Here is a 72,089-nt window from a genome sequence, read left to right on the forward strand (position 1 = left end):
AGTTGCTTATCAGCTTAAGGAGGTTTTGGGCTGAGACAATGGGGTCTTCTAGATATACCATCATGTCGTCTGCAAATAGGGACAATTTGACTTCTTTTCCTAGTTGAATGTCCTTTATTTCTATTTCTTGCCTAATTGTTCTGGCTAGAACTTCCAACACTATATTGAATAGGAGTGGTGAGAGAGGGCATCCTTGTCTAGTTCCAGTTTTTAAAGGGAACGCTTCCGGTTTTTGCCCATTCAGTATGATATTGGCTGTGGGTTTGTCGTAAATAGCTTTTATTGTTTTGAGATACATTCCATCGATACCTAGTTTAGTGAGAGTTTTTAGCATAAAGGGTTGTTGAATTTTGTCAAAGGCCTTCTCTGCATCAATTGAGATAATCATGTGGTTTTTGTCTTTGGTTCTGTTTATTTGGTAGACACATTTGTAGATTTGCGTATGATGAACTAGCCTTGCATCCTCGGGTTGAAGCCTACTTGACTGTAATGGATAAGCTTTTTGATGTCCTGTTGGATTTGGTTTGACAGTATTTTATTAAAGACTTTTGCACCAATATTCGTCATGGATATTGGCCTGTAGTTTTATTTTTTAGTTGTGTCTTTGCCAGATTTTGGTATCAGGATGATTTTGGTCTCATAGAAAGAGTTAGGGGGAATTCCCTCTTTTTGTATTGTTTGGAATAGTTTGAACAGGAATGGGATCAGTTCCTCACTGCATGTCTGGTAGAATTCAGCTGTGAACCTGTCTGGACCCGGACTTTTTTTGGTTGGTAGGCTATTTATTGCTGCTTCGACTTCAGACCTTGTTATTGGTCTATTCAGGGTTTCAACTTCTTCTTGGCTTAGTCTAGAGAGTGTGCAAGTGTCCAGGAATTTTTCCATTTCTTCCATATTTACTGATTTATGTGCATAGAGTTGTTTGTAGTACTCCCTGATGGTAGTTTGTCTTTCCAGGAATCGGTGGTGATCTCCCCTTTATTGTTTTTTATTGCGTCTATTCAATTCTTCTCTCTTTTGTTTTTTATTAGTCTAGCTAGGGGTCTGTCTATTTTCTTGATCTTTTCAAAAAACCAGCTCCTGGATTTATTGATTTTTTGAAGGGTTTTTTTGTATTTCTATCTCCTTCAGTTCTGCTCTGACCTTAGTTATTTCTTGTCTTCTGCTAGCTTTTGAGTTTTTTTGATCTTGCTCCTCTAGTTCTTTCAATTTTGACAATTGGGTGTCGATTTTAGATCTTTCCTTGTTTCTCATATGGGCATTTATTGCTTTAAATTTCCGTCTAGACACTGCTTTGAATGTGTCCCATAGGATTTGGTACATTGTGTCTTCATTCTCGTTGGTTTTGAAAAACATTTTTATTTCTGCCTTCATTTCACTGTTTATCCATTCATCATTCAGGAGCAAATTGTTCAGTTTCCACGTAATTGTGTGATTTCGAGTGCTTTTCTTAATCCTGAGTTCTAATTTGATTTCTCTGTGGTCTGAGAGACTGTTTTTTATGATTTCTGTTCTTTTGTATTTGCTGATGAGTGATTTACTTCCAATTATGTGGTCAGTTTTGGAGTAAGTGCCATGTGGTGATGCGAAAATGTGTATTCAGTGGATTTGGGGTGGAGTGTCCTGTAAATGTCTATTAGGTCTTCTTGGTCCAGATCTGCATTCACATCCTGGGTATCCTTGTTGACATTCTGTCTCATTGATCTGCCCAATATTGTCAATGGAGTGTTAAAGTCTCCCACTATTATTGTACAGGAGTCTAAGTCTCTTTGTAGGTCATTAAGAACTTGCTTTATGTATCTGGGTGCTTCTGCATTGGGTGCATATACATTTAGGATAGTTAGCTCTTCTTGTTGCATTGATCCTTTTACCATTATGTACTGCCCTTCTTTGTCTCTTTTGATCTTTGTTGGCTTAAAGTTTGTTTTATCAGAGACTAGGATTGCTATCCCTGCTTTTTTTTGCTCTCCATTTGCAAAGTTCTCGTGCTGTGTTTTTTCAACTCCATCAAGTCATTTATGTTCTTCTCTAAGCTGGTTATTCCAGTTAGCAATTCCTCTAACCGTTTTTCAAGGTTCTTAGTTTCTTTACAGTGGGATAGAACATGGTATTTTAACTCAGAGAAGGTTTTTATTAGCCACCTTCTGAAGCTTGCTTCTGCCAAGTCGTCAAATTCATATTCTTGTCTTTTTGTGTTCCCTTGATGGTGAGGAGTTGTGATCCCTGGAAGGAGAAGAGGTCTTCTGTTCTTTGTTGGTTTCATCCTTTTTGTGCTGTTTTTTCCCCATCTTTGTGGATTTATCTCCCTTTGATATTTGAAGTTGGTGATTTTGGGAGTAATCTCTGAGTGGACGTCCTTTCTGTTGAGGTTGGAGCTGTATCTTTTTTGGCCTGTAGAAGGCGTTGTTGTGCTCCCTCGGATTCTGTCAGGTTGCTGGGTGAGTGGTCCTTCCCTGGAGATTGTTTGCCGGTGAGATTGGCCCCGTCTTCCCAATGGCGTCTCCTTCGCTGTGCTCCATCTTCCTGGTTTGGGTCAAACTAATGTATTTCCTGCCAAGCTCTCTAGCAAGGGCTTTAGTTTGAGTACTGTGTGTGCGGGGCCTGCCAGGCCTTATAATCTGTTGCCCTGCTTTCAACTCTGCCTCTTTCTGTGGAACAGTTAGTCCCACTGGCATTAGTCCAAACTTCCTCCCAGGTTCGAGTAATTAATTGATGTGCCTGGAGGCTCCGCGGCTCAGATTTGCATCGACAACCTGGTGCCTCACAGTCTGGCAGGGCTCTTGTGGACTGTGGGTTGCAGGGGGAATGAGGTAAGCACAGGACCCGGGTGGAGCACCGAGGGGGTGAAGTCCCCTGACCCTCCGAACTGGCTGCATGGTCCAGGTGGGGATGCTCCCCACCCTGTCTTGGTTTTCCACTCTGGGCGGCTCTCGTGGTACCTTCCCTGGGCTATTTTCAGTGCCCTATGAGTCCCACTGAAATGAACCCGGCACCTCATTTCAAATTGTGAAGTCCTCTAGCCCTCTGCATCTCATTCACTGGGATCTGCATTCCGGTGTTGCCTTCTCTCAACCATCTTGGCCCCCAAAATAAAATATTTTTAGAAGTTAAAATAAATGTCCTTGGAAAACTAATTTTTAAAAAATATATACTTTGCTGCACTCCAGCCTGAGTGACAGAGGGAGACTACATCTCAAAAAAATGCATATATATTTTTTTTATATATACATGTTTGGAATTGTGGAATATACATGTTATCCATGCCAGTATATTCCACAATTTGTGTAATGTGATGATAAAAATATGATGGCTGACAATTAATTATCAAAAGATTTTTCAAGAAACATTCTTAGCAAAACTGAGCATATTCAAAAGATACTTGAATAGTTCATACTGTAAATTATAAGGGATTTTTTGAATCAACATTCCATAGTGTTACACTTTTCTGAACTCATTCGTAAAAGCTATAGCATTAATTGTATGAAGCAAGTTATTAGCAAGGCATATTTTACTAAAATCATATTATGTTAAACTTTTATGTTTATATTGACATGCTCACTGAATGCCACAGTCATGGTATCATATGAATCACTTCCACACAGCTCATCACATATAACAATTAATATTTAGCCAGTCTGTAGTGTCAGCATAATATCAGTTTAGCATTTTTCAGTGGTTTGGGGTTTTTTAAGCCTGTTCAGCACATGTGTCTAATTAAGTATATTCTGTGTTCTTCAGGAATGATATTTTCACATAAATATAAAATTAATATAACCATAGTAAAACATTTCAGAATGTTACGTTTTCTACTGATACACGTACACACTGTTTGGTGAAAAAATATTCAATATCAAGTAAACTATAAAAAGTACATAGTCACCACAGCTCAAGTACACTGTAAAACATAGAATGAGTCAATCAAAAACATAGCAGGTTTAGGCTACCATTCACACTTCGAACATCTACTAAACAAGGCACAAGAGAAAATGGATAATAAGTCACTGTTCTGTAAAGAAAATTCTCCCTTCCTGTTTACACAATAATTAACTCATCACATGAAGCACAAAATAAGCTTCAATTATCCCATTGTAATTCCAGATTTATATGAAGCAAAACAGAAATTACTTTTCTGGGCCCCAAAAGCTTCTGCGTGTCATGATATGCCCATGGTCACAGTGTAACGAGTTTATGCTAACTGTTCATTGCCAAAGTAGCAAGGAAGAATTTGTCTTTATGATCTGTCTTACAAGAAGTTTTATATTAGTAAATATGTTTTCCCATTATTTACTAGATGATAAGTAAGGGGCCTTTATAATGTTTCCAGATGACTTTAACAATGGTTAGTTAAAAGAAAGATAAAGTGCATAAAATGTGCTTTTGTCTCAAGATCAGAATTTTAATGTTGCCGATGCAAAACCTAAAGAAAGGCATTAAATCTAGGAAAGTTCTGAATTTGAGATTCACATAGGTTATTACTATCAAATGATTCCACACTTGAAAATTGACTTTTCTTGTTTTCATAAACCTGACACTCCTCTGATAAATGGAAAACTTTAATTGTGTACATTCTGGTATCTATTGAAAGCATATATAAATCAACTCTAGAAAATGGTTGCCCAATAAAGATCATAAGAAATTATTATAATGTTGGGTCTTAATTTTTCAAACTTTACATAATCAGTAACTATAGTGAAAACTAATCAGCACAAATAAAATGAACGCAAATGGAGCATTTTATGAGATGTTAAGAATTATTTTTTGATAATACAGATGCACATATTCAGGACAACAACCTCAAAATAATTTTGCTTTTTTTCATGATTTTGTTGTTCCTCTCTTACATGCTTCCTGTACTGAATTCAGCCCTGTGCTGAAAGCAGCTTATACTGGCTAGCAAGCATAGAATGCTAAATTATAGACTTTTTAAAAGCCAGTTGTTAAATACATGCATTATTATAAATCAAATTGCATAAAATTAAAATGAGATTAATTAGATTAAAAACAAAGTTTAATAGTGGATGACAGTTCCAGAACGGTAGCATGAGAAGTTCTATAGACGCTTTCCCTAGTGAAAGAAACATAATTTGTGAAAATTAGTAAAAATCGGCAATTTCAATCTGTAGAAATTGTCCAAAGAGCATACAGAAAATTATATATTTTTATACATATATATGTATATATTCACACATATACATATATATTTATATATATAAATACAAAAGGAAGCACTAAAGTATATATACATGCATGTACATAGTTTTATATATTTAGTATATATTTAAGAAAATATGCTAAATATTGGAAAATCATGATAATCTGTGACATTTGGACCATAACACACTCCTTCCTATTGTCATGCCCTTTTCAGTGTGTTGAAATTCTACTGTGAGGTGTGAGAAGGGGTGTAACCAGCAACACATGGCTTCTTCTTTCCTTCCCTTCCAGTATGAGGTCACGACATCTTTCTAAGAGGAGAATTATGCCAAAAATTTTCATTCCGCTTCAGGTCCATGTGGCTAAGAAATCAGAGGTTTTGATCCTGTACCCAGCCCCCATTCATATGGCAGGAGCTTTATCTATGCCATATGAATGGGCTTTCTTAAGGGGCATAGGTTCCATGCTAAGAGAGATAGGCTGAAAAGACCAGAAGCTACCCAAACTGCCCAATGCCCTGCTTATACAACCAGAGTGCCACTATGAGAGGACTGGCAAAAAAGATTTTGCCCAGGAGAAGAGGCAGTCCATAAAACAGAGTTTTGTATTTTTTTTCCCAAGGGCACTGACTTTATCTGGAACAGAGCTGGGAAGTTTAAACCTAAAGTAGCAGTAGAAAACAATGGAGATTTTGGTTAGTAATGAATTAAGAGGAGGCTATTAGTTCTAAGAAACCAACAAGCTAAGTTGTAGACCAGCTAGAAGTTTAACAGGTGAAATGAGGAAAAGATAAACTTTAAAAAAAAAGTTATCCTAAATATAAGATTATATTTTCTGCAAACAAGAGGAATTTTTACTTCTTCCTGGCCAACTTGGGTGTTCTTTATTTGTTTTGCTTGTCTAATTGCTCTGTCCAGTACTTCAAGTAGTATGTTGAATAAAAGTGGTAAAATTGGGCATCTTTGCATTGTTCCAAATCATAGAGAAAAGGTTTTCAATTGTTTCCCATTCAATATGATGCCAGCTGTGGGTTTGTCATATATATGCCTTTTATTAGGCTGAGGTAAGTTCTTCCCATACTGCGTTTGCAGAGAGTTTTATTATGATGCAATGTTGAGTTTTATCAAATGATTTTCTGGCATGTTCTAAAAGGTTCATATAGATTTTTCTTGATTCTATTAATGTGACGCATTATATTTATTTATTTGCATATGTTGAACCATCCTTGCATCCCTGGGATAAATCCTGCTAGATTAGGGTGAATTATCTTTTTAATGTGTTGTTGAATTTGGTTTGCTAGTATTTTGCTGAGGATTATTGTATGTATGTTCATCAGGGATATTGGCCTGTAATTTTCTCTCCTTGTTGTAATTTTCTCTCTCTTTGTCTGGTTGTGGTATCTGAATAATGCTGGCCTCACAAAGTGCATGTATTCCTTCCTTTTCAATTTCTTGGAATAGTTTGAGTAGGATTGCTATTTATCGTTTTGTAAGTATTTGCTAAATGAAGCAGTGAAGGTATCAGGTCCTGGACTTTTCTCCACTGGGGGACTCAAAGATTCCACCAAAACATGTTAGAACTGATAAACAAATTCAGGAATGTTGCAAGTTAAAATGTTAACGGGCTGTGTACGGTGCTTCACGCCTGTAATCCCAACACTTTGGGAGGCTGAGGCGGGTGGACCACCTGAGATCAGGAGTTGGAGACAAGCCCGGCCAACATGGTGAAACCCTGGAGACTAGCAGTTTTTCTGGAGAAAAAGTTAAGTCAACTGGGGGAAAACAGGTGAACGAGCCACTCCCGAGTCGATTAAAAAAAGGTGATTAACTCATGGTTGGGTCTCTTCTCTAAATTTATCAAGGGCTCCTCGTGGGACTCGAAATTAAAAGGATAGAGCCCCTGACCTCACTACTCTTCTCCTTCAAAGGTAGCCATGAGTGGAAGAGCCTCCTCTGCACTCTCTAATTCAAGACATTCTCTCTTGAAATGGCCTGAGTTTCCACATTTATAACATCTATCCTGCCCTCCTCCCCTCCCTTGCCCAGGACCTCTTTGTCTCTGTCTTTCTTCCTTCTTTTCACATCCACACCCTTTACAAAACCTACTCTTTCTCCTTTGAAATACTGACCTTCCCTCTTCTCCTTTTGCATTCCTGAATTCCAGGATCTTCCTCTCTGATCGCCTCTGGAAAACTGTGCTGACATGGGTCTAAAACTAGCCCCTGGCATCATTTGCCTCGGTGAATTCTGCTAAAAGATTTTCGCATTCTGCCTTTGCCGTTCTTCACCTTTCCTTACATATATTTTCTGGGCTTCTCCTGAAAGCTCTTTTATTGACCGATTCTTCCAGTTTTCTAGCTTTTGCAACATCTTTGCAATATCTGGCCAGCTATTAGTAACAAAGTACAGCTTTAACATGCCTTGCCCAAGGGGGCTTTGTGAATCTAAATTAGCATATTTTCTCATTTGTTCTCTTTATCTATAAACTTCATGGGCCCTTCATCTTTTTCTTGTTATATACCAAAGGCTTTAGAGAGATTTTGAGGTAAGGGCGCTGACTCGCGAATCCCTTTAACAATCATTTCCTTTAAATCTCTTATGTTATTTCCGTGGGCTGCAGCATTATTGTCCTGTTGTGGGTCTTGAGCTGGAAACTTAGTATTTGCTGCTGAAACACCCTCATCTGGAGGATGGTCACACTCCCAGGCTGCCATAGCAGGTCTGCAGATCATGCTCCCTTCCTCCCTGTAGAAAAAGAATATTTAAAATGGACATTAGCTCGGTCTAAGTATATAACTGAGGACCTGAAAACTGATCAATCTGTCTTGCTACTCCATCAAGGTCATCTAATAGTAGCTTAAGCTGTCTCCTTAGACACTGGACCTCAGAAGCGGTTAAAGGAGCATTCATAAAACCAATCTCACCTCCTCCTTGAGGAGCCTCCTTTAGGAGGGTAACAGGAAATTTTGAATATCTCTTTTCATTGTTCTATCTCCCGCCAGAGCCCTTTATTCAAGGAAGAACATTCAGGCTGGCAATGATCAGGCCATAGAGGTGCAAATTCTGAAGAGCCTGGATTATACTGGAGACTAGGAAAGTCTGGGTCGGTTCAGGGCTTGAGGAGGAGGAGATGGTGCCACAGGAATGAGGGGAGCAGGAGCTAGAGGCTCCATGGGCAGTGGTGGAAATGAGGGAATATGGTCTAAGGGTTCCTACTTACATGGGGGTTGCTCATGGATAAAACTTTACTCTTGTCAGGTGAGACCACTCCTGACTTTATTCTACTCTCTGGTTGTTGTCCTCCTTCTCTTAACAGGTGAAGAAGAGCTGGTCCCTGCTGCCAACAGAGAGCATAATCTATTTCCTCTTGCGAGATAAGGCTTTTGTTATTAACATACCTTATTAAGAATTTACAGACCCAATCCTCATCTGACCCAAATTTTGGCCAGAAAACTGTGGGCTTCAGGATTGTTTCTTTGGTCCAAATAAAACACTGGTATTTTATCATTTGTTGCCTTTTCTTATGCTTAGTCTTTTCATTATCCTTCCAATATGTTAGCATACGCCCTAAAGGGCTATTGGGGGAATCTGATGACCTTCACCTCTCCCTGAGCCTGCTTTAGTTCCCGTCCTAGTTTTACTAGAGATGTTTCCTATATTGGGTACTGGTCAAGTTCACTCTCCTGAAACCAGTGGATGGTTCAAGCCCTAAAATTAGGGGTGTCTTGCTTTTCCTGCACTGAGAGGTTGACTTGTTTCCTCCCTTTTCCCTTCTGTAGGTCCCCTGCACTCTCAGGCATGCAGACATTCAATCCTCAGAAGTTAACCACCAAAGAAATACCTTGTTGTGACATTTCCTACCTTGGCTCGTGCACAAGGTTTCCTGGCTGCCGCAGCTTAATAAATTTTTTCTTTCACTGCATTGTTGAGAATCTGAGTGTGTCTTGGCTCTCTACTCCTAGGGCCACTGCAATGAGGCAGGGGGCACACCTCTCTACAAGAGAGGGCCAGAGATCACCTCATAAGGGAATGCTCCCCATATGGGCCACCATTTGTTACATGTAAATATTTGGTGCCGCAAAGAAAAGTTAGCACTGAGACAAAGGATCTCTCAGCAAGGCAATCTTTACTTCCTGCAGAAAGGGTACTCTCGTAGCAAGATTGCTGGTGTTATCCTTTGGTGGTCTCACAGTATTCAGATTTTTCATGATGCCAGAATTTACACTGATTCCTCATCTGCAAAGGCTGGCTCCTTGTTTTAGAACTTATTTTCTTTAGGATAGGATTGCTTTTTTTCATTATTTCTTTTTCACCCTTCCTCAAAGAGTGTAACTGTAATGTACGTTGAGTAATCTTTTGTCTTTGCTTCTATAGACCTGTTTCCGTCTATTGGCAGATTTTATATGCGGCTGTGTAGTTTGAAGTGCAGACCACTAGGTGGTGCTTATGGGTAAGAGCCAGCTGCAACACAAGCAGATATCTACTCACTTTGTTGTTTACTGTGAGATGCTCTCTGCTGTTTCCTGTGATGGGCTGAACAGTGGAGTGTCCGGTGCCCTTAGCTTCTTGTTTAATTGGGGAAAAGTGATAAAACCGAGCAGAGCCAGATGTCTTGACATGCTTACGAGTACTTCAATGATGGATGCAGGCACCAGCCTGATGGGGGTGGCCAGGAGTCTTTGAGGTCTCTGCAGGAAGTGAGGGGATGGCACCTGCTCCATACCCTGGATAGGCTAGAGCACAATCTGTTTCCCAATAACACCCTTGTCCCATGGCTCATGCCTGTCCGTCTAGAGGGATACTGTTGTCTATCTTTAGGCCAAAGTAAGTGCCTATATTGTTGCTGTTAAGCCAAAATTTCTGAGACAGTTCTCATTTACTTTGCCAAGGTTAAGTACACACCCATGACACAGCCTCAGGGAAGTCCTGATGACATGTGCCCAAGGCGGTCAGGAGTACAGTTTACTTTTACACATTTTAGGGAGACATGAGACATCAATCAATACATATAAGATGTACATTGGTTCAGTCTAGCAAGGCGGGACAACTTGAAATGAGAGCTTCCAGGTTAGGAGACAAAAGGTTGCATTTTTTTGAGCCCTTGATCAGCCTTCCACTGAATACACAATTTTGTCTGGCTCAGTAAATCTGGACTTTTACATAAACAAAAGGGCAGAGGAAGCAATCAGATATGAATTTGTCTCCGGTGAGCCTCAGAGGGATTACTTAGAGTTCCGTCTGTCCTATGTCTGCAAGGAATTTCCTGTGGGTAAATTTTCCTGTGGGTATGTAGCTTCTTATCTTTATAGATATCTTATTTAGGAATAAAATGGGAGGCAGGTTTACCTGAAATAGTTTCAGCTTGACTTTCAACTTAGTGGTTTGGGGGTCCTGAGATTTATTTTCCCTTCACATTACTCTCTGTGGGAGTGGCTTCAATTTGGGACTCCTTCAGTCAGTACAATGAAGACAGCTGTACGGCTTGCTTGTTCTCTGATTTGGTAGCACAACTGATGTGTATAGAGAGGTCTCTATTTTTTGGCCCATGTAGATGGGCATCAGTTGTGGAGGTGTCAGCTGGTGGAGGGGGCCTAACCCAATGCCCTGTGGGGAGTGGTCTGGTGGCAGCACTGTTGGACTGAGCTAGATTGTTCCATAGTTCGCATGTCCTTCAATTGCCTGCTGGATAGTGTCAATAAGTCCTGAAGAGTCTAGACCAGGCAGGGTTGGGCCAGCCTAGTGTTCAGATATTGGCTTTGATGAGGAGGGGTGGGCTGGTCACTCATCACCAGCAGAACTCTCGGGTGGGGGGAGGCAGAACACTCAAGGGGTTGGGTTACACTTTGAAAAGTGCACTGGGCCATAGGAGAAATGCTCAGGGCAGGGCAGGGCAGGGCAGCAGTGCTGTGGGCCTTTGATGGCAGAGGGCAGGTCCCAGCAGCTGGGGCAATGGAGACTGGCAGCCGTGGGGTGTGTGGCACACTTGCACTTCCTTGCTGCTCATGACTGTAATCCTAGCACTTTGGGAGGCTGAGGCGGGCCAATCACAAGGTCAGGAGTTTGAGATCAGCCTGCCCAACTTGGTGAAACCCCAGCTCTACTAAAAAAAATACAAAAATTAGTGGGGTGTGGTGGTGCGCACCTGAGATCCCAGCTACTCAGGAGGCTGAGGCAAGAGAATAGCTTGAACCTGGGAGGCAGGGGCTGCAATGATCTGAGATCGTGCCTCCACACTCCAGCCTGGATGACAAGAGTAAAATTCCATCTCAAGGAAAAAGCAGCATTGGGTTTTATTAATACTTTTGGGGGCATGCACATGTGCTGGGCCTCCTTGCTCTCCCTGGCCCTGGGGCGTCAATGACTTAGCCAGTGACAGTGGCAGCGTCAACGGGCTTGTCAGCAACCTCTGGGAGTGTGTTCTTAGAGGAACACAGAACCACAGCTGCAGTGTTTAGGTGAGGGTGGGGCAGGTGACCTGTAGGCCTAAAGCTGACAAGGCTCATTTGGCAGGAAGCAATGAAGGTGGGGAGCTGTGGGGCATACGGCCTGCTGCTGTTCTGTACCTCATCTGCGGTTATCTGTGCTGATGGTGCAAGAACGTGTCCAGCCTCCCCATTCCCTCCCTGGAATAGGGGCAGCAAGCTGTAAAGGACTTGTCAGTGACCTCTGGGAGTAGTTCTTTCAGAAGAATGCTGAACTGTGGCTACAGTGTTCAGATGGAGATGGTGCAGGTGCGCTTGGGGCCAGAAGGTGGCAAGCCTCATTTGGCAGGGAGTAACAGAGGTGGAAAGTCACATGGTGCATAGTCTGCTGCTCCACCAAACCACAGATGTGGTTTCTATCTTTGGGGTACCTGAAAGTTTCTGGTCTTTCTCTTCGGTGGGGTGGTGGGTCGCTGGCAATGACCTACTCAGGGATCAAAATCCTGTGGGATTCCATGTGGGCTTCAATGATGCCTCTGCACTGTTTTCAGGTGGCTGTTGTATTTTTCTCGGGGCCTGGAGGCATCGAGGGGACTCTCCCATCACTAGGATTGTAAGGGTCCATCATGGAAGTGTGTATCTCTGATGGTGTCTCACTCACCTACCCCTTTCTCACTTTCAAGATCCTCTCTTGGCTCTGCACCTGTCCTGGTGGTAGTCTGGCTGCAGACTTCTCTGCTTTCTGTGGGTCCCATCACTTATCTGGTGAATTTTGATCTGCTCCATGAGATGATGCCCTTGAGGTCTTGCTATTTTGGCTTATCTTCATAATAAAGGTAAACCAGAGATGCTTCTAGTCAGCCACATTGGACCAGAACCTCTCAAGATTCATATCTGGAAACATTCCCACACCCCCACACGCCTTTTTGGTCATACCCACAATCTCTTGCATGATTTCCTTGATTGGCTCTGTTTTAACTCTGTGGAGTCATGCACAACGTCTGAATATAAGTTTCTGCAGCAGAAATTTATTGTTTCAAGCTTGATACCTTTTGTGGCTTTTCTTATAAGAATAATAGCATCTTGAATGGTAGATTTTTATCATCTTCTCTCTATTAGAAATATTTTCCATAGAGTTGACTATCTTTTCCATAGAGAACCGTGTGTAATGAGATTTATAGGTCCCTATGACTCCCTTATCTAGAGGCTGAATTGCAAACATTATTTTGGGGGCAATTAGACCACTTTGATACATTCAGTGTTGAACACGATGGGTTCTGGGTGGCAACGGACATTGTCCAATACATAAGAACTTTAAAAGGCTGTGTCTTATTGGTAAGGTACCTTCTGATTTCAAGGACAAAGCATCAAATGACTAATAGAGAAAAAAGATTCTTACTGTCCCTGCGTACGTGTTTTACAACCAAAAGACTGGCAACTAGTATTTTTCTTTTCTCTTCAATGCTTCAGGTTTAGCAACACTGTCAATAAGGGCAGTCCTTATCATAAACCTGACCGCATTTACACAAAACCAAAGAGTTATACTATCCTGTCCCTAATCCTTGTTCTCACTTCCCTTTTATCCTAGTGAATGTCCTTTTTTGGCACTTTATTTCAGAATAGAGTGCTTTTTGTGTGCATTAGAAACTCATTTAGGTAGATATAATTTCTCCTCAATGATTTTCTTAACGATGCCGGGACCTGGTCTGCTTTCACAAGGTCAGCAGAAGATGCTTCCCCATTTTTCTTGATATTTTTAAGCCAAAACGTCTAAAAATATTTTAAACCTGAATTTGTCTGTCTGAAATTATCAAATCATTTCTTGCCAGTATTAAAATTTTCAGCTTTAGATCCTTTATCTTCCTTTTGCTTTAAGTTGTCATATAATAACTGGGCTTTTTCTTGTGGCATATTAGAATGTTTGTGTGTGCCTTTCTTTTAGCAATCCTTCAATCACATAAAAGCTGCATATTCAACACAAGATAAGTTATTTCCCAAGAAGTGCAAGGTTTGGGAGTCTGTTGTGTAACTGCACTGACGGCTTCAATTTTTTTTGCAATGATCCTTGAGCTTCAGTTATTAATCTTGAAATGTCAGGCAAACACCCCTGCAGACCTCAACCTACAGTACATATTAGGCAATTCAACTTTTTTTCTTGTAATGTCATGACTTTTCTGTGCTACCTGTAGTACATATCAGTCAATTCAACTCTTTATTGTAAAGTCAGACTTTTCTGTGCTCCTTGGAAGCACTTCCAGCCTTACTAGTGGCACTTCCTATGGGTCTCATGGTTTTATTCAAGGGTTACAGGGTTACAAGAGTTCTATTCTATGATTTTATTCAACGGTTACAATTGTACTAAACATTATAAGGGTTCTATTCAAGGGTTTTATTGAAGGGTTACAATTGTACTAAACATTACAACAAATTAGTATAGTTTAAAGAGATACATATGAGTGCCACATTGACAAGGGTTGGATTTGTGTGCTTAATTTTAGGCGTCAACTTGACAATATTAAATAATATCTGGAAACCTGGTTAAGGATTATTTTTGGTGTGTATGTGAGGTTGTCTACAGAGCAGAGTAGTGTGTGAATCTGAGTGGATTAAGTAAGGAAAATCTGCCCTTGTTATTGGTCAACATCAGGCAATCGGTTGGGACTTAGAGAGAGAAAAATCAGGAGCATATGTCGCTCCTTGAGAACTAAAACAGTCTTCTTCTGGTGCCTCAGTCATCAGAATTTTAGGCTTTCCAGCCTTTGAATTGCAGAATTTACTGGAGCCTCCCTAGGTTCTGAGGCTTTTAAAATCCTGAACAATTTTTCCAGCATCCCAGGTCTCCACTTGCATAAAGCCAGTCATTGAACTTCCCAGCTACCACAATTACGTGAGCCATCTCCCCTAAGTCCTCTGTCATATTATCTACATACATATCCTATTGCTTTTAACTCTCTGTAGAACTGTGGATTATACAGATCTGGCATAGGGGAAGCTGAATATCATTCCGTCTTACTGTGTTTCTTACAAGACAATGAATGAGATCTGTGAAATTACTACCTTTTTAAAAGGCTGTGGTTAGTTCAATGTACAAGGTTACTTGACGGTGAATGATACAAGTTTAAATGTTAATTATAATTGGTGCTGCAAAAGCAAAAATCTGCTTAATTCTACCAGACGAGCAATAACCAGACTTTTAAATAGACAGCATATAGTTACAAAATTTGTAGACCAGAAGCATTCTCCAAATACAAGTGCAGTGAGTATTTCAAAGATCACAGAGTAAGTAAAAATGCAGGTGAAAAATACAAGAACTCTCCTCTGCCAAATTATTCAATCATGTACTTTTGCTCCTTCATACATAGGTGCCATGCTTGCCTTCAAAAAATGCCCATCAAGATTATAAAGAATTCCACAAGCTCAGTGACCTGCTTAACTAAAGACACTTGTTCATATTATGGTTTCTTCAGTGTTACAAAACACATTAAATGATGAACTTCTTTGATTTTTTTGTATTTATCACTAACCCTAATACAGAAATACGCTTCACTGTGGCTAATGAGTGGCACTTTCAACTGTCCCCAGTGTTTATACAATGAATACCCCAGTTGAATCCCAAAATTTTAACACTTTTCTACTCATTTATGTATTAATAACTCAAAGTAGTAAAGCATTTTGTAAATGCTCATTTGAAGATCTGGTGAACTTTGCAGAAAAAAATAAATTTTCAAACCACGATGACTGTTTTGAGTAAGTGTGGCCAAAGCTTCTACAGGTGAATTACAAAATGTTACCAATGAAATTCTTTTTGTTTTGTTTGGATTTTTTTTTTGTTTCTTTGTTTGTTTGTTTGTTTTCAGTTAAGCTCTATGCATTTGGATTGGCCACAAGCATGGCAATGACAGAAACTCTGGTTTAAAAATGTATCATTTGCCTGCATTGGCATTCCTTCACGCTTATAACATTCAAGGAACTTTTCAGGAATTAAAACAGCATTTGCCCAAAAGCAGTGTAGTTAACTACTGGCTCAAAAATAACTTTTGTGTATGGTAGTATAATAAGCCACTTATTTAATAGTGTTGTTGTTCAGCGAGTGTTGCTTATGTCAAATTTGTGGTCTGTAATTGAGTGGATACAGACTGGATTTTGTGCATAACCAAAACAATGGGGAAGCATTGCATATAAAATGAGAAAATGTAATCAGAAATGCTCGTATTGGTATATATCAAATCATGAAAGAATTTCAAAAAAGGGCAATGCCATGTAGTGGCAAATGAATGTGATCATATTCTCTGAGGACAGCCATTTCCTAAAATAAATAAAGCAGCTATTCATTCTGACACAATATTTCAAAATATAGTCAAGGCTCACAAAAGTCAGTTATCTCTTAGGGAGTATCTTCGTGAACCTGCCCATAACCTATCCCTGTAATATACTTTTTCGTATGTCAAATTTCTGTTTTCGTGATTCTTATCTTCTTTTCCTTCTTTCAAGTTTCTTCATTACTTTAAATTGTCAGTATTTTTTGCTTGCAATTTGCTATACTATATTTAATCTTCACTTCATTTCCAATACTGGAGGTTGAAATTGTGTAGAGACTTTTAGAGAGTTTTGATTTGTTTAGTGCATTTTTAATAAATCTGATGCCACAAAAGTGCATTATCACAATATTGATCTTGTATGTAAGCATTATGTATGTACATAAAATGCTGAAAGTTCCCCAAAATAGGCACGTCGACCAATGAAACAGGATAGAGATCCCAGAAATAATTGAAAAGATGCCCTATGATGTGTTTTGTTGAATCTATGTACACAGATCATTTGGGGAGAAATTTTCACTCTATAATATTGTTTTATAACTTGTGATCATAACATATCACTTAATTCAAGCAGGAATTTTTCTTGGACCTGTTAGATAATTAAGGTGACAGTAACAAATTGCCAGCGAAAACTTGGCATGAATGATGAATTCGGAAGCCACAGCAGATACCAGCTTACCTAGAGCAGAAGATAGAATAATAAACGGACAGGATCACTGAAACGGTAATTGTAAAATATTGATGGAGCACTATTTTTTAAATTAAATATTTATAAATGGATGATTACACGATTACATTAACAAACATTTAAACTGAGACAAGAAAGATGAAGAGTTTGCCAGCGAAAACAGGAGGAAGGGAAGTTTTGGGGGCAGAAACAACAATCCAGGAAGGAAAAGAAGACTTTTTTTTTTTTAAAACAGATTAAGAGACATTCTTAGATGGCTGATCCCGAGAAGCACAAATAAAGAGTAAAGAGGGATGAGACTCTTATAAGACAAGGTGGGTGATTGAAGCATTCTCATCCTGGAGTGATGCGATTCAATTTGCTCTTCAGCACCAGGCTGTGGTGTGGAAATTGATCAGAGTCCTGTTGGGACACTGTCTCAGTAAACTGATGATGACAGTTGTCAGAAGTAAATGTGCACATCTGAATGTGCACTAGAGCAAAAGTAATAAATTTCTTGGAGTCATACTTTTAAGAGAAAGCCCACATGTTTATAGGTTTTACCTCTAGGAAATCACCAGTTTCTCACAGTAAAGAGAAAAAACACCCTAAAATCTTCCTTTTTATGGCAAGGAGATGGAATAGGTAACCATCTCAAATATGCGCAACATGTTCTTCATGACAAAGGCCATTTCTGAAAAAGAAAGAATGTCACCAGCGTCTCATCTAAACTAGAAGAAAGACACTTACCCAAAGTTATCTCCTTCTCGACTGTGCGTCTCATCTAAGTGGAAAAAAAATAGCTATAGAAGTAGAGAGTAAATATGAAAGTCACAACCCAGGTACACAAGCACTCTAAAAGACTAAGATTTTTCCCAGCTTCACTGAGGTATAATTGACAAACTGAACACTATATATTGAAGGTCTACCACATGACACTTTGATATATGTATACATTGTGAAATGCTTACCACAATAAAGCGAATTAACGTATCAGTTACATAGTTACTTTTTCTAGTGTGTGGTAAAAACTTAAGATCTACTCTCTTAGCAAGTTTTAAGTGTATAATACATTGTAACTAACTGTAGTCCCCATGCTATACACAAGATTTTCAAAAGTTATTAATCTTATAACCTCAAGTTTGTATCCTTTGACCAATATCATCTCATTTTCCCCATTCTTGACCTCTGGTAATCACCCTTCTAAACTGTAAAATGATACAGTGTTATGTGAAAGTAAGCTACATTGTAAACTCTAGGGAAACCAATAACAAAATCAAGTATGAGAATAATTGATGTGTTAAAAGAAAAGAAAAAATAAAGATAAACAAAATGATGAATTAAAATCAAGAGGGCAGAGAAAAGATAACAAAAGAGAAAACAAAGAATAAGTGTGAGAAATAGAAAACAATTAAGAAATATATTAGATATGAATCTCATAGCAAGAATCAGGCTAAATGTGAATGGCTAAATGCCATGAATGTAAAGACACACTTTCAGAGTGGATAAAGAATGATTAAACTGTGTTTGGTTTATAAGGAACCGCCTATAAATATAAAGACACAGATACATTAAAAGTATAGAACTATAGGAAGGGATGCCATGATAACACTAGTTTAAGAAAAGGATGACTTAGCTACACTGATTTCAGACAGGGTAGATTTCAAAACAAGAAATAAAACATTAAAAGAGTTACTACATAACAATAAAGGGGCCTGGTGCTGTGGCTCACGCTTGTAATGCCAGCACTTTGGGAGGCTGAGGTGTGCAGATCACCAGAGGTGAGGAGTTTGAGACCAGCCTGGCCAACATGATGAAACCCCGTCTCTATTAAATATATATAAAAAAAAAGCCAGACATGGTGTCTTGTGTGTGTAATCACAACTATACGGGAGGCTGAGGTAGAAGAATTGCTTGAACCCAGGAGGTGGAGGTTTCGGTGAGCCAAGATCACACCACTGCACTCCAGCCTAGTCAACAAGAGTGAAAACTCCATCTCAAAAGTAAATAAATAAATAAATAAATGAGTTAGTTTTCTGCAAACACACAGCAGTCTTTAATATATATGTTTTTACTGAGAGATCATTAGAATACCTACGGCAAGCTTTGGAATAATGACATCAGAAAGGTGGCAGAGTTGGAGATACCTGCTTTCATCCTCCTCCACCATGACCACCACCACCACCACCAACAACAACAAAACAACTAACCATAAACAAAAATGGCCTTGAGGGGCTTAAGGATTCCTTGCAGAATAAACAATAACAAAGTAGAGGAAAAAAAAATACAGAAAAAACTGCATAGAAAAGATAGATGATGAAAGTGGCATATCTGTAATGTCTGGAGGTGACTAAGGGCAAAGAAGTGTGACGGCTTCCACTGCACACTCCAATGGCCTGATCAGCAGAGGACACTAGCACCTTTCATCACTAAGGTAACAACCAGCCATCCCCACTGCAGACCCCCATAGAGGAAGATGTGATTGCACCATGGCCACCAAGAAATTAAAACTGTGCTACTGTAGGACTGAAGCTGTCATCCCTCCCAACCCTGTGTGTGCTGCCCCTTGTCCCCTGCAGAGAGGTAGCCACTTCACCAGTGTATACATTCCAGACCATGGCTCTGTAATCTCTCTGTGCTTACCAGTGAACATCCACAGCTTAAACACTGGAATTAACACAGTTAAGTACTTGCAGCACCATAAGCCCTGGACTCTATAGTTACTCTTTGTTTGCATAATACAGGTCATTGCCCTGCAGCACACCATGAGAACAATGCATCTGATGTTTGAGCCACAGTCACAGCTAACCCATTCTCCAGTTCCTAGGGCTGCTATAGCCCTTCATGTGCTAACACTTCAAACTCTAGCCCCATTACTGTATTGCATGCACCTGTACCTAAAACTCAGAAACGCTATTGCTATGAGATAGACTCACAGGAAACCCCATTGCTATTGTTGTCTTATACACATTTGTGCTCCATACTTCAATTCCCCAACTACTTCACAAACACCTATACCCCGCACAGTATTACCAACACAGTAATGAGGGTATGTGTATACCAGGCACCATTGTCGTGGCAGCCCAGGACCCTAGAGTCTTGATCTTTCCATGTGTGCCCATGCTTCAGATCCCAGCTCCATGGCTGCTTCATGGGCAATGTTCATGAGACGCCAGGGGAAGCATGCCATTAAGCTGCATCCAGTGACAATAAAGATCCTCAGGGCCATGACTTCTCTGGTAGAAAAAAAATGATGAGAAAGACCCAATAGCCTTCACCATTAAAAACCCTAATGGTCTTCATCACCAGTGCAGACACCTTCAGCCTGGGCTGTTAAGAACCACTGCAATCTTCGCTGTCATCAAGCTAAGCTGGAAGATCTGCATGGAAACTATGCTGCTGTGAGCCCAAACCAGAGCCAGAACCTCCACAACCACTCAGTGTCTTTGCAACTACCCACCTAGGAAAGACTTTCGTCATGGAAAGCATTTCGATAAACCCTGGAAGAGGCGACGGCTCCATCGCATGTGCAGATATGAACACAATGCAGTAAGAAATATGAAAAACCAAGGAAACATATTACCACTAAAGCATACAATAATTTTCCAGTCACTGACCACAAAAATGGAGGTCTTTAAATTGCCCGAAAAATAATCCAAAATAATTGTTCTAAGATTCAAATAAACAAACAGAGACAACAAGGGGGATATTACCACTGACCACACAGGAAAGCAAATAAACATCTGAGAATATTATGAATACCTTTATGCACATGAGCTTGAAAATTTAGAAGAAATGCGTAACTTCCTAGATATATACCCTCCCAAGACTGAACCAGTAAGGAATTGAATCCCTGAACAGACCAATAATTATCTCTGAAATTAAGTCAGTAATAAGTAGCTTATCAGCCAAAAAAGCCTACAGCCAGGTGGATTTGTAGCTGAATTAAACCAGGCGTACAAAGAAGAGTTGGTACCATTCCTAAATTCCAAAAATTTGAGGAGGAAAGACTCCTTTCTAACTAATTCTATGAGGCTATGAGGTCAGCATCATCCCAATATCAAAACCTGGCAGAGAGACAACAAAAAAGAGGAACCTTTAGGTCAATATTCCTGATAAACAATGACACAAAAATCCTCAATAAACTACTGGCAAACCAAATTAAGAAGCACATCAAAAAGTTTATCTGCCACAAAAAACTAGGCTTTATCTCTGGGATGCAAGGTTGGTGCAACATGTACCCAAATCAATAAATGTGATTCATTACATAAACGTAACTACAGAGTAAACCCACATAATTATCTCAACAGATAAAGAAAATTCTTTCAGTAAAATTCAATACTGCTTCATGTTAATTCGATAACGTGGATAGTGAAGGAACATACCTCAAAATAATAATAGCCACCTGTGACAACCCCACAGCCAACATCATACTGAATGGGCAAAAGATCGAAGCATTACTATTGATAATCTGAACAAGATAAGTATGCCCTCTCTCATCACTCTCATTCACGATAGTACTGGAAGTCCTGGCAAGGGCAATCAGGCAAGAGAAAGAAATACGGTGCATCCAAATAGGAAGAGAAGAAGTCAAACTACCCATTTGCAGGCAACATGATTCTACATCTACAAACCAGAGTCTCAGTCCAAAAGCTTCTTAAGCTGATAAAAAAAAACTTCAGTAAATAACCATGATCAAAATCAGTGTGCAAAAATCAGAAACATTTCTATACCCCAATAACAGCCAAGCCAACAGCCAAATCAGGAACATCTTCCCATTCACAATTGCCATACACAAAAAATAAAATACCAATGAACATAGCTAACAATGGAGGTGAAGGACTCTACAAGGAGAACAACAAGAGACTACTCAAAGAAATTAGAGATGACATAAACAAATGGAAAAACATGAAAAATTTCATGCTCATGGTTAGGAATAATCAACTTTGTTAAAGTGACTAAACTGACCAAAGCATTTTATAGATTTAATGCTACTCCCATTAAACTACTACTGATATTCTTCATAGAACTAGGAAAACCTGTTTCAAAATTTATCCGGGACCAAAAAAGAGCCCAAATAGCCAAAGCAACCATAAGCAAAAAGAACAAAGCCAGAGGCATTATGTTACTCATCTTCAAACTACAGTACAAGGCTGTAGTTTAATTACAAGGCTACAGTAACTAAAGCAGTATGGAACTAGTACAAAATCAGACACATAGACCAATGGACTAGAATATAGAACTGAAAAGTAAGAGCACTCACCCCCAGCCTTCTGATCTTTGACAAATAGGAAAAAAATAAGCAATGGGGACAGAATACCCTCCTTAGTAAATGGTGCTGGGATAACTGACTATTCATATGCAGAAGATTGAAACTGGACCCCTTCTTTACACTATGTCCAAAAATTAACTCACAATGGATTAAAGACTTAAATATATAACCCAAAACTATAAAAAACTCTGAAAGACATCCTGGACCATACTATTCTGGACATAGAAATGGGCAAGGACTTCATGATAAAGACACCAAAAGAAATTTCAATGAAAGCAAAAATTGACAAATGAGATCCAATTAAACTAAAGAGCTTCTGCATGTCAAAAGAAACTATCAACAGAGTGAACAGAAAACCCACAGAATGGGAGACAATGCTTGCAAACTACGCATCCAAAGTCTAATATCCAGCATCAGTAATAAACTTAAACAAATTGACAAGTAAAAAACAATCCCATTAAAACGTGGACCAAAGGCATGAGCAGTCACTTTTCAAAAGGAGACATACATGTGGCCAACAGTCATATGAAAAAAATCTCAACATCATTATTATACAAACATAAAACTACAGTGAGATACTAGTAATAATGGCAATTATTAAGAAGTCAAAAATTAAAAGATGCAGGCAAATTGTGGAGAAAAACGAAGGCTTATACACTATTGGTGGGGGTGTAAATTATTTCAACTATTGTGGGAGAATGATGATGAATCCTCAAAAACCTAAAAACAGAAACACCATTCGACCCAGCAACCCCATTACTCGGTATATAGCCAAAAGAATATAAATCATGCTATTATAAAGACACACGCATGCATCCATGCATACATCCATTGCAACACTATTCCCAAAGCAAAGATATAAAATTAATCTCAATGTCCATCAATGATAAACTATATAGAGAAAATGTAGGCCGGGCACGGTGGCTCACACCTATGATCCCAGCACTTTGGGAGGCCGAGGCCAATGGATCACAAGGTCAAGAGATGGAGACCATCCTGATCAACATGGTGAAACCCCGTCTCTACTAAAAATACAAAAATTAGCTGAGCATGGTGGTGCACACCTCTAGTCCCAGCTACACGGGAGGCTGAGGCAGGAGAATTGCTTGAACCCAGGAGGCGGAGGTTGTGGTGAGCCGAGATGGTGCCATTGCACTCCAGCCTGGGTAACAAGAGTGAAACGCTGTCTCAAAAAAAGGAAAAGAAAATGTAGTACATGTATACCATGAAATATTATGCAGCCATAAAAAAGGAATAAAATCATGTCCTTTGCAGGAACATGGGTAAAACTGGAGGTTATTATCCTTTGAAAACTAACACAGCAACAGAAAACCAAATACCACATCATCTCACTTACAAGTGACAGCTAAATAATGAAAACACATGGGCACATATAGAGAAACAGCATACATTGAGTTCTATTGGAGGATAGAGAGTGGGAAGAAGGAGAGGATCAGGAAAAATAATTAATGGGTACTAACCCCCATGTTTGTGTACTAGACATAATGGAAAATGAACAGGAAGGTATAGCCAGTGTAAAAATTAATAGCTAGAGCTCTGAATGTAGCCACTAGCCCCACTAGGTATTTAAACATACATCACATCTCTATATTTGTCTCTATATCACATAATGTAATCATGTACCGGCACACTAATATACAGGCAGAAAATGGATTAGTAAAGAATTACAAAAGTAGACCCAAGTATATAGTTACATTTATAATACAATGTTGATATTTTATATCACCAGAGCTAAAAGGGGCATATAAATCACATTGAGATAATTGGATAGTCATTTTGAGAAAAAAAACAATGTCTATATCTCATCCCACACAACAATCAGGTACAAATTATTTGGAGATACAAATTTAGCAGAAAATAACCAAATAAAGAAATAAATCACATATGAATTAGAAAAATGAGTAAAATCTTATGATCTTTGATGTGCAAACATCTTTCTAACTACAACTCAAAACCTAGTTTTAATAACAAAAGGGAGTGATAAATTTTACTACATATTAATACATTTACTTAAGGCTAAAATCATAGTAAACAAATATTAAATTTTTCACCAAAAAATGATAACTTGAAAGCAAATTTATATTCTAGGTTAACTATTTTCATATTGGAGAAAATAACAAAATAAAATATAAAATAGGAAAGTGTAAAATAAGATAATCCAAAATAGAAAGTACCAAATATATGATAAGAAACTATATAAATGAATTCATAAGAGAAATGTCTATGATAGCTACTTTGAGATACCATTTTATACCTCTCAAAAATCGCTAATATTCAAAACATTGGTAACATGTTTAGTTGGTAAGGATAGGAGGAAAGAGGCACAATCACATATAGACACTGGAAACACAATATTATACAATCACTATAGGAGATTTGATAAATTCTAATCAAAATATACTGTAGCGTTATATTAAAAAACTATAAACTATACTTTATCTCAATTCTAGGAATTTATCCTTAAATTCTCTCTAGCTATAAGAACATTCATATGCACAACTTTTTTCATTGTATCAATAGTTGAAATTTAAAATAATAAAAACAATCTATATGGCAAAATATGGAAAATAGTTTGAATGAATTATGATACATAAACCATACACCCCACGGAGAAAAATATAGCAACCTGATAAAGAAACTGAGGAAGAGCTCTATAGCTAATATGGAATTATTTCCAAGATTTCAGGTGAATGAAAAAAGCACAAAGAAATACATAAAGTATATCTATATTTTAAAAACCATTACAAAGTTCTATCTGCAAAAACAATAAGGCAAAAACAAATCAATTTACCTATAGGCTATAAAGGAGCATTCGGCACAATGTGTAGAAGAGGGATTGGTATTTTCTAAGTGTAGCTTTATGCATAGCTTTGTGTTTTGAAGCTATGTTAAGGTTTCACATTTTGAAAAATGAAATAAAATAAAGATGGGTGAAAATGCTAAATTTTAGGGGAAAAAAGCCACAAGTCACCCTAGCTGTCTTTTTTTACCATGACATGATTGGCTATTTAGAAAACTCTAAAGATTGGATACATAGGTGTGCAATTGCTGGACAATACCAAATGATGACAGTGTGGAGAAGACAAAATACTAATATATTGCTTGTAGCAATGTAAAATGATAGAAACACTCTGAAAAATTTTGACAACTTTATGGAAAAGTAAACTGTGCTTCCTTTAATCCAGGAATTCTATATTTGAATATCTATTCCCGAATTTGTTTAATTTCTTAAAAGTTCCTTACACAAACGTTTATAACAGCTTTATTTGTAATATAAAAATTGTAAATAACCAAAATGCAATTCAATAGATGAATTGTTATGCTGCAGTTAGCATGCCTATAGCATAGAATATTTCTCAGCAATAAAAAGGAACTATCAAGACACTCAACAACTAATATTATATTAAAGGTAATTATGCTGAATGAAAAAAAGCCAATTCAAAACGGTTATATACTCAGTTATTCCATGTATAAAATATTATGTAACATCCTTAAAATGAGAAAATATTAAAAATGGAAAACAGCTTAGCATGTGCCAGAAGTTAGGGAAGGAGAAGGTGACTGTAGGTATAATGGCATCAGGAAGGATCCATGTAATGGATTTTTTTATTATTGCGGTGGTCACAGAAATCTGAACATATAATAAAACTTCATAAAATTGAGTACACATAACGCCCAAAAATGAGTGCAGGTAAAACTGAGAAAATCCAAATAAGGTCAATGAATCTTGTCAGTATCCTGATTGTGTTACTGTTTCCAGTTACACAAGATGTTACTATTGGGGAATACTGGGTGAGGGAAGGCAGGATTTCTTTGTATTATTTCTTACAATGGCATATTAATCTACAATTAGCTCAAAATACAAAGTTAAATAAAATTCACAATAGTCCACACATTGAGTCAAAGTAAAATTCAATAGATAAATATTGATACAACATGGGCTAAGTTTGTGATTTCTCCCTACCTATATGTTCATGTTTTGTTCATTGCCATTAATTTTTTAAAAGTTAGTTATACTTCAGGTGTCAATAATCCCTACTTCCACAATGGTAAATTTAAAACAAATGCACATACTTAGAGCACAGATTCCTTTTACATCACTACCAAATTTGTCTTCATTTCTTTTGCTGGGCCAATGCCATTAAGATCAGTAAACCCTGGCCCTATATTCTCAGACTGCATGATAAGATAAATACTGTAATTTTGAATTGAACATTGAGTCAGTGTTACATCAGAAGCCTAGTAGAAGAATAGTACCAAGAAGTCAAAAATCTTTAATGTGAGACACTGGATAATGACTGAACTTGAGACATGTAATTTCTTAAAAAAAAAAAAAAAAAAAAAAACAGAATATAGACCATTAAAATGGAATACAAAAATTTAAAATGCTGTAAACAGACATGAAAATAATCAGATGAAATCTGAAGCAAATAAGAGAAAAAAAAGAATAAATTATATTTGTCATACAATTGAAACAAAAGGTGAGGGAGGGGACAGAACAGGAATTCAGAACCGTTACTAAAATCTGTCCGTTTTTATTTACTTGAATTTTCATATTTAGGTAATATGCTCTGTTTTAATGAAAATTTTCTGTAAAGCAAAATAAAACTACCTCTTCAATATCCTGGTAATCAATTTTCTCTTCTTCTAACTACCACACTTCTTCAAAAGGAGAATACACCCTAGAAATCATCTGCTGAGCTAAAAAACAAGCAGAAGACTGTTCAACAAGCCAGTCTATCATCCTGCTCACTGAAGGAACATGTGTAGGTATATACAATTTTTTGTTAGTAGTCTTTCATGTTTCACTTCCAATTAAAAGTTCACTAAAGTTAGAGAAAATGCAATGAATTATGCAGAGTTTGAAATGCATGTAGATTTTGGGAAGTTATGTAAAATTAGTTTCGAATTTTCTCAACTTTTCAAATGTATAGGGGAAAAACGTTTTGAAAGCCAACTAATTCCATGAGTTCTATTGAATGGAAACACTATGCAAATTTTGCCTTGAAAGAAATTAGATTTTTTTAGTTGGTATAACTTTTAAATAAGATCATAATACCTTAGACTTTTGTTGCACTTAGTTTAAAAGACATAAGTGCAATAATGTTGAGACTTTATTGTTGGCGCCCACAACACAGTAAATAGTTTTAATGCATAATCAAAATACCTTTTTTAGGAAGCTAGCATAGCAATCTGTGAATGTCATGCCTTCTGAAATGGCAGAAGAAGATTTTTTTCATCGCCTCTCCACAATCCCCATGAGAAAACAGTGAAAAGTTTAATAGAGTGAGTTACAAAGCGCGACTATGCAAAAATAAAAGATGTATAGCACATTGGGTAAAAGTTATTTGCTGTCCCTAGGTAGTACATTTAATTTACAACTAATGTACATAAAATAAAATGATAAATATTTACCTTTTGTCATAAGTATCTACATATGCCTGTCTATGCTTTCAACTTTTTAGTGTAACCTTTATAATGAGACTGTGATACTGGAAATTTAATGTTCATATATTATTAATTATGCTTTTCTACTACATTGACCTTTTTAATATTCTGCATGTTGGTCATTTATTCATCCCCAGATAATTGCTTCATCTGTAAGTGTAAGGTGCTATTCAAAGCGAATGGCAAAATACTATTATTTAAAAGTTCAACTCTTTATTCAGAGTATAATATCAATTATTAAATATGCATACAGATGTATATATTTACTATTCAAACATATATTTGTCATACTACATTTAAGCTTACTGTTTGGGTCTTGTAATATCTACACTTATTCAAAATCTTCAAATGAAAATCATGTATAGATTTTATTCATACATGCCAAAAAATAGACTAAGTCTATCTTTAGTTCCAAATTGTATTAATATATTTAAGCTACTGATTAAATAAAAATTTACAGATATTTTTCTGCTTCTAAAAATATAACAGCAAAGATTGTTATAGTAGAAAAAAATAAAAAGAGTATTTTCTTAATCTCAGCCATTAAATCAAATTACTACTGTGTCAAAATAGGCCTGGGTTTCAGTCCAGGTTTTTCATCAACATATTCTTCATGATTGAAAAAATTTGTTTCCATTACAGAGCTTTTAAAAAAAATTTCCTATACACACAGATTATCTGTAAAATCACATTCAAATCAAAATTACTTCTTACGATATGAAAATAAGCAATGGAGATAAAATACTCTTTTGCTATAAATTTTAATAAAATGGTGACATATTATATTTAATAATTGTTATTTTCCAGGATAGAACAATCCCAGCTTGATAAAACATATTGAGTAGTTATCTGTATATTAAAAAATATGCAGAATTCCCACTTGATAATGAAGAGTACCTGCTATCAGAGCAATATTACTGCAGATAACTATAAACTGTGGACAAAATATTTAAAGTATCCTTTAAATGTAACAATCTTAGAGCACAACAAAAAGCATGACAAAACCACAAAGAGTTGACAGTTTAATATGGGAATAACACTTAGCAAGCTTCTGATATTTTAAAGGCTTCTTATGTAAAAGAAGATAGGTTCCAGTTCACTTTACATAAGATACCTCCACTTACATGGAATTCCACAGTCTTGTCTGCATGACTAGCCACAGAATAGAGTTCAGGCTACCCCAGCAACTGTAAATTCAAGAGGAAATGTTGGAGAAAAATTCCAGAGAAGAGTCCCAAAATTTATGTATCAATATTGACCAAATTTCTAGCTGAGCCAAGAAGTATGCAAAGTCAGGACAGATGCCACACAGACCAGGTAAGGCTAAGATATATATGTGTGTAAATATATGTATATCTTAGCCTTACCTTACAAATATATATATATATATATATATATATATATATATATATATTTGTATTTCAGCTTATTTTCCATGCTGAACATTTAAAAAATGTTCAACATTTAAAAAAATATATACCTAGTCAAGTTAACTTTTGGCTGAAACAACAACAAACAACCAAAAAAAAACCCCACTGTTTAAATGAATATAATAGAATCAAGAATCTCTGCAATATTTTATGATGTCTAAGATATAATCCAAAATTATTATACATACAAAGAAACAGAAAAAAATATTTAATGCTCAGATAAAAACAAAAAAAACACAAATGGAGATTGATTCAGACATAATGCTGATGTTTGAAATTAGCAGACAGTTCTTTAAAACAGCTGTAATTACTATATCAGATTTATGGGAAAATACTCTTAATGAATAAACTTATAGGCAATTTTAAGGAGGTAGAGACTTTTAAAAGCAGACATGCTCAGATTAAAATTACAGTATGTAAAAAAACACAGAACCTAGATAGAATAATGTCAGATTACAAATAACAGAAGAAATATCCAATTAGAAACGTAGAGAAAAAAATATTTTTAAAAATGAATAGATCTGCAATAATCTCTGTTAAAGTGTGAAAAAGTCTAAAATACATAAAACGACCAAAATCTTAATTTTAAGAAAATTTATGTATGTGTAGAGTTAAGAAATTCAGACAACTCGAAGAAGAGACAATAAACAGAAAATAAATCATGTTCAGACATCTAAAAACTGACATAAAAAGAAAACCTAAAAAAAACCTAGAGAAAAATGGTGTGTTGGAAATAGGCCATGAAAAATGTGAATCAGTTATGACTACACTTTGGAAAGAATGAAGATGGAAAGGCAGTGGAGGGAGATTTTTTTAATGGGCTCAACAATAAATAAAACTATTAACTGGAAATCTGATTCTATACCCAGCAAAAATATCCTTTAATAATGGAAGTGAAGTGAAGACATATTCAGAAAATAAAAACTAAATACTAAGAAAATCTGTCACCCCTCTAAATACCTGAGAATAACTGCTACAGAAAGTTTTTCTGGCTGAAGAGTAATTATTCCAGATCTAAATCAGACTTTTAGGTATGAACAGAAAACATAGAAAATTCTGAAGATGTCAGGAAACTAACGGAATATGTTTCCTTTTAATTACTTAGACATATAACTTATTAAAACAAAAGTTATAACATTTTAATATGGAGTTTTGAACATATTTAGATATAATACATATGAAAACTATAAAATAGAAGATAGAGGTATAGAAAACATATCCAAGCACAATGTTCTTATATTTTCTGCAAAGTGGTAGAATATGAAATATATGGAAATCTTAAAAACTTAAAGATATATATTGCAATCACTAGCAGCACCTCTAAAATATAATAGATATATCAGAAGGCTAATAGATGTTAATATTAAATGCTAACAAATATTTAATTGACTAAAAAGAAGACAATAAAGGAAAACAGAGAAACAAAAATATGTTGGTAAAAGATAAATTTTAAAGTGGTAGACCAAATATAACTATTATTATTATATTAATTTTTTTCCCATTTATTTATTTTATTGCATTTTAGGTTTTGGGGTACATGTGAAGAACATGCAAAATTGTTGCATAGGTACACACGTGGCTGTGTGATTTGCTGCCTTCCTCCCCATCGCCTACATCTGGCATTTCTCCCCTTGCGATCTCTCCCCAGCTCCCCACCCCACACCGTCCCTCCCATTTCCCCCCAGATGACCCCAGTGTGTAGTGCTCCCCTCCCTGTGTCCATGTGTTCTCATTGTTCAACACCCGCCTATGAGTGAGAACATGTGGTGTTTGATCTTCTGCTCTTCTGTCAGTTTGCTGAAAATGATGGTTTCCAGGTTCATCCATGACCATACAAAGGACCCAAACCCATCGTTTTTGATGGCTGCATAATATTCCATGGTGTATATGCGCCACATTTTCCCTATCCAGTCTATCGTCAATGGACATTTGGGTTGGTTCCAGGTCTTTGCTATTGTAAACAGTGCTGCAATGAACATTCGTGTGCACGTGTCCTTATAGTAGAACGATTTGTAATCCTTTGCGTATATACCCAGTATATTAAATATAAGAAGATTAATAGCTCCAATTAAATAGAAGCAATTTTCAGATTGTACAAAATAGCAAGACCAATACAAGGAATTCCACGAGATATATATTATAAAAATACAAATTAGTTTTAAGAAAATATAGTGCTTACAACTTTTCCAAAATTAACCTAACATGGATCATAGAATTAAATGTAAAATGCAAAATTATAAAACACTTAGAAAATAATGTATGAGAAAATTTAGATGGCCTCAGTTTGGATGATGTCATTTTAGGTTCAACATAATACATACAATCTATGAATAAAAGAATTTATAGGTTGAATTTTATTAAAATTAAGACCTTCAGTAGGTGGATACATAAACTGTGAGATAGCCATATAATGAAATATTATTCGGTGCTTAAAAGAAATGAGCTATCAAGCCACAAAAACATAGAGGAAATCACTGGTGATTTTGATAGGAATATGTCATAAAAGTAAATTTAAAGACAATTACATTTATTAAAATAGTGAAATTTCCTAGGGCAAAATAAAATGTATTTTAAATTTTATTAACATCCATTTTATGTTATTAAATAAAATTTTCTATTTTTATCTGCATAAGTCGTAGACAATAATTTCTAATTTTAGGCCTATATCTTTTTGTATCTTTGGTTATGCTTATAAATTAGATAATTTTCCTAATATATTTTCTAAATTATGATTATTGATATATGTTAATGTTTATCTTTCATTTGTAACTGACCATCTTACGTAATTCTTATAATTTATAATAGTTTCTCAATTGATTTTTAAATATTTCCAAAGTGGCAAATCACGCTATAAATAAATAATATTTTGCCTCTTTTTGTTACATGTATTGCATTTATAAAAATAAATGCTTGATTAATTCTATTGGCTCAAATTTCTAAGCAATGTTACAGTAGTGAAAATAAACATCTTTGCCTTACTTATGAAATTGAAAGAATCATTTTTGTTCTACTGTTAAGTATGAGGCTGTATATTGGAGATTTTGAAGTTTTATTAATCTATGTTAATACAAAGGAAGGATCTTTTTATTCTTATTTCATTAAAATATGTTTATCAGAAATTTATTTATTTATTTATTTATTTATTTTTGACATGGAGTCTTATTCTCTCACTCAGGCTAGAGTGCAGTGGCACCATCTCAGCTCACTGCGACCTCCACCTCCCAGGTTCAAGAAATTCTCCCTTTCTACCTGCCTCAGCCTCCCAAGTAGGGATTACACCTCAGTAACTTTTGTATTCTTTAGTAGAGACAGTGTTTAGCCATGTTGGCCATACTAGTCTCAAACTCCTGACCTCAGGTGATCCACCTGCCTCAGCCTCCCAAAATGTTGGAATTACAGGTGTGAGCCACTGAGACCAGTCCAGATATTTATTTTAAAATCAGTAAAATAGTTACTGAAACTCCATCAAGATTATATTTTTTCTTTTATCATTAATGTGATTAATTCTCAAAATATATATTCTAATGTATTAGAATTAGATCATGCTGCATTTTAGATCATGTTTCCATTTGTTCATGTGCTTTACATTTTACATGAATGTACAGTCTATTCAATAATAATTTATGATTTTATAAGTGAGTCTGCCACAGATATTTCTGTCATGCTTTGTGAGATTTTCACATCTGAGTCATGCCAGATTTATAAAGAATTGGAAAGCATTTTTTTTACACGTTAGTTATGGAAAATTTAAAATACAAAGAGAATCATTTGCTCCTTAAGTTGAGGAAAATGAATAGAATAACTAAGCTGTAAGATCCACAAGTCTTATTGGGGGGTAATTGTGCAGTATCTCTTTTTTGTTTTCGAGATGGAGAATCAGTCTGTCATCCAGGCTGGAGTGTGGTGGCATGATCCTGGTTCACTGCAACCTCCACCTTCTTGGTTCAAGCAATTCCCCTGCCTCAGCCTCCCGAGTGGCTGGTATTACAGGCTCACACCACACACCCAGCTACTTTTTTTGTATTTTTAGTGGAGATAGGAATTCATGATGTTGGTCAGACTGGACTTGAACTCCTGACCTCAGGCATCAGCCCGCGTTGGCCTCCCAAAGTGCTGGGATTACAGGCCTGAGCCACCGCTCCTAGCCTCTGCGGTATCTCTTAGGGTCAGGCCATACTTCCAACTTTCATCCCTCCAAATTAGGGTATATTACTTGAATCTGCTAGAATTTCATACACATCTTACTCAACATGCCACCACTTCTGTCAATAGGGGAGTTTAATGTGGGTTTCCTGATTGTTTGTTCAATTTGTTTCAAAGTGTAATATACCTGGCAGGAATTATCCAGATACTTTACGACAGTAAAATCACTTGAAACTAGGAGGTGGAGGTTACAGTGAGCTGAGATCGCGCCACTACTGCACTCCAGCCTGGGTGACAGAGCAAGACTCAGTCTCAAAAAAAAAAATTAAATAAATAAATAAACTGTCTGTGATCACCAATATTTCTTGAATCCTATCTTATTCTACTTGTTCCACATTGCTAAAAGACCCACAAATTTCTGACTGAAGTTTAAAGAAAATCACCACAACTAGATAGCAGAGTCCAAGAAACAGAGACAAAGACCTCAGTGGTACTGACAGACAATAGCAAAGTCACCAAAAGACAAAGATTTTAAGGCCACAGAAAAGAAATCTTAAGCGGCAAGGCATCAAAAGCAAAAGTCTGGTTCAAAATTATTATTAATATCTGCTTTGAACACGGACGGGAGGAGTCAAAGTACAATAATTACACTCTTATTGAGGTTAATGACTAATCAACAATTTGTTCCTGATCTATCTGGATGAGCCAATGAGACAATTATAAGTAACAAGAGGGAAGAGCAATACCAGAGTAAAATCAAATAGCAAGAAAGTGATAGGCATATTAACACTCATAGAAATAGAGTTCGTCAGTTAGTGGACACTGGTGACAACAGCAGAGAAAACTCTGGAGAGCTATCAACTGCATGCAAACAAGGGCATTGGAAATTACAGAAAATGCAGAAGAACATTGGGAAACGAGAAAGCCCAGGAAGTGTGGGGGAGGGTCAGCGTGCAAAAGAAAGGATGTGACGTCACTGAGCTACCTGGCTCCTCTGTTAGCAAAGCGGTTAGCAACGCTGTTTGTCTGCGTGGGAAGGAAGAGGTGAGAATTCTCCTTGGAGACCGGCCCTTGCTTTCTAAAGTGACTATCCGTTTGAGTTACCTTTGTCCTAACTCAGTTGTCTGTGATTCCCAATATAGTAAAGATAAGCCTTTTGAATATGGAGGCTGCTGCAGAAGACGCGGCGGAGATCCAAAGCCCAATGGAAAACGAAACACCGGCGGACAACCTAAGCCTCGCCCAAGACACTTCAATCATGTCGAGAAGTAACGCAGATATAGACAAACCGCTTACCTTACCACGGCGCCGGAAGAAGGGGAACTTGCCAGTCGCGTCTGTTAAGATTCTCCGCGACTGGATGTATAAGCATCGGTTTAGGGCTTACCCTTCAGAAGCGGAGAAGCAAATGCTGTCGGAGAAGACCAATTTGTCTTTGTCCCAGATCTCTAACTGGTTCATCAATGCTCGCAGACGCATTCTTCCAGAGATGCTTCAACAGTCTAGAAATGACTCCTTCGTTGATCAGGAAATGGGCAAAGATGACGATGACACCCACCTGCAGGACACCGATGACTTCATGTCTGCCAAGTCAGGGCCCAGAGATCCAGACAAGGTACAATCCCTGTGGCCCGTGCCAATGGGCCAGATGTCAGGAGAGAAGCTACCAGATCCGGGGTCGGCCTCTAGCGAGGAGCTCGCCGTGATAGCCCAGCCAAAGAAAAAGGTCAAGGTTTCTACCAACACAACCCCATCTTCTCCAGAACCTCTGTTTCCAGAGGAGTATCCCGATTTTACCAGCTTCCAGATTCTGGTCGAAGTAGCAGTACAACGGGCTGCCGAGCTGGAGCTAGAGAGGCAGCAAGAGCAGAATCATGATTGATGATATCTCAAAAACCCAAGTAGTCAGCCCCTTACCTACTGTGGTAAACCTGTTTATGCTCACCCCAACTTATTTGTGTGCTTACCTTTCATAGAGGCATCTTTCTTTCTACTGGTTTCATGAGAACCAGTCTTAGTTATTGGGACTAAATTCTGTCAGATATTCCAATGTTTCCAGGTGACTAAGGTGCCATCATGATTAACACCGGAGCAAAGATCTTTTATTCTGCTTCACCCTGGACTTGAACTCTTTAGACAATCAGACTAATACATCGGACAGTAAACATCAAGCTAGATTTCAGAGACAAATGTTTTTGGCTTTCTAGCCAAGTTTCTTAATCCCAGGGTTGCTACAAATACTAAGTCACCCCTCTTTGTCCCTCTCTCTGTAATCTCCCTTATGTGTGTGAATCATAGAAAAGAGTCTCTATAAAAATGGCTATAACATCACTCGCCTCCCGCATTTTATTGTGGGAGTTTTTGTGAAGCGTTCAACTCTTATGCTCCTCTTTGTGCAGTTTATTGGCCAATTTTAAAGTAGTTATTCTTTGCAGGGGGTTTGAGCATGACAACGAAAGTACAGTAAATTCATGAACATTTTCTTGGATACAGGTGAACTCTGCTTGGTTTGAGCAGTGAAAAGTCTGAATAAAGGTAAGAAAATTCCAAATGTTAATCTTCTCTTGCTGGTTGTTGGTTAGATAGTTGGTTTTAGAGAATACTTTTTGGGTCTTAATTATCAAAGTAAAAAGGTAACAACAAAAATAATGTAGATCCAGGTATTCTATTATTTTGTTTTTATCTTTTTAATACATTTATATATTTTTTCTATTAAAATTCTTTTGGTAGGGGTTGGGGTAGGAATGTCAAAAACTCCAGACAGGTCCCACATGAAAATAATCCTATTGTCCTATGAAGGCAGCTTTTTCACACAGGCAGATTTTCAATAGAATAGGAACAGAAAAATACTACCCCAGACAGCTGTAATTTTACTTCTTTGATTTTAGGGACCTAAAACCTGAGGGATCTAGGTCTACAATTTGGACTCTATCTTGTTTCTGATTCTGCACTAATGTGAAATAGATCATGATTTGTCTACTTCTAGGGCTCATTTTTATATTGTTATCAAATTCTTGGCAATTTTAAATACAAGATACCATATCTTCTTTAGGCATCGAAACAAGCAATGGTCATGGGCTATTACTCTGGATATTATCAGTTTCCATCTTATGAGAAAGGAAACAGACCCACATTCCCAAACTGCTATTTCTGAAATACACTAAAGTAGGAAGGAATTAAGGTTTCTGAGCTATACACACATCCAGGGCATTTGGAAGGAAGTGATACAATAATATTCATTGTAACCTTACTGAGGAGGGCCCCTAAACACTCAAGGAAGTGCCATACCATTTTCTTCATAGTGCCTTCCTTTGTCCCACAACCCCCAGACAGGCCCAGGTGTGTGATGTTCCCCCCCCTGTGTCCATGTGTTCTCGTAACCTGAGTGTGTGTGCATGCATGCATGCATGCGTGTGTGTGTGTGTGTGTGTACTAGACACATAAAACCCAAGAATCCAACAAGAAAACAAGCTTTACTTCCAAATCAATGCAGTGTATTAGTAGAATCTTCACTATGAAAGCAGAATCACAGTTGATAAGGTGACCGTGATATTTTTACACACTATGGGTATTTCATAAAGATACCAGAGAAAAATTTGACCTTTAAGAAACAAAATGATTATAATAATTCCAGACAAATATACCTGGATTGTAGGGTACCAAGAGACTCTGAAAGCAGCTGTTGTGACCATGCATGAATATTAGAATATAATGCCAAAGATATTTGTTCCTGAAAAAATGTTATATGATTTTGAAAGTACCTGAACAAAATCAGGATTTCATTTGGTCAAGTGACCAACTTCCTGGATACAAGAAACTAAGGAAATTAACTTAAGATATTAACTATAAAACAGAATAATCATAAAGACATTCAATAAACCACTGTATAATTATTAGAAACTATATAGCTTTCCAAGAAAATTCCTATACATTTTAATTATCTGTTTATAAATAAATGTCTACGATAAGTCTTGCCTATACTTCTCACTTAATTATAATCATCTCTACAGTCAGATATGATTCATCTTTCCCAGACATTCCAACATTTTTATAAGTGGAATTCCTAATTGTGCAGCTATAACACTCTGTTGCTTTCAATTAACAAAGCTAAAACTCTTCCTCTCTACTGTCCATCAAAGATAACACTATTTCACTTTTTTCGTAGTTTTTTGAGATGGCACTCAAAAATGATATTTTTGGCATGAAATGAAAATGTCATGATTCTTCAGTTATGATAGCAGATTCATTGTTAGAGTTAGCTTGTGTTAAATCTAGTCTGTGTGTTTGACCGTGGAACATGTGCAACATTGAATGTATTACCTCTCACAGCAGTTCCTCAGACAGGAAATTGTATCCCTCAGTTGGGTGGTACAAGTGTAATTCTGTTTCCGTGTATTGTGCCATAGAGCTCCTTCTGTGACAGGTTAGATTATCGGTGATACGTCTCTATGTCATGCCCATTTTCTTCTTTGTCTACAAGAATGTCATACCTACAAAGTTTGTGGTATTCCAAGATAATGCCTTGCCAAAGTTACAAATTCCAATATACATAAATACCGTTTCAAGTTAGAGGAGGGTCACATTGCCATCATTAGAAAAACCCAGATTTTACACATGTACCCTAATCATTATAGCCAGCTTATGCAGGGATTGAGAATGGAACATCTTTTTAAGCCAAAGTCTCAAAAGAAAGAAACATTTTAAAAGTAAATTAGGCAACAGATGTGTTGATAATTTTTTTATTTTTTCCTTGTATTTTACAACTATATATTTTTAATTACACTTACTCTGCTGTGAACTAGTTATTGGAGAAAAGTAATAACCAAGTAACTATTTCAATGACATCACACCACTGGAGATGTTCATATAAATAATAAGGCCACTGAAGCATACCACAGAAGTCTTTCTCATGCCTTATTGCTTTAGCAGGTTAAATAAATAAACAAGTGTAATAATAGAAACTTCCATATATTCTGGAGGAAGCCAACATACCAAACATGTATCATAGGAATTAGATATAGTGACAAAGGGCACCTCTAAATGCATCCAAATGAATAGAAATTTTGGAATGGCAATTTCAGTTCACACAAACTAGTTTCTGAACCCTGCCAAGCAACTAAATTCTAGACGTAACTGTCTCCTTGCCAACTGTAGTAACCCAAAGTTTCACAGTGTCTTCAGAGAAATAACTGAACTGAATTCTTAAGAGTATGAGAAATGAATAGGATTTAACTTATAACCTTTGGGGTATTCAAAAATGACTTGGTTTCTTTCTAATAACTAACAAATGACATATTATTAATATACCAGCACCATCAACATGGTATATTTATGTTGCTGAAGAATTTTCCAATGTTGGAACTTGCTAAACCGAAAAATATTACTGTTCAATGTAACAATTATTTCTAATTGTATAATAAATAATAACACAAAAACATTGGACATAATATTTCTCCATCGTGCCACTAATCCAAAAATAAAAATAAATAAAATACGAAACATAGGGATCTTTTTTTTTTTTTTTTTTTTGAGACGGAGTTTTGCTCTTGTTACCCAGGCTGGAGTGCAATGGCGCGATCTCGGCTCACCGCAACCTCCGCCTCCTGGGTTCAGGCAATTCTCCTGCCTCAGCCTCCTGAGTAGCTGGGATTACAGGCACGCGCCACCATGCCCAGCTGATTTTTTGTAGCTTTAGTAGAGACGGGGTTTCACCATGTTGACCAGGATGGTCTCGATCTCTTGACCTTGTGATCCACCCGCCTCGGCCTCCCAAAGTGCTGGGATTACAGGCTTGAGCCACCGCGCCCGGCCAGGGATCTTATTATAGTTATTATAACCCTTTGATACATACACTTTTGGGTGAATATATGAAAATGAGATGTTATAATAAAACTGTGTTTCTGAAATCAGATCATTGAAAATTTTGATTATGTATGAACTGCTCAAACTAAAAAGCAGTTTTTAATATATATCCAGTCAAATAATATAATCAGTTCAATCTAATGCTGTTTGTATATATTTATTGTTTTCTCCATTGTTAAATCAGGAACGGTGAAACCCCATCTCTACAAAAAAATACAAGCATTAGCCAGGTGTCGTGGCACATCCTATAGTCCCAGCATCTCAGGAGGCTGAGGTGGGGGGATAGCTTGAGCCTGGGAGGTTGAGGATACAGTGAGCGAGATTGCACCACTGCACCACGGGCTGGGTGACAGAGCAAGACTCTGTCTCAAAAAAAAATACTATTTTAATGCAACGATTAATACTTCATTAGAAATGAAAATGTATAAAACAAAAGTAAAACTAAACAAGATGCTGGGGGAAAAGACATAAATCAGAAATATTACATACAAACCTGAGTGTATGATGTTCGTAGCTTGTAGACAGTACACTACATAATTTTGAAAGCAAAAGCTTTAATAGTTATCTCACTCTTTGAGGCCAAAGAATACCTACTATTAAATTATTTGAACAGCCATACATGTACTGTATGTGTCTGGAAACTGATACTGACTTCTAAGGTGGAGTTTAACAGTCTTCATAGGGACCACATCAATTCCTTCACATAAAACGGAGTTATTTATTTCCAAGATACAATGGTGGTACAAACATTGAGTAAACATTCTCATTCCAAAAGGGATACATCATCCAAAAGAGAAGAGCAACAAGCCCCATGCAAGTGTGAACCCCCTGCAGAGCAGTCGTAATTTTAAAGCTCCAGAATAATCCTTGACTCCATGGCCACATCCAGGGCACACTAGGGCAAGGGGCCAGCTCCCTAGGTCTTGGGCAGCTCTGCCCCTGTGGCTTTGCAGGGTGACCCTGTAGCTGCTGTCACAAGTTGGAGTTAAATAGCCGTTCTAGGGAGGGGAACATCACACAACGGGGGCCTGTTGGGGGTTGGGAGGCTGGGAGAGGTAGCAGGGATTGAGGGGCTAGAGGAGGGATAGCATTAGAAGAACCACCTAATGTAGATGATGGGGGGATGGATGCAGCATGTAGATTCTAATTTAGATGATGGGGGGATGAATACACCATAGCACGTGTATACCTATATAACAAACCTGCACGTTCTGCACATGCACCCCAGAACTTAAAATATAAAAATTAAAAAAAGAAAAGAAAAAAATACCCAGGAATGGGTATTAATTTTGAAAAAACAACAACAACAACAACAAAAAAATAAAAAACAATAAAAAAAACCGGTGTCCTTTCCAGGCTGGGATTGCAAACTGCCAGTGGTTCTGCCAGATTCTTGGGTCTAGAGGGTGATGTCCCCATTCCCACAGCTCCGCTAGGCAGAGTGCCTCTTCCGGTCATTCGGGATGCCTCTTCCAAAAAAGACAGTTTTTGTTTGCTTTTTAAAAATTAAAGTGTTTGCCATCTGCACTGTTTCTTCAATGCACAGCTTTAGGACCAGAGCATTCCCTGAGGGCGTATCTTCCCCATCCACAGTGTTCTAGCTTGCTTTCTTTTTCTGTACTTTTCAATACAGAAATAAACTGCATTTCCTTTTTTTTTTTTTTTTGTTTGAGCCACAGGACTAGAAAGGAAGTTCTAACGGCTATTTAAAAGTCTGGGCTCTGAAATTAGGCTATCTGGATTTCAAATTTCAAAAACTATGTTGTCGCACTTACCAATGTCTCACAAGAAATATGAGTTATTATTTTTCTGTCTGTGTAAATATCTAAAGAAGGTGGTTTTTTCCCAACAATCGAACTGCAGTGACTTCGTTTCAGTCTGTGATATTTGCTTTTTGTAATTTGTCCAGGATTTATCATTATAAACAACAAAAAAGATAGGCTAGAGTAGGCTTATTCTGCTATGGCAGAATTGGAATTTCTTAATTTTTATAAATTGTACTTACCTCCCTTTATGCTAATCACCCCATGCAAAGCCCAGAGAATACTAGAGTTTGGTAGAATTAGCCTTTTTTCAGTCAACACATAATTCTTACTATGTTCCAAAGGTAACCAGAGCCCTTGCTTTCAAAGTTTTAATTCAAGTTGCATTTATCTCCAAAGGATAAACTGTGTGGGAATATACATTGTCTTGAATTAAAAAAAAAACATGGAGAATGAGATAGGTAATGAATAACATTGAGGACTAGCTGTTTACTATTTTTCATGACTTAACTTTGAGTAGCAATAGAGCATTTCAGTAACTGTACCTCTATTCCTACAAGGAACCCGTCCCCGAAATGATTATCCCTAAGAAACAAGAAATAGCAATAAGATGTAAACATATTTCTGGGAGTTGTCATATCATCCACTAAGTCAGAGGACACCCAGATGGATAGAAGCAGTTGTATAGTTACATTTTGTGAAAACTGTGTCCAATTTTCTAGTTCTGTGAATACATGCTCTACAAACTTTGTTGAACCAGCATCCCATGCATTTTTGAGAAAGTGCTACCAATAAAAGCATACAGATTTATCCCTAAATTTTACACAGGCATATTTACATTCTATATACATTATGAAATGAACACAAATAAAGGTTATAATTAGATAAATGGCAAGCATAAGGCATTCCAAATTTTCCCACACACCAATGCACTTTTTTTGGGTATCCCATGCTGTTCATACATCTGAATTTTGAAATAACTATTGTAAACATGTAATATATTCTAGGAAAAGAGAAATCTATTTCATCAAAAAAATTTGTGTCAACCGTATACAGTTAATGAAAGATGATGATGGTGTGTGTGTGTTTCTAGTTCTACTAAAACAACGAATGCAGTTTTATTTCATGAATAACTTCTTAGCCATTGTATTCTATAGGATATATATTCCATTAAAACATAGAAAATCAATTCTTGCTATTTATCTGTCTCACTCTGTCCTGACAAAGATCTCCCTGGACTTGTTCCTTAAAAATGAAGTCCTTCTACTGAATAAATTTTTTTAAAAAGTATAGAAAAAATTTTGAGCTCAAAGACTTCAGGAAACTTTTCAACAAACTAACATCAGGAAACAACTTATTCAACATCAGGAAAAGTATTTATATTCTAACTCTGACTGTTCTTGAGCTTTCTAGACAGTTCATTGTCTTTGACATTATTTGACATCTGTTTCAATATTTACATGAAAGTAGAAAAGTACTTTTAGAATACCATCTCTGAGAAGGTAACTGGGTGTATTTTCTGCAAGTGTTTCCAAAATATGCCGAGATAAAATTTTGAATAAAGTTTTTAAATGTAAGATGATTTAATTCAACTTCTATTTTAGAATTATCATTAAAGAAAAATGCCTTTAAAAATAAGTTTATGGAACATATATTTATTTTTTCTGTTCTTAATATATGCTTTAAAATACGCAGACCCCAGGCCGGGCGCGGTGGCTCACGCCTGTAATCCCAGCACTTTGGGAGGCCGAGGCGGGTGGATCACGAGGTCAAGAGATCCAGACCATCCAGGTCAACACGGTGAAACCCCGTCTCTACTAAAACTACAAACAATTAGCTGGGCATGGTGGCGCGTGCCTGTAATCCCAGCTACTCAGGAGGCTGAGGTAGGAGAATTGCCTGAACCCAGGAGGCGGAGGTTGCGGTGAGCCGAGATCGCGCCATTGCACTCCAGCCTGGGTAACGAGAACGAAACTCCGTCTCAAAAAAAAAAAAAAAATATGCAGATCCCCTTGGATTTCCAAAATTTAATTCTGTTAATATTTTAGTTTAAAACACAAAAAGGTAAACAAATGAATGCTTGCCTAACCAGAATTTAGATATTTTTAGAATCTGTTCACTTATTAAATATCTCATTGAGTTTTTCTATAAGAAATAAGCATCTTAATTTTTTTTACCAATTGAATATCATGAGTTTTACAAGATTATTCTCTTGCTAGAGAATAATACTCCTTTGCCATGTGCTTTTGAGATAGCTGGTATCATTATTATGTGGGAGTTAAGTGAATATATTAAGGGTGGAAACATTTCTGCCAATGGGATTTACATGTCTTAGAAGACTTCTTGCTCATTATAGTTTTGATCATAATACAGAGCTTAATACACAAAAACATACACACACATAGCCTCTATCCCAAACACTTGTTTTAAGTCATTTTTGTGTAATTCCCTTTGCTCTTTGTACATATAATGAAATATATTATATTTAAAAGCCATGTATTGAACACCTTGTCTTCTGCCCCCACCATCTGACAAACTCTAATGTTTAAAAGCTGAAACATTCAATCATAATTATCATTTATGACACCACTACATCTTTGTTCTCTAATGTTCTTGATTTATATATATTGCTATTAGTAAAATGAGAATATGAAGATGAAGTTAGGATAAACTGGTGTCATGGAGTAACATACTGAAGTACCAAAAGATGATGTGGGATATTGTATTGGAGCACAAAATTTCAGAATCATACATTTTTTTTCTTGGATTTCTGGAAGCTTAGTTTATTATTAATTAAGATAAATTCTATAGACATTTTCCTGGGAAGACAATCTAGTTTCCAGTACGCATCACTGAAATAATAATTAATTAGAGGATCACTTATACAGCAGAAGATTTGGTGGAGAAGAAAAATTTTAAGTTAAGCAGCATAAAGAACAATTAATTTTCTAATATTTCTGGAAGATCACTTATTTTGTATACAATAATGACTCTCCTCAAACTTAATTCTTCTCACAAAGTATCCATGGAATAACATTTAAAACAGATGGTATCTTGCTCTTCTGACAGTTTCTTACACTTTCATATATTTGAGGGAATGTCTAAGAGTAAGTTTGAAGAAACTCTCTTGGGATACAACACTGCTCTATGATTTGCTACTACTGAGATTTTTACATAAACATATGTGTGTACATATATATTTACATACACACATACACATATGATATGGGAGTGAGGCAAGAAAGCGCTGGGTAGGGAGGGCAGGGTCCCTGGCCAGGGCTCCACCTTCACCCTTGGGCCTGTACCCCTGGACTTAAGTGAGAACAGGCATTCCTGTTTTCACCCTTGAATGTTGCATTTCTTGAAGACGACTCTGGCCTGCCACAACCCCCATCCTGTGCCCATGTAAACCCGAGACTTTGGGGAGCACACAACACAAGTGGCTGAATGTCAAGAGGAGCAGAGGAACAGAGCAGCAGAGAGTGGCAGAGAGCAGCAGGGTGGCGCAGAAGAGAAGGAAGGAAGAGGCGTCTGAACACCCAGAGGAGTTCAGCAGAGAACTCCCCGACCCCTCCACCTTGCAGCTCCCCATCCATCTCGCTGACCACCACTCAATAAAACCTTGTACTCCTCCCTTCGAGCCCACATGTGATCCGATGTTTCTGGGACATGGGGCAAGTGCTTGGAATACAGAAGGCAGTCACTCTGGCCCTCTGCCCTTTCGATAAGGTAGAGCGTCCATTGAGCTGATTTACCGTCAAACAATCTGCAGATGGCAAAGCTGAGAGAGCTTTGTAACACTGGGTTGCAGGCACCCACCCCTGGCAGTCTGCACGCTCCCCTCAGGGGTTTGAGCTGCAGGGTGACCAAACAGGTGAGCCACACCCCGTCACATGTCCTGTTAGGGGAAATCAGGGAATTCTCCCATTACATATATCAGATTTAGCAGTAGGAGATAAAGTGGCATAAGTTAAATATGATGATATAGGCATGATAAAATAATATATTATTGCATTTCTACTAATTTCATAACATTATTTCCTATTGGTCTACTATCATATTTGCAGACATTATGGACTATCTTTTCTAAATTTTCTCTTTTTTTTGCAAACTATATTCATCATTTATTTCCCAAAGGGAAATATGGGTGGAAAAATTCATTGTGAGCTTCAGGCATTATTTCTTGGATATCTACCAAAAGCCCTCCTTCCTAGTATTTACATTCATACATTTGACATTGGCCAGAACATGTTTTTCAATATGAAGGACTCCTTTCTTCATTTTGTTTTTAGAGTATGAAGAGTAAAGCCAGATTTCTGAGGAAATTTTTATTATTTAATTTTAGAGATTGATTTGTCACATTAAGATTGTGTTTTATTCTTTTAAAATTCAGAATACGACACATACCAGAATAGTCATATTGTGTGAACAGCACATACTCTTGTTGTAAAGGTACCGCGATGAAAAGGCAGTGTTTAATTAGAATGTTGCTTTTTTGGGAGCTTCAACTTTGAACAATACAAGTTAGATATAAGTGTGATCTAGAAATGGTATGTCTACATAGGCATAATTGGTTCTCACCCTTCACCCACTCTGATGGATTTAGCACTTTGACACATACCCGAAGGAGGTCCATCTTTCCATTGCATGAACAAGACCTGGATATTTAAAGAATATTTTATGAGGAGAGAGTTTTTAAATAAAAGGTTTATGTCATAAGCAAAATAGTAAAGATTTATAAAATTCCCTTTAAGAAAATCTCTGTTTTCTTTCCCGCAAAGTTACAGTGCCTTAGTTCTCCTCATCCTTTTTTTCCTTCATGTAGCTTCTAAAATATTTGCTTATATTTCGAAGTAATATGGATCCTTCCTTCAGCTTGCATAATCAGCAAAAAAAAAAAAAAAAAAAAGCCCGGTTATTGCTCTTGTAGTCAGATCTTGTATTATTTCTCAGATTTGCCTGTGTTGGGGTTTTTAAGTTCATTTAGCCACAAAGGACTCACATATGTAATGCCATTAGGTTAAAACTGCTTGGTTTATTTATCTACACAACTATCCTTGCCAACAGGACACAGACAAAAAGTATAATAATTAGCATCTACTAATGGCCCCAAATCCTTCTTTGGAACATTTTAATGAACACCAACTAGCATTAGTCTCTGTGCCTTTCTTTTCTTTTTGCTCTCATTCCTTTAACTGAAATGTACCTTTCTAGATGTTTACATAGACAGAAAAATAATAGCTAGTATTTATTGTGAGATATTGGTAAGTGCCACAATATGGTTTTTGAAATTTATAAACCAGATAGTCTAACTTGAGAGCCCGGACACCTAAATACATGTTAGACCTTCCTTTCTAGTCCTATTGATTAATGTCATAGAAAATCAAGCTAATTATTCAGGTTGGCAGTGATTTCATGTGCCCTTCATTCTATGTAGTTGAACAAAATATGTTATCACTCTCTGTAGGCTAATTGTGTACATGACATAGAATATTAATGTTGCAAATTTTGCCCATATGATTCCCTCAGGAATCTACTATTAGGTAGAGTTTATCCACTTTCACTTTTATATTGCTTAGTATGGTATGAACTAAGAATCAAATGCAATTGTTAGTGCCAGTTCAGGAGGGATGTTTTCCCTCAGTCTACCCTTATCACCCTTAAGAATGCATCTTCTTCCATATTTTGGGCTTACAATATCTCATATTTTTGCCTGAAGGAATATAGTTTAAGATGTTACTTTTTAGAGAGAAAGAGAATATTATTTACCAAAGTCGTCTTCATCTTCAAATTTATTTCCGGTTCTGGTATTATGTTTTCAGAACACATTTCCAATATATATTTTATAAAAAACACATTTTAAAATAATGATATCAGTCCCGACATAAGTTTTACGGGACATGGGGCATGAAAGTAGTGGAACATGTCAGTGCAAGCTTGGCTGTGCAGTCCTAAGGCTCTGAGGGAACAGGATGTATGACTCCTCTTTATTATTAGTGATGATAAGATGTAAGAACGATCCTTTCAAATTTGTTTGATAATAATGCTATTTAAATACAACTATCTTAAAAACATATGGGAGATAACTGTATACCTTAAGATACCCTTAAACATATTATTCCTCTTGCAACCACTGGCAATTTAATTTTTCTATTTCAAGGAATGATTTTAATTAAGGGGAAAAGTGAAATACAAAGAGTAGAAGTTCATTTTCTCCTTTGTAATATTATCCAAGGTGCAACTGAGAACAAAATGTCGAAAACCCTATTTTTAAAATGCCATCTTGATTTTATTTAATTCTAAGTATGCAATTTTAAAATTTAACTGACTATGGTAAATACCAATATTTTTCAATTAACTTTTTAAAAGAGAAAGTATTTTACTGAATGATAAATAATCACATATTTCTGGCTAATTTATGTAATTCTATGTGTTTGGTTGCCCAATGTATCTGTGTTAATTAGCAGAATAAATTACAAGTATACAATTCATATGCAGTTTCTAATTTAGGTAAAGATTTTACATATGAACAGACATCTCTAAGACAGCCATCAAATAATTAATTCACAAAAAGAATTAAAGTATTAAACAGGAGAAATACAAGGTGTTATACAGTCCAATTATAAAAGCTTACAATAATCACATATTAGTAGCCTGAGTTTTGACAGAATTGCTGGGCTTATGATCTCCTTGGATGTCTAATAGCATAATTTTACGTGCATGAAAGCTTTATTTTAGAGTTAGAAGCTGAAGGGGCTTATCGTGAGGATAATAGACCTAGGGAGAATTAAGGGTGCTTAGTTATACTTTGGAACTTGAATAATTCGTAGCTTTGATATACATTAGGCTATATGAGCCAACTGTTATCCCCCAGGCATGATATATGTGCTGGAAATAACAGAGTATCTGCAGAAGGTGAGAACTGTAGACACGAAGTATAAACGTGTCCAAGTAATTCACTTTATTGATGGTGTAAACAACAGAGTGATTGTGGTTTCCACAGACATGCAGCACTATGATTAGAAAATAAGAAATATTAGAGGAAAATATGATCCTCTGAAAACAAACATCATAGAGAGCCTGCGCTTCAGGTCACAGCCTTCAACCTTAAGACCAGACTTGTATAAAACCTAGAGATAGGATTGTTAACCATTTTTTATATAACTGACAACCAGCATCTGAATGTGTTTTGCAATAGCAAAATAACTATCTGCTACTATCTGTGAATTCTCACTACCTGTGATTATTTTAATCACCCAAAATTACATATAGATAGATGGAGAGATATACATATTGCATTACTATATGAAAATAAAAATGCTGTCTTGAATTGCTGATTGGAAAACCAATATACAGTTAACTCCATTTGGAATTTCAAAAGTTTAGCAACTGAAACAGATTATTACGAATATGGGTTTGGTGAAATTGCTCTTCTTGTGCTTTATGTTTAAATAAAATAGTATCTCTTAATTTGCTCACCTTTTTCTTTAATAAATGCAGTGAATAAATAATACCTGCAGAAACATACATAAGGTAGGTAATAATAGAAGTAAAATAACACAATTGAGACTCTCATTTTATGTCTCACAGTAGCCTTATAACCAGAACAAAAACTTTCTAAAACAACTAGAAGTATCAGTTAACATATAATTAAACGCATAGCTACATTTTTAATAAATCAAAGAAAAAATTCTATGGCACAAAAATGAAAAGGATCATGGAACCAGAGTAAGAAGACAGATTCACCCTTCCTGATTTCATGTGCTGATATGAGTGATATTGTTTGGATGTTTGTCACCCCCAAATCTCATGTTGAAATGTGCTTTCCCGTGTTGTAGATGGGGCCTGGTAGGAAGTGACTGGACCATTGGGGCAGATCCCTCATGAATGGTTTAGCACCATCCTCTTGGTGATATCTGACTTCTTCTTCAGTTAGTCACTGGAAATCTGGTTGTTTAAAAGATTTTGGGGCCAGGCGTGATGGCTCACGCCTGTAATCCCAGCACTTTGGGAGACCGAAGCAGGCAGATCATCTGAGGTAGGGAGATCAAGACCAGCCTGGACAACATGGTGAAACCCTTTTTCTAGTAAAAATACAAAAATTAACCAGGCATGGTGGGACGCACCTGTAATCCCAGCTACTTGGGAAGCTGAAGCGGGAGAACTGCTTGAACCCGGGAGGTGGAGGTTGCAGTGAGCCGAGATCTGGCCGCTGCACTCCAGACTGGGTGACATTGTGAGACTCCGTCCAAAAAAATAATAACAAAATTGGCTGGGTGTGGTGGCTCACACCTGTAATCCCAGCACCTTGGGAAGCAGAGGCGGGCAGATCAGAAGGTCAGGAGTTTGAGACCAGCCTGGCCAATATGGTGAAACCTCGTCTCTACTAAAATATAAAAAATTATCTGGACGTGGTGGCGGGTGCCTGTAGTCCCAGCTACTCAGGAGGCTGAGACAGGAGAATCGCTTGAACCTAGGAGGTGGAGGTTGCAGTGAGCCAAGATCATGCCACTACATTCCAGACTGGGTGACAGAGCAAAACTCTGTCTCAAAATAACAATAATAATAATAATAATGGAATAAAATTTAAAAATAAAAAAATAAAAGATTCTGGGATGTCCCTCTTTACTGTCTCTTGCTCCCTCTTTTGCCATGTGACATGCTCATTTCCCTTTTCCTTCTGCAGTGATTGTAAGCTTCCTGGGGCTCTCACCAGGAGCAGATGCAGGAATCCTGCTTCCTCTTCAGCCTGTAGAACTGTGAGCCAAAATAAACCTTTTTTCTTATAAATTATCCAGTCTCTGGTATTTATTTATAATAAAGCAAGAACACACTAACACATATGAATACATAAGATTATTGTGTCTTGATGATTTTTGGGCCAGGAGATAAGGGCTGGAAACTGAGAAGAGTGGGGGTTAAAACTCAGCCCTTACACACAGCAGCATTAAAGCCCTATATTCTCAATTAAATGGTAAACTAGGAATAATATGTCTGTCATCAAAGAAATTCTTCAGTAAAACTTTTCTACATCTGCCTGGCATCTAGGTATATATGTATGGTAAGCAGAATCTTAACATGTCTCTCATCTTCTCCACTGACTTGTGTTATACCCATGATTATGTTATATTCCATGGTACAGGTATTGATCGACTTATGACCTATGCAACTTACGACCATTCGACTTTACGACCACAATCGCTAGCCACGACTGCTCCGCGTCTGGCAGCACAAACGTTGCCCAGCTGGACGTCCAACAGTGCGGACCAGCTTCCAGTAGCACTACCATCTCTGCATGCATATAGCCTACCCAACTTACGACCAGATCGTGTACAACCGGTCTGTCAGAACCAATCGTGGTCATAAGTCAAGCACTAGCTGTAAATGGTATTTTGAAAATAAAATGATGATTAATAATTGGTTTTACTTACAACTGGATGACTATCTGCTTCTTCAGTTCTTTGCAGAGGGAAAGTCAGAGATATTTAAAGCATGAGAGAAATATAATGCATGGGAGATTTTTCATTTCTGAGATGAATGGCCACATGGCAAGGACTTGATAGTGGCCTCTAGTTGCTGACAGTCATCCCCAGTCAACAGGTAGCATAAAAATGAAAACTTCTGTTCTACCACTTGAAGAAAACAAATTTTGCAAAAAATCTGATGGTGTTTGTAGTCAGATCTTCCTTAACTGAGTCTTCAGATAAGAACATAGCCCAGCAAAAATTTTGACTTCAGTTTTTTAAGACTCTAAGAAGAGAATCCAGTGAAAACATGCTGGATTTTTGAACATGGGAACTATGACAAAACAAATTTTGTTATTTTAAACCAGTAAGATTTTTGTAACTTTGTATGCAGCAATATAAATCTAATACACCTACTCACCTCAGTCATGATAAAGTGATTCCTGTATTTTCCTAGGGGATAATATGGACATTAGTAAATGGTGTTTGGACAACTAGTTGACTTCATACCTTCTGTACATTAAGAAATATACCACTAGATGAAATATGTGAATGCAACAACAAAAAAAGCCATTGCATGTATTAGAAGAAAATAGAAGAAAATTTTTTATAATCTTTTGTGGAAAAGCTCTTTCTAATTATGACCCAATATATAAAAAAGAAAAAAAATGATTCTTAAATTTAGGTACATAAAAATAATGAAAATTGTTTTATGGTTTAAAAAAAAAGCCCACCAAAGCACAGCAAAAAGATAAAATGTTCTTAAATTTTATACCATAAGTTATCTACTTATTATCTATCTGTCCATCCACCCATCTACTGATATGTCAGAGGAATAAAAAAACAGACACAATTAACCCAGTAAAAATATAAGCAAATGGCATAAACTATTATAAAAATGTGCAATCTTCCCTTAAACATATAAAGGAGGTAAATTTTTTTACTGCTTACATTGACAAGTAATTTAAATCTTTATTGAAACAACCCTCTTAGCTATGATATTAACAAAAACACACAAGTTTGACGATACACAATGTTGTTGAAGCTGTAGAAAAACAGGATCTTTCACACTGTTTTATGGGGCATAAAATGTTATGATCCCCTAGGAAACAATTTCAAAATAACTCTCAAAATTGCAAATGCATTTACCCAAAATATTCTACAAGTATACCTACAAAATACATATGAACAAGGTTAGTTACGGTAATAGCAAAATGAAAAAATGTGGGGAAAACATCAACTGAACATCTATAGTATACTGGTTAAAAATTATAGTACATCCATACAATGCAGTTGCTAAAAAGAATGACAAAGCTTACCATGTACTGTTGGGGATAATTACAAAATATGTTGTTCTACAGCAAAATGTATGTGAGAACCGCGGAAGAACAGACTGCATATTCCTTTTGTCCTTGCCTTCAGCAAGGAATTTTACAAGGAAATACAAAAACATTATTAAGAGCAGTTATGTATTGGGATTGAGAAATATTTTAGATGTGGAAAAGAAGGAAGTACAGTAGTAGACATTTTGCCACCTGTATTAGTTGGTTCTCAAGTTGCTATAAAGAAACACCTGAGACTGGGTAATTTACAAAAAAATAGTTTTAATTGTTTAATTGTTCCAAAAGCGTATAGGAAGCATGGAGGCTTCTGCTCAACTGGGCAGGCCTCAGGGAGCTTTCAATTGTGGTGGAAGGCAAAGCCAGGAGTGAGTCACTTCCTACGGCCAGAGCAGGAGGAAAAGAAAGGCAGGGAGGTGCCACACACTTTCAAATAGCCATATCTGGTGAGAACTCCATCACAAAAACAGCACCAAAGGGAAAATCTAACCTATAATGCAATCACTTCCCATCAGGTCCCACCTCCAACATTGAGGATTACCATTCCGTATGAATTTTGGGTGCGGACACAGATCCAAACCATATCATTTCACCACTAACTTCTCCCAAATCTCATGTCCTTTTAACATGGCAAAATCCAGTCATGCCTTCCTAACAGTCCCCCAAAGTCTTTACTCCTTCCAGGATTAACTCCAAAGTCTGAAGTCTCATCTGAGACAAGGCTAATGAACCTGTAAAAATAAAAACAAGTTAGTTATTTCCAAGATACAGTGGAGGAACAGGCACTGGGTAAAAATTCCCATTCCAGAAGGGAGAAATCAATGAAAGGAAAGGGGTCACAGGCCCCATGCAAGTTTAAAACCCATGAGGCCAGTCATTAAATATTAAAGCTCTAAAATAATCTTTGACTTCATGTCTCACGTGAAGCCCTGTAAGATTGCTCAGTTTAGAATCGGAGAAGTTACTGTCCTCAAGGGCAATTCTCAATCATCAGCAAAAATTTGTGAGGCATATTCCACATGGTGTGTCACAGAATTTTCAGCAGAACTAAGCCCTAGCTTCCCACAGAAATTATCAGCACAATAAGGCACCATTTACTCTTTTATCATCCTTCCCTGAAAATGCTATCACTTCTCCCTCCTTCTTGTTTACTGAAGTCAACTCCCATAATAAACTGCCTGGAGTGATTGACTTTTCTCCAGATCTGCATTTAAACTATATTAACAACAAATATTTCAGTATATATAATTTTAGATTGTTTTGATGTTTTAACTATGTGACTATCATACCTATTTTTGAAAGTCTGAAATACGAATATTGGCGATCATGTGGAGCTAAGAGAGTTCTTAGAAATTCATTAGGGGAATTAAATTAGTTATGAGAATTTTGAAAATAATTTGGCAAATTCTATTTAAGTGTAAGATATACATATCATCACATTTTCAGTCCTAGAGAGCCCTCACATACATGTTCAGGAATACATATTCAACGTGTCAGCATTTTGACAATGACAAACAATTAAGAATAGCCTGAACATATCATAATCAATAAATTCTGGAACAGTCATAAAATTGAATTCTATTTAAATGTTATGTATGAACTAGTAAAAATGAATGAACCAGTGCTACAAGTGTAGATGACTCTTAAAAACATTGCTGTTTAAAAACATATTGCAGAAAAATTCACAAATGTGAATTCACAATTCACATTCTACACATTAAAAGTTGAAGCATGCAAATCATGCTACTTGTTGTTTAGGGTGTGAAAAGAAAATATCTTGGGCTCTCAAAATCCTTAAGCTAAAGGAAAAAGCAACTGGGAACTGCTTAGGGCAAACCCGCCTCCCATTCCATTCAAAGTTATCCCTCTGCTCACTTCAGATAAATGCTCTCTGATTGCTTCCTTTGGAAAGGCTAGTCAGAAACTCAGATGAATGCAACTGTTTTTCTCTTACCTATCTGTAACCTGGAAGCCCCCTCCTCATTTCAAGTCTTCCTGCCTTTGTTTCAAGGTGTCCCTCCTTTCCAGACAAAACCAATCATCTACTTCTTACATATATTGCTTGATGTCTCATTCTCCCTAAAATGTATAAAACCAAACTGTGCCGAACCACCTTGGGCACATGTCATCCGGACTTCCTGAGGCTGCGTGTCAGGGGCATGCATCCTTAACCTTGGCAACATAAACTTTCTGAATTAACTGAGACCACTCACAGGTTGTCGGCGTTCACATTTTGTTAACCACGGTTGGGGGTGGATTCCGAGTGGAGATTCCCCTGACCTTTGATAAATCTCTTACTGGTGCTTGGTACCAGCATGAGCTAACTTTATGGCTCAAACCAATAGGAAAAATTTCTGAGTTCTGAGAGCATCCCCTCCAGAGAATCCCTAATGCCCCCAAATTTCGTCAAGATCTAAGGTTTATTTTGCTGTACATCTCCTCTTTTGGGGGGAGTTTTACTTGCTTCTAACACAAGGAAAGCAAGTTTTTCTGCTTCCATGATGATGGAAGACAGGCAACTCCTGGACTTTGATTGAACTCACTTCCGACAAGGAAGATACATTTCGTTGTTGTTTTTTTTTTCCTGCTTCTAGGATGGTAGAGAGCAGGAGAGCAGTCTGCAGCCTGAGACCTATAACTAGGTAAGTAACTGATTTGGGGTTTGTCTTGGCTAAAGGTAGGATTGACCTCCAGATGGTCTTAATTTCTCCCTACTGTCAGAGCACTCAGCAATCACATAAGTTGTGTGATCATTTGTTTTGCTTAACTGTTTTTGTTGTTGCTGTTGGTTTCTGTTTTTGTTGTTGTTTCGGTCTTTTCCTTCTGAAATAGCAGCAATTTGTCCTAGCTGAAACATAGTGCTGAGATTTTAAAACTTTTTTTTAAAGGAGCTCAATGGCCAAAAGTCAGCTTAATTAAAAGCTAGCATTCCACGTGTGTGTATGTGTATGTGTGCATGAGTGTGTTTATATTTAAAAGACCTTCATGTTTTTGTTTTTCTCTCCTAAGACATTGTCTTTTTTTTGAGCAAAACATTTTTTTCTTCTCAGTTGACTGAATTATGTTTTCACCTGATGTTTTGACTAAAATAGTTATTGCAACAGAGGCTACTCTTGGGTTTTTAATAGTGTGCTTCAGACACTCAGAAATGTCTTTGGCCAAAAAAATTAAGTGCACCTTAAAAGTATGTCTAGCACCACCAGACTTATTCTCCTCTCCATACATTATAATGTAAATTTTGGTATTTAATTTTCACCTGAGTTGTTTCCTTTAATATGGAAATTTAAGGCTATTTAGCTAACAACCACCTAGCATTGTAAAACAGGTTATCAAGAATCTAAAAGTCTAAGACAGAAAAAAAAGAATCTTTATGAGTCTATAATATGTACTTTCATAGTCTGTATCTATGTGTTGTTTACACAATGTTTCACTGCTGAAAATATAAAAGACCTCTAATTAATTGGCTTAAAGAAAAGTAAAAGTGTTTAAATCAAATATTTTATCAGGAAAAAGAAAAGACTAGGCCGGGCGCGGTGGCTCAAGCCTGTAATCCCAGTACTTTGGGAGGCCGAGGCGGGTGGATCACGAGGTCAAGAGATCGAGACCATCCTGGTCAACATGGTGAAACCCCGTCTCTACTAAAAGTACAAAACATTAGCTGGGCATGGTGGCGCGTGCCTGTAATCCCAGCTACTCAGGAGGCTGAGGCAGGAGAATTGCCTGAACCCAGGAGGCGGAGGTTGCGGTGAGCCGAGATCGCGCCATTATTGCACTCCAGGCTGGGAAACATGAGAGAAACTCCGTCTCAATCTTACTTTACCAATAATTCTAAGAAAGAAAAGACTAGTCAAATGCTTTTTCAAGTTTATGTAACTTAAAAAAGATTTTTAACATATAAGCTAGCTTTAGAATTATTGGTAAAGTAAGATTAGAGATATCTTAATTGCCATCATGCATTTTTTGTTTGCATTTATTAATCAGGCAATTTCATACTTATTCCTGTCACATACTATAAGGTATCAAAATAAACTTTCTAAATTAACTGAGATCTGTCTCAAAATTTGGGGTGCACAAGGGATACCTACAAGTGTAGTGGAATATGAAGAACGCTATGGTAATGACAATCACCGAGTTATAATGATCGCTTCTAGAGAAAAGGGAGAGTAATAAACTGAAAAACATTTTTATTATAAATTTCAACACCAGGCCGGGCGCGGTGGCTCAAGCCTGTAATCCCAGCACTTTGGGAGGCCGAGGCGGGTGGATCACGAGGTCAAGAGATCGAGACCATCCTGGTCAACATGGTGAAACCCCGTCTCTACTAAAAATACAAAAAAGTAGCTGGGCATGGTGGTGCGTGCCTGTAATCCCAGCTACTGAGGAGGCTGAGGCAGGAGAATTGCCTGAACCCAGGAGGCGGAGGTTGCGGTGAGCCGAGATCGCGCCATTGCACTCTAGCCTGGGTAACAAGAGTGAAACTCCGTCTCAAAAAAAAAAAAAAAAAAAAAAAAAAAAAAAAAATTTCAACACCATTGCAAGATTTGATTTTTTTAAGCTAAGTTGTATATATAAGGGAATTCTTTGCATTATTATTTATGTCTTCTTCTATAGGCTTTGACTATTTCACAATCAATTCAAAAATAAAAAAAAAACAATATGATGCAAAATGATTACAGTAAATTGTTAAAGAATGTTAGCAGTAAGTATATTTCTGCCACATTTTTGAAACTTTTCCAAAAGTTGTTTCTTGTAACTTGCACCTTTTTGAGGAGAGTTTTCTAGGCAATATCCTTTTGCTGGAATACTAATCAGTGTGTGTTTTGTTCATTCTCATCTATCCATCTATAATGGATATGGTTTAGATTTGTGTTCCCACCCAAATCTCACGTCAAATTGTAATCCGCAGTGTTGGAGGAGTGGCATGATGTGAGGTGATACAATCACGGGGGCAGATTTTTACCGTTGCTGTTCTTGTGATAGTGAGTGAGTTCTCATAAGATCTGGTTGTTTAGAAGCTTGTAGCACCTATCCACCACCTTCCTCCTGCTCTGGCCATGTGCTGATAGGATGCCAGTGTGAAGTCCAGAGGCTCCAGGGACTTAAGCAGCAAACAGGAGAGAGAGCCTGTGGGACTATGCCTTTATACAAGTTCATGGGCATTATTTCTTAGGCTTTCCCACAGAGATTGTGGATTAGCTAGTTTAAGGAAAACTCACTTGTGAAAGGATAACTTATTTACAGAAATCTGGCATTGACCACTGGGTTTTATCACAGTCAGAGACCGTGCAGTGTCAGCAAGGTGAGGATCAAGTGGGATATATCACAAACAACCACAGGGGGAAAGGAAGTTTTAGCTAGGCCAGAAGTGATGGTGTTTGACTGAATTATACACAAGTTGTGTCAGACATAAAAACTGATTCTGAGGCAGCAACTTTATTAAATAAATTCATCACACAAATGTACATTTCTGGTATCTCAATTCTCTTCCGTTGATCTATATGCTTATGCCAGTAACAAAATGCCTGAAGTACTGACATATTTTGAATCAGGATGTGTGAGTTTTCTAAACTTTTCCTTGTTTTTAATGATTGCTTTTGCTGTTTGGGGGCCCTTGCACTTCCATATGAATTTTGGGAAAAGTTTTTTATTTCTGAAAAAACAAAAACAACAGAAAGCAGCTGGGTTTTCTTTTTTTTTTTTTAATTGCATTTTAGGTTTGGGGGTACATGGGAAGAACATATAGGAACACTTTTACACTGTTGGTGGGAGTGTAAATTAGTTCAACCATTGTGGAAGACAGTGTGGCGATTCCTCAAGGACCTAGAAATAGAAATTTCATTTGACCCAGCAATCCCATTACTGGGTATGTATCCAAAGGATTATAAATCGTTCTACTATAAGGACACGTGCACACGAATGTTCATTGCAGCACTGTTTACAATAGCAAAGACCTGGAACAGCTGGGTTTTCAACATGGACTTGACAAAATCTGTAGATCAATTTAAGGAATACTCTTATTTTAACAATATTAAGTCTTTTGATTCAAGAACATGAGATGTCTCTCTAATTATTTAGGTCTTATTTCACTTTTTACAGCCATTTTTACATTTCAGAGAACAATTCTTGCACTTCTATTTCCAAATTCATCTCTAAATACTTTACATTTTTGATATAATTTAATATGGAATGGATTTCTTAATTTAATGTCAAGTTGTTTATTGCTAACATGTAGAAATCCAGTTTAGTATTGGTACTCAACTTCTTTTATATGTGTTTAACTCAATTATTAGTCCTAGTACGTCTTTTGAACATTACTTAGACTTTTATATTTACATAAATGTAATTTTCAACTAGTGATGTTTTATTTTCCTCTTAAATCTGAGTGTTTTTTATTTTTTAATGCCAAATTCCTCTGACTAAAACTTTCAGTTAAATTTTGCCTAAAAAGGTGAGAATAGATTCTTATCTGGTTCCAGGTCATATGCAGAAAGCATTTTTGTTTTTTTTTTTTTTACTATTTAATGTGATGTCATGTTTTTAGTCTTTATGGATGGCCTTTATAAAGTTGAGGCAATTATCTTCTATTTCTAGTCAGCTGAATTATTTTGATATTATTATAAGGTGACACATTTTACCAAATGTCTTTTCTGTGTCTAATAATGTAACCAAGTGGATTTGGGGTTTTAATATATTGATATAATGTATTACATTGATTGATTTTTCTCTATTGGGCCAACCTTGCCTTTCTGAGACCAATCTCACTATTCAATGGTGTATAATGCTTTTTAGATGTTGTCAGATTATATATGCAAGTATTTTGTTGAGTATCCCTGCATCTACATTTTGACTTTTTGAAGACTTCTTATTTGACCCATGTGTTATTTAGAAATGTGCTGTTCAATATTTGGGGATTTTCCAGCTGACTTTTCTGTTATTTATTTTCTGGCTTAATTATATTGTAGTACAGATTATATTTTCATAATTTCTATTCTTTTAAAAATATTAAGGTATTTCTGTGGTGCAAGAGGTTGTCTATATTGGTGAATGTCCCATGTGAGTTTGACAAGAATATGTGTTCTATGCTGTTGAAATATTCTGTGCATCTCAATTAGAGCAAATGAAGTGAGTGTGTTTGTTCATTTCAACTGTATTCTTACTGATTTTCTGCCTCCTGGACTTGGCAATTACTGAGACATGAGTGTTGAAATTTCCAACTATAAGATTGAGTTTATTTCTCTCTATAGTTCTATTAGGTTTTGCCTCACATATTTTGCTGCTCTGTTGTTAAGCAAATACATATTAATAGTTGTTATGTCTTCTTGGAGAAATAACCTCTTTGTCATTACATTAATTAAGACTCTGTAATTATCCCTGATACATTTTCTTGTTCTAAACTCCATTTTATCTGGAATCAATATAGCTACTCAAGTTTATTGCTACTGTGATATAACTCTCACTACTTCAGAGCTCTCAATATTTGTGTCTTTATATTTGATATGGTTTGGCTGTTTCCCCACTAAACCTCATCTTAAGTTGTAGCTGCCATAATTCCCACATGTTGTGAGAGGGACCCAGTGGGAGATAACTGAATCTTGGGGGCGGTTTGCCCCATACCATTCTGGCAGCAAATAACTCTGATTAGATCTGATGGTCTTATAAGGGGTTTCCTGTTTCACTTGGTTCTCATTCTCTCTTGCTTGCTACCATGTAAAATGTGCCTTTTTCTTTCTGCCATGATTGTGAAACCTTCCCAGCCATCTGGAATTGGGGGTTCATTAAACCTAATTTCTTAAAATAAATTGCCGAGTCTCAGGTATGTCATTATCAGCAGCATGAAAACTGAGTAATACAATATTTAAAGTGGATTTCTTGTTAAAATAATAACTTGGTGTGTGTTTTTTTAATCCACTCTGACAGTTGCTGTCTTCTTACTGGCACATTTAGACCATTCCCATTTAAAGTTATTTTTTATACAGTTAGATTAATATCTGTCATATATAGAACTGTTTTCTGTTTGAGGTCCATATTTTTTTCCACCTTTTTCCTCCCCTCTCTGTTATTAACCAAAAATAAAATGAAATTTCATTTATGATCTCTCCTATCATGTTAATTATTTTTAACACATTTTTGTGCCTTACGTAAAGTTTGCAATATATATTTATAACTCATCTAATTCCACTTTCAAAGATTACTATCACCATGGAGATTAGGATTTCAATGCATGAGTTTGGGGGAGGGGGCATAAACATTTTGTTTATTCCAGTGACTGATGTATTTTTTCTTTTATTCTGTTTGAATATAGCTAAATGTTTATAAATATTGTTAATTTTCCAAAAAAAACCTACTTGGTTTGTTAAGGTAGTGGCTGGTGTTTTATTTCAGATTTTTTTCTATAATAGTTCATAGCTATAAGTTATGCACTTAGCACTGCTTTAGCTAAATTCCATTACTTTGATATGGTGTGTTTCTTCTTTATTTCAGCCCCAAATTTTTCTAATATTTTTTGTGAGTTCTCCTTTGACCCATGCATTATTCAGAAATGTATTGTTTATTTTCAAGTATTTGTAGATTGCCGAAGTATTGTCCCTAATTATACTGTTGTCAGAAAAAATACATTTTATAATTTAATTTTTTAAAATTTCACCTGAATTTTTAAGGCCAAATGTATTGCCCATCCTGGAGAATATTCCACATGTACTTAAGAATAATATGTACTGTGCTGCTCCTGGGTTAAGTGTCCTAGGTGATTGTTATCTCTAGTTAGTTTATAATATTGTCCAAGTTTTCCAAATCAGTTAGGAAAGTAACTATCAAGGGTAAAAGCATTCCTCTGTATAGATAGAACATGATCTTTAAAAGAGAAAGCATCACATCTGTTTGTGTATGTATTGTCTATGGCTGCTTATGTGTCATAACGGCAGAGTTGAGTAGCTCTGACAGACAATATATGGAATGCAAAAGGTAAAATATTTACCTTTGGTACTTTACGGAAAAAGCTTGCTGCCTCCTGATCTAAATTATTTTTTAGGTGTGAAATTGCTGGGTACAAGGTACAAAGCTTCAACTTTAGAAATATAGTCAAAACACTCTGTAATGTGGTTGTGCATGGTGATACTCTTTCATCTATGATGATTTCCTGTAGCTTCATATTTTTACCCAACACCTGACAATGTCAGATAGGTATTTTACTAATCTGTTCACTAATATTGGTATGTCTTCATAATTATACTTTGGATTTCTCAGATTACCAGTGAGATTGAGCAACTTTTCAAATTTTGATCATTTATGTAAATCTCTGAATTCCCTGTTAATATCTGTGGCCTATGTTTTCTATGGAGATGTTTGGCCTTTTATTATCATTATTTCTTTATAAATATTTTCAACTTTATTATTTTAGATTCAAGGGGTATGTGTGCAGGTTCGTTACAAGGGCATACTTCATGATGCTGAAGGAAGCATACAAATGATTCCATCGCCCAGGTAGTGAGTATAATACACAATAGTTACTTTTTCAACTCTTGCCCCAAGTCTTCTTTCCCTTCCCATTAGTTAGCAGTGTTTATCCTTGCCATCTTTATGTCCAAGAGTATGAATTTTTAGCTCCCACTTATAAGCGACAATACAGTATTTGGTTTCTATTATGGTGTTAATTTGCTTTAGGATTATCGCCCCTAGCTGCATCCATGTTGCTGCAAAGGATATAATTTTGTTCCTTTTTATGGCTGAGTAGTACTCCATAGTGTATATGTACCACATATTCTTTATCCAGTGCGTCATTGACAGACAATTAAATTGATTCCATGTCCTTGCTATTCTGAATAGTATAGCAATAAACAAAAGTTCATGTATCTTTTAGGTAGAATGATTTAATCTTATGTGAGTATGTATCCAGTAATGGGATTGCTGAGTTTAATGGTTGCTCCAATTTATGTTCTTTGAGATATTTCCAAACTGCTTTCCACAATGCCTGACCTAGTTTCCATTCCCACCATCAATGCTTATTTTTGTCAACTTGGTCAAAGACAAGATGGCTGCAGTTGTGCAGCTTAATTTCTGGGTTATCTATTTTGTTCTATTGGTTTTGTTGTAACCAAGTGAGTTAGAAGAAAGCACCATGCCCTGAGTTCCATATTAAGAGTCCTTTATTAGCTGGCGACTGAGAGACCACTAACACTCAAAATTCCCTTGGCCCCGAGGAAGGGGCTTGATTATTTTTTATACTTTCATTTAGGTAGGGGAGGGGGTACCTAGCAGAAGCGGAATTTTACAGAAGCAGAAAAAGAAAATTAGGAGGCAGTAAGAGAGGTCGCAGGGGGAACTTTCCATACAATCACTAAAGGGGGTATTCGGGTACTTTCTACACAATAATCAAAGGGGAGTTTTTCACAATAGCAGCTGGGCTTACCAAGCAGGGTGTGGTTACAATGGTTGCAGGTGCTAAGAACAGCATACTTCAAACTTCGACGCTTCACAGCTCTGAGTACAGCATGACCCAGTTATGAACCTGAGCGACCCAGTTATGAACCTGAGCGACCCAGTTATTAACCTGAGGGGCTGCAGCAGGGAGGGGGAAGCAAGGCTGGAGTTTTCAGCAAAAATGGAGTCAGTTAGGCTAGCCCAAGTTAGGTTACCACAGTTTAAATGTCTGATTTTATATCAGTATCACCCTATTTTGGTTATTATATCCATTTTAAAGTCAGGTAATGAGATACCTCTGGCTTGTTTTGTTTTTTTTCCCCCCTCTTTTTTTCTTAGGATGGCTTTGGTCATTTGGGGACTTTTTGGGGCTTCCACACAAACTTTATAATAGTTTTTTTTTTTTTTCCTAATTCTGCAAAAAAAAAAATGGCATTTGGAGTTCAATGTAAATAGTGTTAAACCTGTAAATAACTTTAGGTAGTATGGCCTTTTTAACAATATTGATTCATTCAATCTATGAGCATGAAATGTTTTCTTATTTGTTTGTGTCTTCTCCGATTTTTTTTTTAATCAGTGCTTTGTAGTTTTCCTTGTACAGATCCTCCCCTCCTTGGTTAGATGTATTCCTGGTTATTTTTTTTAGTGTGGCTGTTATAATTGGGATTGCATTCCTGATTTGGTTCTCAGTTTGAATGCTGTTGGTATATAGAAATGCTACTGAGTTTCGCAGATTGATTTTGTATACAGAAATGTTACTGAAGTCATTTATGAGTTCCAGGAGCTGTTTGGTGTATAGTCTTTAGGGTTTACTAGGTGAAGAATCATATCATCTGAGAAGAGAGACAGCTTGACTTGTTCTATTTGGATGCGATTTATTTTTTTCTCTTGCCTGATTTGTCTGGGTCGGACTTCCTGCACTATGTTGAATAGGCATGAGGCAAGTGGGCATCCAAGTCTTCTTCCAGTTCTCAAGGAAAATGTTTCCAACTTTTAACCATTCAGTATAATTTTGGCTGTGGGCTTGTCATAGATAGCTCTTATTATTTTGAGAAATGTTTATTTAATGCCTAGTCTGTTGCTGACTTTTATTATGAATAAATGTTGAACTTTATTCCAAGGCTCTTTTTTGGTATGTATTGAGATGATCTTATGTTTTTTGTTTTTGATTCTGTTTGGGTGGTGAATCACATTTATGGATTTGCATATGCTAAACCAATCTTGCATCACAAGAATGAAGCCTACTTGATTGTGGTGAATCAAGTTTTTGATGTGCTTCTGAATTACATTTGCTAATATTTTGCTGAGAAGTTTTGCATCTGTATTCATCAGGGATATTGGCCTGTAGTTTTTTTTGTTTGGTGTGTTTTTGCAAGGATTTAGTATCAGGGTGATACTGGCTTCACAGAATAAGTTATCTGTCTTATCCTTATCCTCATCTTTCTAGAAGAGTTTCAATAGAATTGGTATCAGCTCTTCTTTGTACATGTGGTAGAATTTAGCTGTGAATCTGTCTAGTCTGAGGCTTTTTCTGTTTGGTAGTTTTTTATTATTATTACTGATTCAATTTCAGAACTGGATATTAGTCTGTTCAGGGTTTCAATTTCTTCCTGATCCAATATTAAGATGTTGTGTGTTTTGAGAAAATTATCAATTTTCTCTGGATTTTCTCCTAGTTTTTGTGCCTAGAGTGTCCATAATAGCCCCTAAGATTCTTTTGTGTTTTTGTGGGATCATTTGTAATATCACCTGTTTCATTTCTGATTGTGCTATTTGGATCTTCTCTCTCCTTTTCTTTGTTGATCTTGCTAGTGGTATATTGATCTTATTTATCTTTTCAAAAAACCAACTTTTGATTTGTTAATTATTTGTATGTATTTTTGGGTCTCATTTTGGTCAGTTTATTAGCAGTGGTGCATACGTGATTTACCCTTGGCAAATTCGTATGGGCCTGCAGCAGCCTCAATTATTGCCTCCACAGAAGAAAAAATTTGTCTGAGGGGTACAAGGCAGAAAAGTTTAAGAGCAGGGTGGAAGTTTATTAACAAGCTTTAGAGTAAGAAAGAAAGGAAATTACACTTGGAAGAGACCCAAGTGGGCACCTTGGAGGTCAAATGCCCTGTTTCACCTAGAACATTAGATTTTATTTGCTGACCTACTTACGGCATCTTACACTCCTTTCTCTTCATTCTTCTCTTAGGGTAACCCATCTGCATGTGTGGTGCCCTGCTTGCTCTTGGGAAGTGAGCATATGCAATGTGTTAACTGGAATTGTACACATGCTAACCTGAGGCTTTCTTCCCTTTTCCAGTGGTATGCCCCTGGAAGGTTGTACTGCACCATTTTGTCTCTTAATGCACATATAATTGAGCCCATTTACCCAATTCCTGAGATCTTATTGGAAGCGCCAGTTACCGATTTCAAGTGTTTCTATCTATTGGGAAACTGCCTCTTCCTGGTGTCGGCTGCAATCAGTAACCATTTTAGAGAAGCAATATGACAACTGCCAGACCATTGTCTGATGGTCGCCCGATCTTCCTGCTGGGTCAGAGAGAGCCCTCTCCTGTGCTGCTCATGCTTGACTAGCTACCTGCTGTAACAGCGCCTCTCCTTGGAGCCAGCTGCAACCAATTATCGTTTTAGAGAGGCAGGGTGACAACTGCCAGACCATCACCTAATGGTCACCTGACATTCCTGGTGGGTGTGGTGGGAGCCCTCTGCTGCCTTGTTCATGCCTGACTAGCTACCTAGTATAACAAGTTCAGCTCACATTTTAGATATATCACGTCTAGCTTTGGGGTTAGTTTGTTCTTATTTTTCTAGTTCCTCTGAGTGTGAAGTTTGATTATGAGTTTGAGATTCCTTACTTTTTGAGGTAGGCATTTAGGGCTACAAAATTTCTTCTTAAAACTGTTTTTGCTGCTTTATAGAGATTTTTATATGTTGTGTCTCTGTTTTTATTTATTTTAAAGATTATTTAATTTCTGCCTTACTTTCACTGTTTACCCAAATGTCATTCAGGAACAAGTTGTTTAAATACCACATAATCGTGTGTTTTTGAGAGATCTCCTTGATATTAATTTGTTTTTATTCCAGTATGGTCTGAGATTATGGTTGATATTATTTCTATTTTTTGAATTAATTGAAACTTGGTTTATGACCAAGCATATGGTTGATCTTAAGAGTATGTTTCATGTGCAGATGAGAAGAATGTATATTCTCTTGTTGATGGGCTAAGTATTGTGTAGATGTCTATTAGGTCCAATTCATCAAGTGTTGAGTTTAAGTCCAAAACTTCTTGTCAGTTTTTTGCTACAATAATCTGCCTACTGCTGTCAGTGAGGTGTTAGCATCCCCCACTTGTTATGGTGTATCTGTCTAAGTGTTTTCCTAGGTCTGGAAATACTCTTTTTATGAATCTGGGTGTTCCAATATTAGGTGCTTATATATTTGGGAAGTTAAGTCTTTTTGTTTATTTAAACGCATATAATTACATAACGATGTTCTTTGTCTTTTTGTCTTTTTTCACTGTTGTTAGATTAAAGTCTGTTTTATCTGATACAAAAATGGTGACCCCTGCTCTTTTAGTATCCTGTTCGCATGGTAGATCTTTCTCCAATGCTTTACTTTGAGACGGTGGGTGTCAATTATTGCGGGATGGGTTTCTTGAAGATGCTAGATGGACGTATCTCTTTAAAAATCCAAATTGACTGTGTGTCTTTTAAATGGAACACTTCAACCATTTACATTCAATTTCAATACTGATAGGTGAGGTTTTGACCCTATCCTGAAGTTGTTTGCTGGTTTCTTTGTAGTTTGAGGTGTATAGTTGCTTTATATGGTATTTTTCTCTCAGTGTTTTCAAGCATCTCCCCTAGTTAGCCCTGGGGCTTGAGAGAAGCAAAGTGCTTTCCCTCAGCCTGGACTGCTCACATTCCTCAGTGCAAAGAGGAGTCACGGAGACGTTCTCTGTCTCTCACATGTACTGGGGCATAAATAGGCACCTAATAAATGTCATTGAATGGAGATTTCCAAGTCAGAAAATCATGAAAAAATATACCAACTCAGTGTTAAGTAAAATAAATGTAAAGAGAGCATCAGTAAAAAATAGCTCTGTGCCCTGAGTTTATAAGATAAAATTTGAACAGAATTATTTCTACCACTTGGGAGTCATAATTAGTATCGTTTAATATTTTCTAATATTTACTCTCTTTGTCATTTCTCATCCTCCAGACTTATTCCTTTTTTTTACTGTGTACTCCCACATTCAAATGTGCAAACATACACACATTCATGAACCACAAATATGTAAGCATGTATTCACTCATGAATACATTTTCTTTATTTCACTATTTATTTTATTAAAGCCTATTTAAAAATATTCCATCATATAATCCCAAATAACAGATGATATTATTTATGTGTAATTTAAGCTAATAATTAATAACTTTCATAGGATGATAAGAAAGTATAGAATGAATTTAGATTAATGTTTTAAAATTGAAATCTGGTGACATTCTATGCACATTTGTTTCCAGTGAACAGAAAGAAAAATTCAATAATGAAAAATACAGTTTTATGCTGCAGTAGATCAATAATAAGAATTGGAGAATTTCAGCTGGTCAATGAGGACTCACATGAAACCTCTGAACATGACAATTTTGCTTCAGGAAATATGAAGATGTTCTCATCTTAAAATCAAAAGCAATTACAGATTTCTATTACATTGTAGTCCTTAATAATACAAACTAATGTGGGGAAATAAGTAAATTTGAGGTAAGATGTAAGATTCAATTTTATGAATACTGACATGTTTTTGGAATAGTCTAACTTCTCATACTTCATGGTTGAATATGAAGATAAGTATAAAACAACATTGAATAGGAACTTAAATCTAATTACTTATTTAAAAGTGTGTGATAAATGTAATTAATTTCACACAAGGTTTTATATATTATAAATATATCATCTATAAATTAATATGATATATTCCTTTTTTTTGGCAAAGTGGAATGCCAGTTTAGTTTTCCAAACCTGTTGAAAATCAAATTGGACCTCTTTCAACAAGTGTGCAATTTTAAGTACTTCTGTATTTGTATTATAGTAACATTTTACTAAAAAGATTATGTATAGTCAACACCTAGCATTCATATTGTGGAGAAGAAAAAGTGCTTTATCATCCTTTCCCATTGCCATAAACATTATCAGATTTATAGCTGATATCTTTATAACAAAAGACAGATTAACAGTGGAAAACAAAACAAATTCATTATATGACACGGGAGTCTTCAGAAATGAAAAGTCAAAGACTTAGGAAAAAACGTGTTTTCCCACTAAGTCTGATGAAAGAAGTAGTTTTGGAGAAAAATGATTGGACACAAAAGGTATAATGCAATGGTAATAAACTGAGGAGAGAACCCAGCAAGACCTATTTGTTCAGTGTCTTCTTAGCCTCTCTGTTTAGCATTCCTTTCCTCTGGATATACATCAGGACAACTGTCAGGTGAGGATCTTATGACCTATGTTCAGAGGGCAATTTTTCTAAGTTTTATGGTTTCCTTTTGGGGAGAATTGAGAGTGGGAGACAGGAAGATGAGATAAGGTCAGGGAGACTTTCTAGCTTCTGAGGCACTCCTCTCTCCTTCAACTCAAAAATACTTCGCATGCCGAGACACCATACTTTAGGCCATGTTGTCTGAGCCATGATAATTTACTTATTTATAGAGTACAAAGCAAAAGCACAAGCATTATCCTTTTGAATACTCAATATATCCATTGTAGTAGACAAAACAAGAGCTTTTGTTTTTTGAGATGGAGTCTCCCTCTGTCATCCAGGCTGGCGTCCAATGGCGTGATCTTGGCTCACTGCAACCTCTGCCCCCTGGATTCAAGAGATTCTCCTGCCTCAGCCTCCGGAGAAGCTGGGACTACAGGATGTCCAACCTCACCCGGCTAAATTTTGAAATTTTAGTAGAGATGGAGTTTCACCATGTTGGCCAGGTTGGGCTTGAACTCCTGACCTCAGGTGATCCACTCTCCTCAGCCTCCCAAAGTGCTGGGGTGACAAGTGTGAGCCACTCAAAACAAGAACCATTGCCTCTGTTTTATATATAAAAACAGCTGAAGCATCACAGTTTTTGTGACACATCATAAATATAACACAGCGAAAAAGGGTTTGTCGTAGGTAGAATAATGGCCTTCTAAAGATATCTACATGCTAATTCCAGCAAGCTGTGAATATGTTAGGTTAGATGGCAAAGGAAAATTTAAGTTGCACATAGTATTAAATTTGCTAATCAGCTGATGTAAAATAGGGTAATAAATGAATCCAAAATATTTCTCCCCAAAATATTGAAGATTGTTAAGTCAAAGATGCTAAGAATGCAGAGGAACACTCTATTAGTCTAATGGCAGGATATAAATCCTTCATTACTGGAGACAGCACTTTTTTTTTTCCAGCTCAGAGAAAGCACCAGAAGGTACCAGAGGAATCTGGAAAACAGAGTTTACTACTACCCCACATTCCCCTGTTTTTTAAAAGACTAAAATTGCTTTCTCCATTGCGTTATCATTATGTTAAGATTTATTGCTGTTTTAAAAATTACTATTTAAGCAAGACCCCTAAGCCACTGCCTTGAGAGAGATTCTTTTGAACTGAGTTTTTCCCAGATGATGGGTACAGCCTATGTCAATAAACTTTTGCTGTTTTTTTCTCTTGTTAATCTGACTTCTGTTTCCATGAGAGTGTCTCAACTAAGAATTTACGAGGGTTAGAAAAATTAATTTTCCCCTTCAGTTTCATGGCTACAAAGGGATTAAGAGAAGCATTCGACTCACTCCATGGCCAGTGGATTGAATTCTGAACATTGGCAGAAAAATCAGTGCTCCAGATCTCTATCTGTAGTGCTTCGTAGAAAGGGGAAGGTGTTTTTTTCTTTTCTCTTTTTTTTTTTCCAAATTCAAATAACAGGAGAAAATCATTTGTATGAATTTGCTCTTAGATATAGTAACTCTGGTAGTTTCATTTTGGCTTATTGTTTCAAGTTACTTTGAAATACATCAATTAGCTATATTTAAAATAAATCTTTTTTTAAAAGAAGCTCTGTTTCCACGTTCCTGTAAATTCATCATAATATTTACAAAAAGCACTTCAATCTTACTGAAAAAGCCTTTTTCATCCAGTGGAGATGTAAATCTTACCCTGTCTTTTAAATGGTGACTTCCAGGTAATTAGTCAAGCGGCACTCCAGCAAAGATTAGTTTTAAAATAGGGTTAAAGATCTTTAGATCCACCAGAACATTTATTTCCTCAGTGGATACCTTTTGCTCAAAATAGAAATGTTTATAAGAATTAGTTTACATTGTTTGTTTTAAATTATTTGTATAACTTTTGACTTTCTGTGGAATCTATTTGTAATCTTTTCTATTGGACAGCTTTTGATTTACTGTCTCTTTGGTTTACTTTGTCTCTTTCAATTTCCATCTATGGAACACACAGTATTGTTGGGTCTTTGTGTGTGGATGTTTAACTGAAATCCTGGAGAATGTTTCACATTCTTTAAGCTATCATTGGAAATGGTCTGGATCTTGAAAGGGTTGCAGCCCTTGTACCCTCTTTGAAGACCTTGATTAAAGCTACAAAAGCCATTTTGGTTTTGTTCTCATGTGTGCTTATTTGCCTTGGTTTTGAGTCATTTTTTGCAAGCATACCATTCATTTAAATCCTTGGTTTATCTTCAGAGCATGATAAAAACATTTTGTTTTGTGTCTTCATTTTTTTTCTCCTAAGCCAAATGGGGCCATATACTCAAGAAGGAAACAAACGATTTATTAAAACATTTTGGAGACAATCAACTAATTCAAAGCAGATAAATATTTTGATTTCCATCTTAGCTAGATATTTATTTCCTATTATAAAAGAACAAGTTGAAGATAGTGTAGTTAAATGGATGGTCAGCCCTGGATATTGTTCAGACTGCAGCATAGTTTTTAGGGGAATGGAAAGCAATTGTTGTTTTCTTACAAATGGAGTCATTACATAAACAAAAATACCCCTCTACAAATATTTTAAAGTCCATGTATTTATCTCAAAATGTTTGCAAATACTTTAAAAGAAAATCAGGATATTGGAAATGGTACTGTTCTCTTTTTAAAACCGCAAAAAAATTAGTGAGAACCCTAGACCTTCAGTGAGCAAATATCCCCTCTCCCACTCCAAAACTGTGTTAAGTTTACCCTAAATCTGCCTTCTTACTGATTTTAAGTTTGAAGTTAGATTTCTTCATACATAATAAACTGTAACCTAACTGAATAGATCAACACACTATAACCTCCTCTTCTATCAATCTCATAGTTTCAGCCAATCACAAGTGTCCAGACTGTTCAAACAATCTTCAAATAAGGCAAATGTCAAGCTATAACCAATCCAGCCGTTTCTGTACCTATACTTCCATTTCCTGTATGTCACTTTCCTTTTTCTAGCTATAAATGTTTTCCAGACATGTGGTAGCCCCAGAGTCACTCTGAATCTATTCTTATTCTAGGAGCTGTTCTAGTCATGAATCATTTTGTGCTCAATTGAACTTTAAGATTAGTTTGTCTAAAATTTTTCTTTTAAAAGATAACATCAGGAGTAAGATGCAATGTAGAACTCCCAGTGAACCCTAGGAGCATCCAGTGACCAAGCGAGGTTCCTGCTGGGCCAGTTGTGTCCATTGCTCTCTTGCAGCAACTGGAGACTGTGAGTAAACTCTCTCTCAAATTCTGAAGCTCCGCAAATTTGTGTTTGAACTGAGTTTGCTTGAGCAATTTGAGACTGAGTTTCGCTTAGTCGCCCAGGCTGCAGTGCAACGGCATGATCTCAACACACTGCAACCTTCACCTCCCGGGTTAAAGGGATTCTCCTGTCTCAGCCTTGCGAGTAGCTGGGATTACCGGCAACCTCCATCATGCCTGGCTAATTTTTGTAGAGATGGGATTTCACCATATTGGCCAGGCAGGTCTTGAACTCTTGACCTCAGGTGATCCACCTGCCTCAGCCTTCCAAAGTGCTGAGATTACAGGCATGAACCACGGTGCCTGTCCTGAGCAGTTTTGTTATACAATCTGTGTTTAGAAGTCAAATGGAAATTACTGGGTCCAGGATCAAGTTGGATCCGATAACTAACAGGATTAGATACAGCTAGATGCTTTGGATGTCTGACAGTGGTAGACAGAAACTTGCAGTAAATGACAATGCAATAGGGGCATGAACTCCAGTTTTAGGAAATTTGCAGAAATTTTTGTGTTTTATCCCTCTTGTTTTGTTTTGATTCTTGTGAGCTTAGACAAAAAAAAAAAAAAAAAAAAAAAAAAAAGTTGATCAAAGAATCTGTGAGCCAAACTCAGGATTCAAAGTAAATATGGGACTTTCCGTTTCTAAAGAACTGAATAGTCCCTCTTCCACCTACATCTACATTTGCGCTTACAAGTATTAGGCCCTAAAAGCAGCAAAAGCTTACATAAAAGGCAAAATCGTACTAACAGTGATTTTAAATTACAGTGCAATGTTCTAAATGAACAACACTGAACTTTAAAAATGCATTTAATAATGAGACCTCTCAAATTAGTTTAACACCAGGGATGCTTATTGATGTGCAGAAGCTGCTAAAAAAAATTCAATATTTTGTTGCCTTTTACAAAAGACTCTTTATAAAAGGCAAATAAAAAACTGAAGCAACTAATTCATAAGAAATAATGACTCCATAAGCCTTTGGATGAGTTGCTATTCTTTTCTGAAGGTAGAAAGAAAGCGGGATAAGACATTTATAAAAAGTAAGCTCTCAGGTAATGTAGGCTTGCTTTTATACTTCAGAGTTATTCATGCTGAGAGAATGCTTTCTTTGCCATATTTGTTAATGAGTTCCACTTTGAAATAAGTAATTGCAACTAAGAAACTAAAGCTAAGTTAAGCAGATTGCCTGTTGAATCAAATCCATCTCCAAAACATACCTTTCAGGCATTAGGCTATTTTGAAACCATTTTGCAAAAGAAATGTGCACTTACAAAAGAAATAACAACTTGTAAAATTATATGCCTTCTTCACCAGGAAGAAAGGGAGGATTGAGTCACTGGAAACTCTTACCATTATTTTTAATTTACATGGCAAGGCTTATCTTTATTTAGGGTGTTTTTCCTTGCTACTTATCTTAACAGGGCCTTTACCTATACCATCCTTCCTTGGTTTGAGCAAATGATGGTACACTATATAGGCCTGAAATCTCAGCTCTGTGCTTTTGGGATGTAAATTTTTACCTTGCTTTTCCTAAGAATCATTTCACGATAAGAAGGCAAATTTAAAGCTGGGCAGCAACTGGAGATTGTGAGTAAATCA

At 36.7% G+C, this 72,089-nt stretch overlaps 1 protein-coding gene across 1 annotated transcript; it reads left to right on the forward strand.

The window, feature by feature from the left end:
* The first annotated feature begins 34,034 nt into the window (after positions 1-34,034).
* TGIF2LX (TGFB induced factor homeobox 2 like X-linked) lies at positions 34,035-35,200 on the forward strand. Its single transcript, XM_032258697.1, has one exon. The coding sequence runs from the start codon at positions 34,035-34,037 to the stop codon at positions 34,752-34,754; it is 720 nt and encodes a 239-aa protein (XP_032114588.1). The 3' UTR covers positions 34,755-35,200.
* The last annotated feature ends 36,889 nt before the right edge of the window (positions 35,201-72,089 follow it).

Source organism: Sapajus apella, unplaced genomic scaffold (assembly GCF_009761245.1).
Source record: "Sapajus apella isolate SASKATOON/1434 unplaced genomic scaffold, GSC_monkey_1.0 scaffold104, whole genome shotgun sequence".
Taxonomy (NCBI): domain Eukaryota; kingdom Metazoa; phylum Chordata; class Mammalia; order Primates; family Cebidae; genus Sapajus; species Sapajus apella.

Bases quoted from the DNA above. Each gene is read 5' to 3' on its own strand.
- TGIF2LX (XM_032258697.1), top strand. From the start codon at position 34,035: ATGGAGGCTGCTGCAGAAGACGCGGCGGAGATCCAAAGCCCAATGGAA.